This window comes from Populus alba, chromosome 4, assembly GCF_005239225.2.
Source record: "Populus alba chromosome 4, ASM523922v2, whole genome shotgun sequence".
Classification (NCBI taxonomy): domain Eukaryota; kingdom Viridiplantae; phylum Streptophyta; class Magnoliopsida; order Malpighiales; family Salicaceae; genus Populus; species Populus alba.
The window spans coordinates 15,655,759-15,720,171 of NC_133287.1; the positions used below are offsets into that span (position 1 = coordinate 15,655,759).

Genomic DNA, 64,413 nt, shown 5'->3' on the forward strand with positions numbered 1-64,413 from the left:
AAATTATTTTTATATCAATACATTAAAATAATTTAAAAACATTAAAAATATATTAATTTAAAATTAATAAAAAAATAAAAAAAATTGAAATTTTTTTAAAATATTTTTAAAAACATATAATGAAAGTGAATCCAAACTTAAACTTACGAGAGTGGGGACACGGCAGCGACCTCTGTTCTGTGTTTCCGAGCCAAAGCCACGACCAGTAGGCCGCGTGTATCTATCAACCATGACATAACCAACCACGTCACTTGAAATAAAGCCCCTTCTTTGTCACCAAAACAACCCTCCAAAATATCCCCAGGTGCCATAATTGCTTTCAAAGCCCGCGTGTAGTAAGTGTTCCAGCTGGTTTGCCATGTCACCACCCCCATCTTATATGTACTCCTCCGCTCTCTTTCTTTCTCCAAGAAAAAAAACACAAATTTGCAGCAGAGCAGAAGACGAAACCAGGAGAAAACATTTGACCCCGCGAACAGAAGTACGAAGCAATTTCAAGAATGCAAAGACCCTCGAAGATATCCAAGATAAGCGAAGCTCCGGCAGCGACCCTCTTTTCACCGCCGGAAATTTCACCGATGAGATTGACCCAAGATCAGGAGTCGGCTGTAATGGTTGCTGCTCTCAGGAACGTAGTTTCTGGCACCAGCTCTACTGATTTTTCAAGGGAGTTAAATAGTCTTAATGTGCCGATCACCACTTCATATTCACAATTTGGAAGTAGAAGCAGTAACGGGAATGGTTTTTGCATCTCAATATGGCCTCCATCGTCGGATCTTGACACGTGTGCTGTTTGCAAGATCAAAGGCTGTTTAGGATGCAACTTTTTCCCGCCAAATCAAGAAGATAAAAAAGACGACAAGAAAGGGAAAAGAAAGAGAGTAAAGAAAAATTACAGAGGTGTAAGGCAACGGCCATGGGGAAAATGGGCGGCAGAAATAAGAGATCCGCGGCGAGCTGTAAGGGTTTGGTTAGGGACGTTTAGCACAGCGGAGGAGGCGGCAAGGGCCTATGACAAGGCAGCCATTGATTTTAGAGGGCCAAGAGCAAAGCTCAATTTTCCATTCCCTGACAGTGGTATTTCCAGTTTCGAAGAGAGTAAAGAAAAGCAAGAAAAACAAGCAAAGCAGCAAGAAATAAGCGAGAAGAGAAGTGGATTTGAAGCGGAAACGGGGAAAGAGAGTGAGTTCTGGGATAAGATTGGGGATGATGAGATACATGAATGGATGATGATGATGCTGGATTTTAGCAATGGGGATTCTTCAGATTCTACCGGCACTGCAAGTGCTGCTACTATCGGGATTTGATTACTTCTTCCTAGTTTCTTGATTTTAATTTTAGTTTCCCAAGAATGGTAATTGTAAGAAAATTCTTTTTGTTCTTTTGTTTTTTCAAGAAAGAATCCTCCAGTAGTTGGTCAAAGAGCGTTAACTTGTACAACTCTTTCCATACAATTTATGAAGTTCTGTACTCATTTCTTGCTCTTAGCAGCACAGAGGATCGATGAGACAAGCAGTTCTTCTGGAGACACGAGTCTCTCTGTTCTTTTGTCCTGTTCTCCCTCTGCGAAAATCTAGAATGCAACAGGGACCCACGTCAGGTATAAATTAACCGTAAATCTCACACCCAGCTGAAGCGATAATATCATAGTACTGCTCGTACAAGCAGCAACTAAACTACAAATCATCACGTGGGTTTTCTCTGTGGACGAGAAATCAATTTTAAACCATGTTGAACATGCCCTTATATATCATCACGTGTGAATATGAAGTAAAAAATAAGAAATAAAAGATGAGCAAACTGAAAAGCAAAGAAGGTTAGTGGCGAGGATAAGAATATGCACAGCGTCAGGGGGGGGTTAAATTAAGTTTTAAAATGGTTGATATGGTGGGACTTACTCGGTTTACACTGAGACTTCGTCTGTTGACGCGCTAGGGTCCTGCCCATAAATAATTGAGTTCCCATATAAGCACGTGGTTAAAATGTTAAGTGAACAGCACTGTGGGTCCAGAGGCGTGATTGTGGCAAAAGAATTTAATCTTAGGTCCCGTCTCCTCTCGTCCATTGTGGGATAGTGGGTGTTTTTTTTTTTTTTTTTTTTTTTATTAAGTTGCGGTAAACAATCACTCTCTTGAGAAGATTAATTAAGAAATAATTAATTTTTTTATTTTAAATTAATTTTTTTATATTTTTAAATCATTTTAATGTATTAATATTAAAATAATTTTTTAAAAATGAAAAATATTATTTTAATATATTTTTAGATAACAAAGATATTTTAAAAAATAGCTAAACGAACCTTCTTTAAAAAAGCTGCTGGCCTTCCTTTACTGGTGAAACGAATAACTGTCAAAGCGTGCGGATTCTTTTATTAATCTACGATGAGTACACGTGCACGGAGAACCGGTCCATCTTCATCACCACGTGTTGCAAATGGCTTGGATGACCTGCCTGCCCGCACGTGCTGAAATCATGTGAATATTTTTCGCAACGGTGAATCACGGAGGAAGCGTTGGTTACTGTAATGAGATAAAAATAAGATACATAAACATTAATTTCGTCTAATATATTACTATTAAATTTAATTTTATCTTCATTTTTTATATCTTTATCTCTTCTAATATATATATATATATATATATATATATATATTGAATAATTAGAAATTAACAGATACATATATATATTTTTTTTATCAAATGGGATTAAGTATTAGAAATTAACAAACATAAAAGCAAAATCCTTGAGTGATTTTGCATAATTTCTATGTCATATCCTAATATAACTCAAGGGCAATTTTGAAATGAAAAATATAATTTTAATTATCAATTTAAATAGAAAAATCTTAAAAATATATTGAATAATTAGATACTACACAATGATATAATAAACACATTTAGAAATGTAGAAAGAGAAAAATTGTCCAATTATATAAAAATATATAAACCTACTTGTATTGAAGACAACAAACATATTTGATAATTATAGAAAAAAAATTATGAAAACACTTGATCGATCAAAAATTTACAAGTACAAGTATTCAAATAGAAAAAAAAATTATAAATATAATTATTCTTACAAAAAATAAAATATTATTAACCTGGACTCACTTAACAAAGAATTAAATGCTATATATATAAATATTCTAATAGTAAAATTATTTATTAAATTTTTATAAATAAAATAAATATGAATGAAGATACTCAAGTGAAAAAAATCATAAACTACACATTCACGTATTGATGATGTTTCAAAACAAAAAAAAAATCTAAGTAGCATAAAAGTAATGCTTATATATTAGATAATTTGTTAATCTCTTAACTCTAACAATATGATTCACTTTTCGCTTGATAAATTAAGATGGTTGCAAGTTGATACCTGAAAAAATGTCTCATTTAATAAATTTAAAGACTCTCAAATATTTAAGTGAATATTTTTTTTAGAGAGAGTGCAATTATATTTTAGAGAGAGATGTTCTGAAAATATATATGCAGTAGATAGTAAAGATTGTGAACATGAAACTTGAAGAATTTATGAGTATTTATAGCCTATGAGTCTAATTTTGCCTTAACAGTATTAATAAAAGATCAATATCTCTTACACAAGTATTAATGAGAGATAAATATTTTTTATAGATCATTAAGAGATTTTTTTATATTATCTCTTTTCAAAAAAATTAATATTGATGAAAATACAATAGGTTTTAGAGAATTTTTATACATTAGTCTTTACATAACATTAATACAAATAAAAATATAATATATCATTGTAAAATCTTTATACATCTAAAAATATAAGATGTAAGAAGAGTAGAACGTCAAATATAGTTGAACATGTATGAAAACTGAGATTTTCTTCCGGGCAAAGCCCTTGAGAACAGGTTATTCCCTAAAACTGAGTCCCATGGAAGCTCCTTGAGTTTTTGAACTTTCTTAGTCGCAGGTCACTTACAAGCGTGCATATTAAGAGTGGCTTTGTTCGTAAAACTCATGATTCGATAAAGAAAATAGATAAAAACCATGTAATATTATTACCCGTTTCCATGATAAAAAGGAATCGATATCAAATCGACGTTAAATCCATGCCACGTTTAGGAGACGAGACAGACACACAGGCTACCCAAGTGGGAGACAGCTAAAAACTTTACTGATCACTAAAACAACTTTCACGCTGTCACGCCTTTTAAATTCTCAGCCTAGAGTTTTTTTTTTTTTTTCCTCATCGTTAGATTCTTGTCTTTTTGGCATCCACTACTTTCTCTGTCATTTTATTACAATACAAAACTCCTTCAGGCCAACCATTTTATTCCACTATATTTGATGAACTCATGAAACTTCTTTAGAACAACCATTAAGACCAGACATATCTTTGTTGCTGGTACTCAATCATACAAGTTTATTTTTTTAATGACTCTAAGACGCTGTTTGGCGTTGTGGTTGCATATGAGGTTGAGGGGCAACCACAACGCCGTGTGTTTGGTAAATGTTAAATGTGGGTGTGTTTTGGTGGGACCCACCAGAAAAGTGTAAGTAAACTGTGGTTTATCGAAAGCACGATTATCATGCTTCTCATCAACCTCAGTTTCACTCCGACCGCAAGAAAAAAAACTGAAAAAACAGCCAATGGCTAAAAAATCAAACTTCTCCTCCCCGATTCAAAAAAAAAAAAATTCCAGAGAAAAAGTTAAGAACTTTCCAGCAATGGCAAAACACACTTGTTGCCGTTTGAGGAAAATATTAATCGGGGAAAAAATCCTTGAAAAAATTCTACCAGCCCATCGCCTATAAATAGCAGTTGGAGGAGAATCAAACTTCCCAGTTCCTCACCGAATCGTCAACAAAAGCAGAGCATCAACTAACCAACGGTGAAGCTTCATTGTTTTCGGTCAGATCTGGGTCATCCCTCTGAGAAGAAAATTACAGATCTGTCTCCGCCGACCATCTTCAACTACTGTGGAAACGAATTTCCCTTTCTTTTTTCTACCCGAGACGCGCTTCCATGTTGATCCTGTAGAGATCTGTTGATGTTGGTATGTTTCTCATTTTTTCTTTTTCTTTAACAGTTAGGAGTAATGTTGATGTTGTGCTGAACTTCTTCAACATTATTAGACGATCTAGGCTTCTCTGTGTTGTAGTTGCCGAAAGAATTTATTTGCATCTAGGTTGTCTGTTGTGTTCCCGTGATCTTGTGCTTGTGGTTATGCAGTGTACGCTTGCATTTGATTTCACAGTGAATTATTTTTGTCAAATCAACTGAACTTGTTCAATATTGGTTCTGGGCTTGTCTCTGTGTTGTATTATAGTCGAAATTAGAATACATTTGGTCACAATAAGTTGTTAATTTTGTTGGTTATCTGTTACGGTTCCCCTGATCTTGCGTCCAAAATATGCAGTTGCCGTTTGATGAATTTAAGTGCAGTTTTGTGTTGGTGCAGGAGGAACAATACCATTAATCCTGCAAAATCGTCAGGCAACAAAAAAGTGAAGCTGCTATAAAATCGAGTAATTTATTTCTGTTTTTTACGTTTACATTACTACTTGCCTATTTGTTTGTGCTGGAATGAAACTTTGGGTGTTGTTTGTTGTTCTTGATTGCAATACTATGACCATATATTGCTGTCATTTTTTTGTTATGTAACCACAACCATCTGGGTTTGCATGCTGAAATTCAAAGACAACTGTTAGATGTTGGATTTATAATTATCCATATGCTTTCCTCGGTCATGTGCATTTGTGGTTGTGCAAAACTTGTTGGAAATGGAAGTCTCAACCTTTTCATTTCATTTGTAATCCTCATTGTTTATTTTCTGAATGCTTGTACTGTGACCATATATTTGCATTCAATTATAAGTCAAATGTTTTGAATCTTATAACTATATATTTTTTGTTCCAAATGTAATTACCGAACTAGGAATGGATGCTCCTGAAAATATGGATAAAGCAGCATGGACGAAAGAAATGTTGCATGTTTTTTGTGACCTTAGCATCAAGGCTATCGACATGGGAATGCGACCAAATACTCATTTCGACAAAGCTGGTTGGAAATATTTATTGGGATCATTCAAAGAACAAACTGGTCATGCATTTACCAAGGCACAACTTAAGAACAAATGGGATGGCTGCAAAAAGGATTGGAGGATATGGAAGAAGCTCATTTCTGAAACTGGTGTGGGTTGGAGTACTGAATTAGGAACAATTTCTGCTAGTGATGAATGGTGGAAATCCAAGATTCAGGTTATTTGGCACGATCCTTAATAATTAATTTGTTAACATCTGATTTCAATTATTAATAAATTAGTCAAAGTTGCGAGAAATAATTTTCTTTCTTTTGTGTAGGAAATAAGGGGTGCAAAAAAGTTTAGGCACGCTGGTATCGAACCATCGTTGTGTATGAAGTTCGATAGAATGTTCGCAAACATTGTTGCTACCGGTGAGTATGCATGGGCACCATCATCTGGAGTCTTACCTGATCATAATGTTGGTGTTGATGGCAGTCAACATACACATGTTGAACAACCCGATTTGAAAGAAGGCAGCGGTGATTCTGAAGAGGACAGAATTCCAAATTTTGCTGATGATGTTTGCAACATGGTTCGAGGGGTTAATATGGATACCAGTAGCAACAACCGCAGTGGTGGGAAGAGGAAAGAAAGACAACGGGTTGAGGTTCAAGCTGGGAAAAAAAAAAAGGAATTCCGGAATTGGGTTTCAATTACTTTCACGATGGGATCACATGGTTGACAGCATGTCAAACACTAGTGATTCCGCGTCTATCAGTAAAGATCGGGAAGGGTGCAGTATTCGTGAGGTTATGACTGAGCTTCACTCGCATGAGGGAGTGCATATAGGTGATGATTTTCATGGGTTTGCTACTGAGATTTTAGGTCTGAGAAGGAATAGAGAAATGTGGCAAACCATGGGTAATATTGAAAACAAGATTAAATGGTTGCGGAGAATGTATACACGGCGTAAAGGATCTTAGTCTGAGAAGTGTATATTAATCCAAATTGCCTGCGTTCATATCTTTTTTGCTAATATTATTATTTTAATTGTTATTTAACATGTTTACATCTCATTTCTTGTCATTTATTTAAATTTGCAGGATATGGAAGTTGCAGATTTCTCAAGTTGCTATGAAGTTATAAATTAAGTTAACAATTGACTCTGTAATGCGATGACGTCTGCAATCAATTATGTTATGGACTGTAATAATTATTATGCATGCACCTGTTATGGACTATAATATTTATGATGCATGCACCATGGATTGTATTTTAATGTAGTTCGAACCTGTAATGTTATTTGAGAATTGTTGAGGCTTATTAGTTATGATATGCTATAGAACGATTTAATATTAATTATATAAATTTATGATTTGGACATTTCTTTTAGTTTTTAACTGTTAAATATGTTGGTTGATGATGCAAATTAAAGGTATTATTGCAATTGACAAAACAAATTTCGTTGATAAATTTAACTGCATTGGAGATGTACAACTGCAAAATTGATCACATTAATGATAGAAGGGGAGCAGGGGATAAGCAATTGATCAGCAACAACTGGAAACATCCATTGAACTAGCCTTGAGATGCACCAATTATTTTTCATGGGAAGATAGGCCACTAATGATAGAAGTAGCAAAAGAACTCCAGCGAATTTTAAATTATCCATCACTGTAGCTCCGTAGCTATGTACATCCTTATAGCCCACACCATATTTGAATTCCATTTTTAGCAAAGGAAAGGGATCTCTACTACACTGTAAAATCTTGAACTCCACATCTATACCTACATACATACCCTTTATATTTATCTGATAATTGAATATGTAAAATACTGTAATGACATTCAAAGTGTGTTGTAACACTATTTTTTTACACGATGAAAAAAACAAAAGTTATTAACACAGCAACCTGTTGTAAATGCCTGGTTACACTGGTGTAGTGCAGTGATAAGAAACTTGCAAACTGATAAAGCTGAATTACAACTTGCCAACTGATAAAAGTTGACTGCTGTATTGCAGTGACAAGAAACATTGTTTTACAGCTTGCAAATTAATGTTAAAGCCTGGTGTATACTGTAGTCACATGGAATGCAGTAATAGACAACATAGTTTTAACCAATGGGAGGAAAGCTTCACCAAAAGTTATACAAGTGAACCAGCCGAAACAGAGGAAAGAAACCGAAAAAAGAAGAAGAAGAGAAGGCAATACCAGGGGAACAACCCGAGAAAGAGGAAGAAGAGAGGGCAACGGAGATTGGAAAAAACAGAGGAAACAACCCGTAAAGTTGAAGAGTTGTAGATTGAACACAGGGGCACCAAACAGAGGAAGCAAAATAGGGGCACCATCAGACATAGCCGAACCAGACAAAGCAGCGACGGGGCAAGCCAAGGTTGAAACAGGGGCACCAGTTGACGGGGAAGAAGGACCGGTTTCCATCATCGAAGCAGCGCCCACGAATCACCATCAGACACAATCGTTGCGACTGTCAGCCATACAACACCGCCGCGCAGGTTAGCTTCAATATTGTTTTAGTTTCAAATTTGGAAGAAATCAAAACTGCTGCCTCAAGCATGAAAGATTATGGAGGTGGAGGAACATGTATCTTGGGTTCGGACACAAAACTCTTGGATATATCTTGAGCTCATAATCTTGCCCTGCGCCTTCTCCTTCGTTCTCTGTCGCCTGAAAACTTCCCACCCGGCAGCCGCTGTTAACATGATACGTGAACAGTGGAGAGTGAATTAATTCACTCTCCACTATTCACATAAACAGTGGATGCCGGGTGGGAAGCTTTTTAATTTAACAGAAAAGAAAAAGAAAAAGAAAAAATGTATCCTTAAAATTACAATACAAATAATAATTTTGAAAAGAAATGAACACAATAATATATAACATTGTTTTATTTGTTTATCTATTGTAGGAGAAGAAATATGGATGATGCTGGTTTTAATGCAATATTCAATGAGGATATGGATAATGATTATGAAAATATAATGGACCGTTTTGTTGATCATATTAACTCTCATGATGATTATAACAACGGCGCCTCATCCGGGGATGTTGATAATAGGGCAAATAATGACGACGACGACGACGATAGTGATGAGGATGGCGAATCATTTTGGAGGCGAGAATTTGATAGGAAAAAGTTAATTGTGTGCACAGCTGGGGCCATACACATGTATTATATTACTTATATATATAAGGAACCGTGTATGGTTTCATACAACACGGGCATGCGTTGGTTAACAGAAGTTTTACGAGGACATTGGAAACGATGTGTAAACATGTTTCGAATGGACACATCAACTTTGTTGAGCCTGTGCAATGATTTGGAAGCAAGTTATGGGTTAAAACCTTCGAGAAGGATGAGTGTGATTGAAAAAGTGGCTATATTTCTGTATACAATGGCACTCGGAGCATCGAATAGGGAGGTTCAAGAGCGATTTCAGCATTCAGGTGAAACTGTAAGTAGATGCATGAAAGAAGTTTTAGCGGCAGTATGTTTATTTGCAGTAGATGTCATAAAACCAGAGGACCCGAATTTTACAAGCACTCCAAGAGAAATCGCAATGAATCCAAGATATATGCCTCATTTCAAGGTCAGCTATTATGTTTGTTGATGTTGCTAATGTGAACAAATATGGATAAATTTTATGCATTGTAGTAATTAATGAGTTTATATTTGTCAATGGTTTTCATGTAGGATTGTGTTGGTGCAATTGATGGAACACATGTGCGAGCTTGCATATCAACTGAAAATCAAATTCCATTTATCGGAAGAAAAGGTGTACCAACACAAAACATAATGGCTGCATGTAGTTTTGACATGCAATTTACGTTTGTGTGGGCAGGATGGGAAGGCAGTGCCCATGATACACGTATTTTTCTTGAGGCTATTGACAATAGAAATATAAAGTTTCCTAAACCACCAGAAGGTAATTATACAATATAAATTGTTATGTAATTACAAGTTTAATAATTTGATCAATTCTTATTAATCATTTAACAAATGTCAATGTTGTTTGTAAATATAGGTAAGTATTATCTTGTTGATTCAGGATATCCCAATGAATATGGGTATTTAGGTCCATATAAAGGTCAGAGATATCACTTCCAAGAATTTTGGCGTCGTGGACAACCAAGAAATCGGCAAGAAGTTTTTAATCGTGCACACTCATCACTACGTAATGTGATTGAACGTTCCTTTGGAGTATGGAAACAGAGGTGGAGGATTCTACAAAACATGTCTGCTTATCCATACAAAACGCAAGTTGACATTGTAGTTGCATCAATGGCAATACATAATTACATTAGAAGAAGATCGCATGATGATATTGCATTTGCAGAATTTGACCGCAATCCTAATTTTGTTCCTGATGATATTTTACCCGATGTTGTTGCACGCCCAGGAAGTGAGGAAAACGGTGGTCAAGGCACTTGGAATTTGGTACGTGATGGAATTGCAGACAGTTTAATGGAACAGTAAAAAATACTTTATATAAAGTATTTTTATTTAATGATGATGTAATAGCAGTAGTTTAATCTAAAATATTTCAATAAGAAACCATCGATATTATGGATGTCTATTTTAGTGAATTTTTACACTTAATATTAAATGCTTCATTGTTTAGGATTATATGATAGCGATGGCGGATCAAAATGCATGTGGCATCAAAATATATCTTATGAGTTTTTTTTTAAAATTATTTTTAATATCAACATAAGAAAACAATCTAACAACATTTAAAGAAATTATTTTGAGTACCCAAAAAATAGATAAAATAAATTTCATAATTTTTTGAAACGCAGTTTGCAACACGCGTCAACAGTTACCAAACACACAAAACTGCTTTTTTCATCAACCTCAATTTCAACCACAGTTTTAACCAAACATCTATTTTTTCAAATTAACCTCAACTAAAAGTACTTTTTATAAAACAACTTTTTTCAAACCACAATTGCAACAGCTACCGCAATACCAAACACACCAAATCTAGCTCCTAACACCTCTATCTTATCTTGATCAATACTATCAAATGACTTGGACTTAGGGGTGAGCAAAACCGGTTCGGTTCGGTTTTTATCTAAAAAACTAACCAAAACTGAAATTTGAAAAACTTAAAAATTCAAACCGAAACCGAATCAAAACCGAACCGAAACCGGTTCAAACCGACCGGTTTCGGTTCGGTTCGGTTCGGTTTTTTTTTCATAAAAACCAGAAAACTTGTATTATTTTTTTGGGCTTTTTTGGCTTTATAATGGGTTTTCTGATGGGCTTTCTAATAGGCTTGTAATTAATGTAACTATTATCTAATTTTGTTTACAAAAATTCTATAATATATTTTAATATTTTTTGTCACTAATATTCATTTATATTAAATTATTAGTGCTAATATTGTGTTTAATATGTTGGCAAGTCTTTCTAATATTTGTGTTTTGGAGTTTGGACTCCTCATGCATCAAAGTTTAAATAACACACACCAAATTAAAATTTAAATTACAAAGCATTGCCTTCAAAAGGGTTTAAAAAATAACAAAAAATAACATTGCCATAAAAAATAAAAATACTTCATGTAAAAATTATAAATCTTTATTGTGCACATCATCCCAATCAAAAAGCACATCACGATCACAAGAACATTGCACTTTGATTCCGTAATACCATTGACATCAAAACCTGAAAATCAAGATCTAAAATTATAACATGATAAAATAAATTAGAATATGTAAAAATAGAAAGTAGTTTTTTACCATCAAAGTAACTTTTGAACTAATTATCATCCGTTACTAAATGTAACTTTCCACCAAATTCTACAAAATATAAAATTAGACATGTTAGATGATTGCAAACAATTTAATTAATAAATTACAAAATAAAAGGTGCAAGTTTATAAAAAAAAAAAATTACCTGACTCAAGGTTTTTATAGGTTTCAAGATCATTTATCAAGCTTCTATTTTGAGATGCAATAGGAACAGATTTACATCCTATATTATAAAAGCAACAGATTCTTAGTCATTTCAGGAAATAGCAACAGATTTTTATAATAATAAGTTCACTGCCAACTGCAAAGTTTAAGTCTGAAATTCACACCATCAAATTTTCCTTCATCAGATTTCAACAGATTTCTTTCTTTCTTTCTGTTTAATTACTAAATAGTCTAGAAAAAATAAACAACTAGTGACAGAATTTTAAATATCCATTATGTTAATCAGAATTATTCACGTAATTAGTGACAAAACTAATGAAATTAATGACTAAAAGTAGGACACAAAATCACATTACACAAAACACATTACAGTATTACACACTACACAGAAATACAGAATGAATATTGAATGGCAATGAGGGGCTTTACAGTTTACACATAATACACATTACACAGAAGACAGAACACACAAAAACAAAAGTTACAGAATCATACAGAATTGAGATTACACAGAATGCACAAAAACAAAATCATCCCCATGCTAAATCACAGAATAAACACACTACACAGAATAACAGATTTATTAATGCAGAAAAAAAAAATCAACCAAAATACACAGAATACCTAAAATCTGATTTTTTTGGTAAGGATATACCAACAAATACACAGAATCACAAAGCATATTTAAAAAAAAAAAATAGAGAATTACAGAAAAAAGAAATCATATCTGGTGTGAGTTGGGACACGATTCGAGTTCGGGTGTGAAAGAAGGAGGGGCTGGTTTGCTAGATTTGGACTCTAGAGACAAAATGCACAAAAAAAATAAATTATTCCTGCGCTAAATCACAGAATACACACTACACATAATAACATATTTATTAATGCAAAAAATAAATCAACCAAAATACACAAAATGCTCAAACTCTGATTTTTGTGTAAGGATATACTAGCAAATACACATAATCACAAAGCATAAGTTAAAAAAAAAAAAAAAAAACAGAGATTGACAGAGAAAAAAAAAAAATCATACCTGGTGTGAGTTCACTGAGTTGGGACACGATTTGAGTTCGGGTGTGGAAGAAGGAGGGACTGGTTTGTTAGATTTGAACTCTGGAGGTTCAGTGTGCCGATTTGGTGTGTATCAGGTGACTCGCACTCGTGTGGAAGAGGGTTGTGGCTTTTGAAGATGAAGATGGTGTGGGAGAGCCAGAGAGGGATATGGATGAAGAATCGAAGATGGATTAGCTCGATTTTGTTACAAAGTGAAAATTGTGTGAGGTGAGGCTGTGAGGAGATGGAGTCGCAGAGTGTTTAGGGTTAATTAGGTTTTAGAAATTAGAACATGATTTTTTTTTTCTATTTATAGTACCCCTTAAATCGAACCGGTTCGGTTCGGTTGGGGTTTTTCCAGTTTCCGGTTTTGGAAATCGAACCGAACCAAAAATTTTTGAAAAAAAATAATCGGTTTTTTTTTTCGATTCAGTTTTTTTTTCTCAGTTTACTCGGTTTCTCGATTTTTTTGCTCACCCCTACTTGGACTTGTTAGATTCATTAATAAATGCATCTATAATTGCCGGGGATGGTACACATATCGTTGACTACACAAATATTGGATTATACTAAAGTCCATGTTCGCTCATTTTTTTTTTTAAATAGCACTGAGAATAATAATAATAAAAAAAAAAAGAAGAACAAAAAAAACACTACTTCCATCAACACAACAACAAAAAACTTGATTTATTTTTTGAAAAATAACACTTTTGTTAGTTATATTAATCTAAATAGCTTAATCTATTAAACTGAAGAACACAAAAAAAGGGTTAAGAATTACGCTACTTCCATCAACATAATTCTTGAAAAAAAAATAAAGAAGTCGTAATTTATAAACAAGATTTAAAGGATTGTATTAATATCACAATTTGCAAGAAACCCTCTGCCATGCTTTCATTCACCTAAAGAAATAAACTATTCACAAAACTAACGGTGAGAAAAAGGTAAAGATTCACACTAGATACAAGCAGAAGCCACACTCAGATAGAAGATGGGGAAAATGAAACAAACTGAACTGAAAATAGCAGAAGTGAGCTGCACAAGAGGAAAAGAACAGACAAATGGACAAAGATGGTTTATTTTCAGCCGCGTGATCGTTTGCCAGAAAGGCTGATAGAGCTGACTTTCATTGGGGTTGCCACCACAAGTGGAGCTTCCGGAGAGTCACTAACAGCATACTTGTCATGCATGAAGCGGCTTTCTACAATAGACTCGTCCTTCAGCACAGTCTTGTAACAATAACAGCTCTTGAGACCTTGCTGATTCCGGTAGCAGTCATGAGCGCTGTTCTTCACACGCTGGAAGTCCCATATCACGCTGAACTTGCCCACTGTTGCGACGAGGTGACGCTCTTGTTTACCATTCTCAGTGACCTGAATGATAACATCAAACATGGGAAAAACACAGAAACCAATCGACTAAATTCATATCAGGCATAACAGAATTGCAAGAACCCAACTCAAGACTATCAATGGTTAACACTTAAGATTCATGTTAGGATGTAGACGCATTTCTCCACTTGAGTACACAGAAAACATTAAGATAATCACATTCATATGAATGTACAACGAGCTCACATGCTAAACAAGTTTAACATTTCATGAATTAATTATGCAATCAACCTCATCTTGATCCAATTACTTCAAGAAAACACGTTTACAAGAAAGAAGAGCACTTTAACCTAATCACTGCATCATGGATATCGTGGTTTCCTGCATGATAATTAACATGGCCACTTATGAAACTCTTGTCAATAATATTGCTAAGACATGAAACTGCCTAGGACACTTGATTGCATAAGCAAGTTTGTGTGGATCTATTCTCAGAAAGAAATTGATAATATTCCCATAGAGGTTGAAGTGTTAACTCTACCGGGAGTGTTGACAATACCAAAGTGACTTTAACCTATGCATCACAATGGGTGACTGCATAGCCACCAAGATGACTAAAAGGGTGTTTTGAGTCGAGTTTTAATCTATTTTTTATTAAAATTTGAATTTTTTTTTTTTGCTTTAAATTAATTTTTTTTAGTGTTTTTTAGATCGTTTTTGATGTGCTGATGTTAAAAAAAAATTTAAATAACTTTAACCTAGAAGAGCACATAAATTTAAGATGGTCTTATGGGTGGTTCTTGCTGTTTTAGAGATTTCAGCTAGAAAACAGAGTGCATGAAGCATAACTTTGGTGAGGGTCTTATTTACGGCGCAATAAATGCATTCCAAAGGAATTTAAATAATGATCAGAGAGTTATCAAACCGAACACGATTGCTGCATATTAATTAACAGCAGTGAACATGTGTAAATTAACAGCAACTAGAGCATAGCAATCAACAAAAAAGGCTTACACACGCAATAACTAAAACATACAGCAAAAGCATGTGCAATTATGTGTTCTTACCCATGAGAAATGGCCACCATGAAATTTATTACTCGCACCAGCCATGTGAGAATCCAAAGGAGTCAGCTTCAACAATCTTGGAGCTGGTATCTTATTTCCCATTCGACCACTAAAACCAGTCTTAGTCTTTCCATCCTTATCTGTAAACAGAGTGCAAATGAGGATTAAATATGTGTCAGTTGTCCCCAACACCCATTTCCCATCATATGTAACATCCACATGAGTGATTGGCGAACCAAGCCCTGGAAAAGCTGTCTTAGCCTGCCTCATTGATGTCCTGGAATACAACCTAATCTTCCCATCACGCGATCCGACAACTATCGACCCATCACCCGCACTAGCAAAGCACTGAAAATTAGTCCCTCTAGAAAACTGGTGCCCCTGAGTCCAATTCAAAACAGGTGAGTCGCCACCCTTAACAATATCCTGCACTATCCCTCTCTTATCCCTCATGTCCCATTGACACAACCTATTATCATCCAACCCCAAAAAGGTACTCTCAGATGGATCCAATTGCGACCCTTTAGTATCATTTGTTATATCTCTCATGGTTATATCGGTCCCATCTTTCTCAAACTTCCACTCAGTCACGATCTTCCCCGTGTCAATATCAAGCTGTTTAATCCCAGTAGAATGTGGCTTCCCTTCCTTGAATGGACTTGTTAACATCATATTTGTCTCCGCCTTCATCAACATTGCCTTCTTTGGCGTAGACCGCTCCAAACTAGACCCTCCACTCCTATTACTATCAAACTTCACACAAATACCCTTCCCATGAATCCCTTTACTATAATTCCTGAAAACTTGAACCCCCAAATCATTAACCAAGAAACTATTATCTAAAGCACCTAAACTCAAACTTTGCACATCCCCATTCGCCGCTTCCTCGAACTCCTCCAATAAATCCTGATCAACACGCACTGGCTGCTCACCACTCTTACTATCCTCCTCCTCCACCGCGTCTTCCCACATCGAATCGTCAGCTATTTCAGGCTTAAACCACCCGATAAAGTCCTTAGAATAAATTTTCAACTTATTTTCTTCAGTGGCACTAAGCCCATGAACATTTTCAAACAAACAATCTTGAAATAAACTAACAAACTTTCTATACTCGTCATCACTAAAAAACTTCAAAGCCCACACACCATTATTGACAAAATCGACTCTCCTTTGGTCACCAAACATTTTCAATTGCATTTCCGTAGAAACCCTAGCTTTCACTCTAGACCCCACTTTCAGAACCCAAGAAGAATCTCCATCTCCTCGACTTTCTTCATGATCAGAATCGGAATCATCAGGGCCGTTGTTTTTTATGAATTTATAAGAAGTGAGTTTGTCAGAGAGGACCCATTTAGCATTTGGCGTGTTGCCACCGATATGAAGGTAGAGCTTGACGGGGTTGATGGTAGTTTGGGAATTTGGAGGGTATTTGAGTTTGAGGGATTTGAGCTTTGAATCGATTTCATCCATGGTTTTCTTTGACGAGGAAGTGGCTTGTGGGGTTTCCTGGCGTTCTACGTAGTCGTAAATGGGTTCTTCTTCTTCAGATTGGTATTCTGAATCTGTGTCTGATGATAAGTCTTGGCCCTCACGGCTGCGATAGGTACCCATTTTTTGCGGTTCTTAAATTCTTGGGATCTGTGAATATGGAAAAAGAGATTGGATTTGGAATAGTTGGGAGGAGAAAATGGATATGGAATTTTCAGTGTTGCGCTGATCTGCTGGAGCAGTTGTGGGCATTTTATAGAAGATCTTTATTGATCTCCCGCATCAAAATTTCATGATCTTTTCCATGTTTTGGCTTCTACCTAAGACCAAGGCATCGAATCAGTGGAACAAAATTCAAGACATCAAAATTTCAATACTAGATAAATTCCATGTGTTATAACTTCATTAATAGAAAGATCTAAAATTGTTTTTTAATTAAAAATAAAAGGATTGATTCGGTGTATAGAACTGTCCAACGGAATATACAAATTTTAAAATAACGCTGAAGTAGAAATGTTTTGGGTTTTTTTTTTAAAAAAAAAAAGTTATTAGTTTAAGTATTATAAATTTTAGGGTTATTAAAATTTATTTAATATTAATTTTAAAAATTTTATAAAATTAATTGAAGTATGCATTTGAAAAATCACGGTTATAAAATATATTTTAGGACACCATAGCAAAAATATAATTTTTTGTAAGGGATAAAATTGGATAATTAGTATCCAAAAAATTAAAAAATAATAATGAATTAACACATTAGCAAATTTTATTTTGATAAAATGGCATCGTATTGAATATCACGATTCCCAACTATGATATTTTATTGTTGTTGTGGTTCAATACAAAATACAATTATGCTCCAATGTAATTTATGTTATAGTTGAGAAAACCGGAACATCAATTAAACTGTGAACTTGCTTTAGGTTAGTTATTATATAAAATGACGGAAAACGCCATGCCTTTTCTTTTATCAAAGTTACGGTAAGTTCTGAACGCCAACTTTGCCTTTGAAATCGTTTGGAAACACGTTGAAACTGTATTACTATAAAATTTAATTTTTTTTATTTAAAATTTAATACAATTTATATATTTTTAAATTGTTTTGATATGTAAATATAAAAAATAATTTTTACCATGGAACCAAACATTCATAAAAATAATATTATGGGAGATAGTGTATCATTTGTTTCAAGCTCAGATGCCAGAGAAGTCACAAGGCAAGGCTACGAGGAGGCTAGGAAAAGTGGGTCCGACGAGGGAAGGCACAAGGGCCGGTGGTGAAGTCCCATGAGGCTAGGCAAGACCATGGTTTGAGGGGCTAAGAGAGGCTAGAGGTTTTGATAACACCATGGGTTTTTTTTTTTTTTTTTTATGTTTATCTTCTTCTTTGATAAAGTTTGATGGGTCTTTAGGAAAGAAATTAAGGTGAAGAACCACGCTAAGAAAATACCAGAGCAAAGAAAGGAGAAGACAAGGCAAATAAAGACGGCTATTGCTTATTATTTATTTACTGATTCATATTACATGTTTAATTATTATTTATTCTAAACACCACAACTATTTTATTATGTTTTTTTGTATTTAAAAATAATACTATTTAATAAATACCACACTTTTAAAGTGTAATCAGATAAAAATATACTATTTTACTAAAAAAATTTCAAATAATATTATTCTGCTAAAATTTTTAAATTAATAAACTGATTTAAACAAATATTCCATGCGTAAGACCACCGGCTATCGCCAGTTACACTTAGCGTCGAACTAACGTCCACGGTTTACTTCGTATGGAGCGAGTATCTTATAAAGGCTGCCACGTGTTGTCCCCGTGTTTGGATTGTGTTATAAGAGAAACTTAAAATGCGGTTAAAGAAATATTCTCTCAGTCATTGATATTTTCATCGATAGCACTCGTCTTCCTACTTACTTCTTGAGATGAGAAAATAAACCAAAAACAAAATTCTAATTCAATAGTTAAAAAAAGCCACCTTACTGCTGGATGATTTTTCTATATTCTTTCTATTTTCGAGAAATATATATCTTTTAAATTCAAGATAGGCCGATCTTTGATCCTTAGACCTCTATTAATTTGAACCGAAGTCTTATGCAAGATTGGATCTTTTATGCTTATAAAAAGAGTTCATGACTGAGAAGCCTACGTGAATGTTTGTTTTTATTATTTTGAAGCAAATCACGGGAAACTATGGTTTGGTAACACTTAAAATGCCATTTGTTGTTCATGGATCCCACAGTAACCTGTGTTTGAAACGCAAGGGAAAGGAAAACAACTCTTTGCTACTTCTTATGCGGAGGAATTACACGAACAATGTAGCTATAATTACATAGTTCATAAAAACATTAAACTTCTGACCAATAAAATTATATATTTTTAATTGTGTTTTATTTTCATCACTTGATGACAAAATCTCAATTTTGTTCCTGATTATATTTTACCTGAGCATACGTGATAATTCATGGACAATAATTTACAATTTCAAAAGCATTCTTACCAAACACATTAAACTTTTTTATTCCACCTCAATTTTAAACAAACATATATAAATACCAAATCAACCTCAACCAAAATATATTTTATAAAATAACTTTTTTCAAATAAAAAAAAAATAATATAATACTAACAGTAGCAACTATGGCAACTAGTGTACATGTCCCAAATCAGGAACTTAAAGATGCTGCTGCTCACCAGCACCAATTCCCACAAAAATTCCAACTATAAATTCAAGACAGCCACATAGCTAAAAAGTTTACGGTAAATCTACAACTACATATGAATACATGGTAGCCTGTCTTTCTTACAAGGCATCGCGTGCAGCTATCCGGCAGGTAATAGCATCTGCAAGAGAGGATAGCCCTGCTTCCAGGCCCGAAATTTTGTAGTGCTGACGAACATATCAAACAAAGTTAGAAGAAGTATCAAGACAAAGCTAACCACATAACTAGTGTTATATTGCTAAATATGATCACTCCCAACTAACCTTCTGTATTTGCGCTTGGTTTGCTCTCCCTTCCAGCTCCTCTAATTCGATTTCTTTTCCATTGACAAGTTTCTCAACAGCTTTCATCTATAATAGAGTTCGAGCACAACATAACGGTTGATGTCCTTAGAGTTATCAATGAAATATATAGGCTGAGACCGCAACATTTATATGAAATCCTCACCTCGTCTGGAGAAGCATTGAAACGAGCTGCCAGGATGTATGTGGTGCTATCAGAGATTCCACATCTTTTCAAGGATTCAGTAATCTAGGGATAAAAAAGAATAAAGGCTAAAGTTTAGACAAAAGAAACTTGAGCAGTCAACAAGCAGTGAAAGGGGTTCATTACATGCTTAGATCCTGAGTAATTATAAACTAGCTCAGAATGAAGAGTACGCGTGGTCAATGAATCCCGGGACTTGGCTATAAGAGTCTTATGTGCTGCTGCCAGAAGAGGGAAAACATCTGGTATCTGTCACAGAAATTAATGGAGGCAACATTAAAATAAACCAGATCAAAGTGCACCTGGAAGGCTGAACTACAAAAAAAGAGATACAGAAAGGGAACAAGAGACTCAAATGGTTTTGGTTTTTCTGTAAGGAAACATACAAGTGATGCATTGAGAAATGCAACTTCTGGTTCTAGCTTTCCAGCTTGCATAGAATCTAGAAGTTCCCTGCAAGATAACAATTATTAGGAGCCTAACGGCACATAAAAGCTTGAAATTTCTCAGAAGCAAGTAGATCACAGCTGATTCAATAAAATACTCCAAATTTAAAATTAAGAATTTTCTATTATGAAGCCTGATACTCTGACAGGATGGCCATTTCTTTAATTTAGTGCAGAAAATTTATCCTTATTATTATGGTAATCTCAGTTCTCTTTCGTGCATTCGCTCAAAGTAATGCTTTTGAGCAATCCACTGAAACATTTTTTTCCACAGAACAAACAAGGTCAAAGAGCTGCTTTGGCAGTTCATCTCAAAGCATAACCAATGATTGGCAATATCAAAGAGGACTTCATGAAACTTCTGTTGCAAGTTGCTGTAAAATGATTGTGATGCAAATATCTAATCACAAGAAAGAAGTCGAATACAAGGCTTATAAAGTCTTGTTCATTGCCATTATAAAAGGTATTGGATGGTAATCACTGATAGGCATTTTGAAAACACATCTGATGGGAAAATTAGATTAGATACATCTGACAAGACAGTGGTATTTATATTAATTGGTGAAAGTCACTAAAGAAGAGAAATCTTGTGAAAGAACACTACATCGCACACTCAAAGTTGCAGTGTTCGGTTCTCATGAGTCAAGACCCAATAAAGGATTCAAATTTGGCATCCAGGTCTCAGCTAATGAGCTGTGATTTATATGTAATAACTGGTCCAGCTTAATACTTACCAAATTTCACTGATAGTCCACTTTAAAGAATCAGATTCAGTTAGCTTCTAGCTAAGCAATTATCAACATTCCCGCATCTCCCATCGTTTAGCATGTTAAGCTAGCACTTAAACTAAACTAATATCAATCTGTAATATCTGAATAGCACTAGACGGGAAATTTCATTGCCTAGAGACCCTAACCAACAAAATGAAATGACCCAAAGAAATACCAGCTTTTACATAAAACACCTATATCTGTCTAAATATAAAGCCTGCTATAAAAATTAATAAGCGACAAGAACCAAGAATTGATGCTTCACAAGATCCCATTTTTCCAATATTTCCTCTGCTAATACCAAAAAAAAAAGAAACCAACCAAACATAAGCTCATTTTTCTCTATATTTTTTGGAACCATATGCCTTAATTGGCATAAAAACTGAGTCTTTACTCCATGTTTCTACCAGAGAAATGACTTCCTTAACATCCCAAGAGAACAAACTTTCAAACACCAAATCCTAATTCCCACCAAACCCAACAACTTCCCAAATTCCATCCCCCATCACTATTTGCAAGTTCACCAACTAAAGCAAAGTGTAAAAAAATAACAAGTGAAAAGAACAATGCATTTTATTTTTGGAAAACAAGTGAAAACAAGAAATAATAATAAAAAAAAAAACAAATAAGAAGAAATTACTTGGAGTTGGTGACATCAATGAAAAGAGAGAGAGAAAGGGTGTTGCTGCCATTGATGTCAACAGCCTTCATTGTTGTTTGCTACACGAGAGAGCTAGGCGCAGATGGCGGCTGTATCAGAAAGAAAAGAAATTTGTGGTCGCGGATTTTCTGGGGGTATAAATAGAACTGGGCCGATTCGGAGCTGGCCCAAGCACTTGTTGGGGGGCAAAAAAAGAGAACCGCGCCAGGTAGGGGTCGAACCTACGACTTTCTGCTTAGGAAACAGACGCTCTATCCACTGAGCTACAGGCGCTTGGCCGATAACCTTGTGCCATATATTAATAAAAAACAAATCTAAGTTGATTGCGCCGGCGAACTGCAAACTAGAAACAAAAAAAGCCACATCGAGGAGCTGAGTTACCTGGTCAAGCACGTCCATTCAATCTCATTTTTCCATTTTATCTTCAAGCACAGCCTTGGACGTGTTTCATTTGGCATTAAATTAAAGTTGTTAATTCCGTTTCGTTTTATTTGAAATAATTAAAATATTTTATATTAATTTAAAAAACAGAACAAAACGAAACCAATTTTATTTTATTTTAAATCTTGATATGTTCTGGATTTTTCGGTTAAATTCCGTCCAAAATGTTCCGGTTTCATTCCACATGTTTCGTTTCACTTTTGAAAAGCCATTGAATGAAATTGAACTTTGTTCAATTTCATTAATTAAACCATCTAATTATAAAAAGCTTTTTCATTACTATTTTTTAATAGCAATGATATTAATAATAATATTGAAAATTATTATTACTATTTTCATTAACAATGATATTAATTTTTTAAAATTAAATTTATCAATAATATATATGGTTTATACTCATGTTGGTTTTTTTTCATATTTATACTTTGTAAGGAATTTGAGCAAAACAAAGGATACTTTAGATTTCATTAGCCACTTGATAACATTGACCTAACTTTATATTTAAAATATTTTTGTTAAAACATTTTACTTTCATAATATTTTGATATTTTGTTTAAGTTGAATTACTTTAAGTTAAAGATCTATTTAATCTTGACTATTTAGAAATATTTTAAATTTTGAAATTATATTTGTTTGGCATTGTGTTTGTATTGCATAATTTATAATTAATTTATCTTGAATTTAAATTATGTTTGTTAAATTTATATATATATGTGAATAGTACAGCACTGAAACAGCACGTCGAAACACTCCGAAACTAAAACATTCCATTCCAATTGAAAAAATGAAACACCTACCAAAACAGAATTGACAACCTTGTTGGAAACACACCATGCCCTGGGGAAAATTAAGCGAAACCTCCCAATTTTCCTTTCTTTCTTGTTCTCTTTCCCTTATGGGTAAGGATTTTTAGTTCGGTTCAGTTTTTTTAAAAAAACTAACCAAAATCAAAATTTGAAAAACTTAAAAATTCAAACCGGAACTGGTTCAAACCGACGATTTTGGTTCGGTTCGGTTCGGTTTTTTAAAATATATTATTGTTTTTTGGGGCTTTTTTAGGCTTTTTTGAGCTTTCTAATGGGCTTTCTAATAGACTTATAATTAATGTAAATATTTTCTAATTTTGTTACAAAATTCTATAATATATTTAATATTTTTTGTCACTAAATATTCATTTATATTAAATTATTAGTGCTAATATTGTGTTTAATATGTAAGTCTTTCTAATATTTATGTTTGGAGTTTGGACTCCTCATACATCATCAAAGTTTAAATAACACACACACCAAATTAAAATTAAAATTACAAAGCATTGCCTTCAAAAGGGCTTAAAAAAAACAAATAACATTTCCATACAAAATAAAATACTTCATGCAAAAAATATAAATCTTCATTGTGCACATCATCTCAATCAAAAAGCACATTAAGATGATAAGAACATTGCACTTTGATTCCGTAATACCATTGACATCAAAACCTGAAAATCAAGATTTAAAATTATAACATGATAAAATAAATTAGAATATGTAAAAATAAAAAGTAGTATTTTACCATCATCCGTTATGGGCAAAAAATAAAAAGTAGCATTGCCTTCAAACTTTTGAACTAATTATCATTTGTTACTAAAATGTAACTTCCCACCAAATTCTACAAAATAAAAAAAAATTAGACATGTTAGATGATTGCAAACAATTTAATTAATAAATAACAAAATAAAAGGTGCAAGTTTCTAAAAAAAATTACCCGACTCAAGGTTTTCGTAGGTTTCAAGATCATTTATCAAGCTTCTCATATCAGTTGAAATTGATCCATGATGCAACCAATTTTGACAACAAATGAGTACTTGAACAGTTGTTGGAGATAGGAAACTTCGAAAGTGATTAAGTACACGACCACCTATGCTAAATGCTGATTCAGAAGCCACTGTGGATGTAGAAATAGCCAGAACATGTTGTGCAACATTTGAAAGTGTCTTATATTTCAAAGCATTACTTTTCCACCAACCTAAAATATCTAACTTATCATCATTAGGATCCTCACAACCTTCAATCAAATACCTCTCAACCTCATTTTTATTTTCCACACTATCCACCTCTAGCAAATGTCTTTTGAATTGAGTCAAAGTGTTAACATTTACCTCCACATCATCAATAGCATTAACATCTTGTTTTTGCCTATTATTATCCACCACTTCATTAATTTTCAAATAAAACTCATACAAGCTCACTAAAGTATCTTTTACCTTATTTGTTAGCAATTGTGCTTTGTCATAATAATACAAATCACCAAAACAAAATTTCACATATTTCAACTTCAAACGTGGATCTAAGACATTAGCCACATATAACAAAAAATTCAGATTTACTTCACAACCTTAATACTTCTCAGACTTTAACATCATATTCATTGTCATTCCACTTAAAATACTATCTTTACTTTTACACAACTGCAACAAGTTTGTATGCATGTAAATCAATTCATTGAAGAAAGAATTTGATGTGACATGTAATGAGCCAGAAAATCTCAATGTAACCATATAAAAGATATTTAATAACTTAATCAAAATTCTTGCATTTTCCAATCCTCTAAACCAGGTGGCCCTATGTTTTTTTATTCCCCTTTGAATCAACCTCCAAAAAGTAACTCATATACCTAGGTTCTTTTTCACCTAACCTCACAAACACCTTTTCAAACTTTTCAGCAGCTTCTAGCATAAGATAAGTTGAATTCCATCGAGTTGCAACATCTAAACACAATGATTTTTTACACTCTATATGCAACTTTTTAGCTCACTTCTTAAATACAAGATGCCTTGACGGTGAAGATCTCACAAACCTAATGGGATTTTGAATTTTAACAACTGAAACATTAATCTCTTTCAAGCCATCACACACAATGAGGTTTACAATGTGTGCACAACATCTAACATGCAAGTGCTCATTTGACAATATATTAGTTGGCCAATCTTTCATCACATTCTTTAAATATGAAATGGTCACATTATTAAAGCTTGCATTGTCTAATGTAATAGTTAACAGTTTATCAATCCCCCACTCCAACAAACCATTCTCAATAACTTGGCTAATTATCTCACCCATATGATTGGAAACTTGACAAAAATTAAGAATTCTTTTATGCAAATTCCATTTATTATCAATTCAATGAGCTGTTAAACACATATAGTTAATGTTTTGGATTGATGTCCATGTATCTGTTGTCAAGCACAATTGTTGACCCCTAAGAGATGTTCTCAATCTATCCTTCTCTTTAACATAAAGTTTCAAAAATCTCTCATAATTGTAAAATGAGAAGGAATGTCAAATCTAGGTTGCATAGTCCTAGCAAACAATTTAAATCCCCGACCCTCCACAAAATTAAAAGGCAACTCATCAATTATAACCATCTTTGCTAGTGCTTGTCTACATTCATCATAATTATAACCTATTGCCTTAAGACTTCCCACATTTTGTTCTCCCAATTCACCCTTCTCTATTTTAGGTTCTAATACCAAAACTTTTTGTTTCTTATCAACCATAAAAGGGAACTTCTTGCACACTTTTAAATGACTCTACATATTACTTGTGCCATTAACAATAGTATGACATGCATAATGTTTTCCATAATAATTACATTAAGCTCTAGGGGCTCTAGGATCAACATCAAGTTTTGTAAAGTGATCCTAAATTTGTGACTTTTTTCTTTCATCAACATTTCTTTTCCTAGATGTAAGAACTTGGGGTTGTTTACCTTTTGTATCTGTAGTGGATCCTGCATTAGGTTTTGAAGTTGGAGAAGTGGTTGATGTTGGTGTAGTGCCCGTGGATGAAGCATTTTGAATTTGAGTAGTTTCCATCTGTTATTACATAATGAAAACATGTTAAAAACCAATAATTTATAATAGATTAACAATAGTATGACATGTATAAGTTCAGCTATACTTTTAAAGATTATTTTCACAAGTTAAGTTCTTTTATTTTGGTTGATATGTTGTAAAAAAAATTATGCTACTGAGTGCTGAGATTATATTTTGTAATTTCAATAGACAATAATACAATTTTTATATATATATAAACATTATTCTCTTTTCATAAAATAAAAAAAAATTCAATTTTTAGAATTGATAAATTAAAATCAATCGACCCCCCCTCTTCTTTTTTTAACACAGATAATAAACATTATTCTATGTTGTTTTAGCACATAACACACCATAATAATGGATTAGCAATGATATTAAAACAAAATGCCTCTCGGGGAAACTGTATTTTCCCAATTTTCTCCCTGATGTAATAACATCAGGCTCATAATATTAATTCAAAGCACAAAGAGGTTTCTTTAGTAATGATCAAGTTTTACCACTACCAGTGCTAATTATTCCCATTTTTTCCAGTGATGTGTTGTTAGCTTTAGCATTTGAAACAATCAATTTGCGTTTTGTATATTAAATTAACATGCAAGAGTTTGTATATTAAATTAACCCTCATTCCGATATTAATCTAGATTTCATTATTTTTTCATTGCTACTCATGACCTTAATAAATAATAAAACACGAATTCATTAACATATTATCTTTCTCAACAAAGAAAAACAATAAAACACATTGTCTCTATCATAAATTTCATCTTAAGAAGTTTATTAAAAAATAAACAGAATCACAGAGCATATGCTCAAAAAAGAGAGAGAGAGAGAGATTGACAGAAAAAAAAGAAATCATACCTGGTGTGACGATTTAAGGTCGGGTGTGAGAGAGGGAGGTGACTGCCTGATTGGTTCGCTAAATCTGGGGTTGGATTCTGGAGGTTCGGTGTGCCTGTGTGGTGTGTGTCCTATGATTCAAGATCGGGTGTGATCGTGTAAGAGAGGGATGTGGCTAATTCGCGTTTAAAGATGAAGATAATGGTCAGTGGGAGAGGGATGTGGCTGAGTCGCTGACTAGCGTTTGAAGATGAAGATGGTGGGAGAGGGATGTGGTTGGTTGTGATCTAGTAGATGAAGATGGATTGATTTCGTTACAGATGTGAAATTGTGAATTGTGATTTGTGAGTTAAGGGAGCGGCTCATGAGTAAGGAGAAGGACGGCTGGAGTATGGATGCTAGGGTTAAGAAAAATAACGCGATTTTTTGTTTTTGTATTTATAGTACCCCTTAAACCGTGGGGTTTTTTTTTCTGGTTTTAGGTTTCTGAAACCGAAACCGAACCGAACCGATTTTTTTTGCAAAAAATTTAATCCGTTTAATTGGTTTTTTTTTCGATTCGGTTTTTTCAAATTTTTTTTTCTCGGTTTATTCGGCTTCTCGATTTTTTTGCTCACCCTTACTTTCCCTAACCCCTCAATATCCCTCTCCATCTTCCTCCCATGCCTTGTTAGCATCCCTCTTTCCTTGTATTCACTTCCGCCCCTAGAGGTAACAACTAACAACATTATGTACAACTTTTTTATGTCTTTTTATTCTGTCTTCAATTTGTTTTTTCTTTGCTATATATACATGATATAGTTGATCATGTTATGCATGATCATTGCTTTGGTTCATGACAACCTTATAACGCAGTATTTCTTTTAAGTTTTGGTGCTTCTGAGGACATGACTCAAGGCAATCTCAAATACATTCCGGACAAAGCTTTTATATCTGTTAGAAACACATCAGCCATCACAACTCTAAATTTATTTATTGCCTGTATTGTCCACTTGTGATACTTCCCTTATACCTTAGCAAAAAAATATTGCGATTTACTAAGTGTGATTAAAGGAGGGAAATGTTTAGTGTAGAGTGTTGATGATGTTTCAAAATCTAATATACTTAAGAATGAGATTTTTTAGTGTTTCTTTTCTTTAGAGCTCACGAAGTTGATGATTTGTGATAAAAGATCTAACACCTGCAAAACAATTATTTTTGTGGGGTTTAAGGATCCTTCAGTAATAAAATCAGTGACTTTTAAGAAGGATTTGTAATAAATTAAAAAAATGAGTTTCAAATTCTAAAAACAAGAGTGTTTGTTATTATTTTGTATGATAAATATTTTGAGAATTAAAGTATGAAAGCTTAGATAATAGAAATTATGAACCATTTACTTAAGTGGCTCAAAAGGTATATATAGACTCTATACTTTATCATATTGCTTGAATTGAGGGGTTGGAGTGTCATATTCTCTTGATAGTATTAATGATGGATAAATATTGCTTATACAACATTAATTAGGGGTGAGCAAAAAAACCGATAAATCGATTAAACTGAGAAAATTGAAAAAAAAATTAACCAAAAAAAAAACCGAGAAAAAAACAGATTAGAATATTCAAAAAAAAAATTTAGTTCGGTTTGGTTTTGTAATGTAGAAATCAGTTAACCCAAACCAAACCGAACCAGTTCAACCAACATTTAAACCCACTATAAAAGGAAAGTAGGAAACCCTAAAACTAAACTTCACAATTCATAATCCTTCAGCTCTCAGCCGCCCCCCTCTCCCAAATGTCTTTCAAGGTGTCTCTCTCCCATATGTCTTTCAAATCCTTCACAGTTCACAATTCTTCTATAATTCTCTCATTATTCTTTTATTCTTTGGTATATGTTACGCTCCTTGGCAGTCAGTCTCCACCCTTGACCCCATTCCTTCTAACTCAAGAACTTATATTTTGAATTTGAGTTTATACCTTTCCCTGTTCCCGTGAAAGCTATTCCATACAATGTTTTGTGATTCACAAAGGTAAAGGGAATTGAGCTGGTGAATCTTTTCTTCCTTTGCAGGAACTTGGTCCCTCTAATACTTTCACTCTCTTCAATCGGCTTCAAAGCTTCTTTACTTTTTGCGCTTAGCACTTCCACAGTGGATAGTATCGGTTTTTCCAATTTTTTCCCTCAATTAACCTAACCAAACCAAATAGAAAATGGTCGGTTTGAACCCGTTTCAGTTTTGAATTAAAAAAAAAAAAACATAAAAACTGAACCAAACCGAAAATGCTCACCCCTAACATTAATGTTGATGCAAATATGGTAGGCCCTTATGAGACTCTTATACACTCAAGGGTTTAGGGAGATGATTATTCTTGACTTTTAACATTTCATGTTAAAAGTTATAAGAATAAACAAATAAGGCATTGTAACCCAATATAAGGCCTATAACGATTGTCAATTTAATAACCACTTAGACTTGGAATGATGCCAACCCTAATAATGAAGGGTATGCCAGTTTGTCAGATCTATATGTACTTAGCCACAACACGTAGCTTATCAGATCCATATGTATCTAGGCTCAACACGTCATTAAACCTAAAGATGTTAAGTCTAACAACTCACCAGATTCATATATACTTGGGCTCAGCACATGGCTGAATCTAAGGATGTTGGGTCTGACAACTTGCCGGACCTATATATATTTGGGTTTGGCACGTGGCTAACCCTAAGAAGGTTGGGTTTAATACCTTATCAAACCCACATGTACTTGAGCTCAACATAAAACTAAACCCAATGATATTGGATCTACTAACTTCTCAAACTCATATTGATTAGTACTTAAAAGTGCATGTTTATCAAGGTTTTATATCATCATTTTGCACTTGAAGTATCAATAACTCCTTAACTAAAGCATGTTTTATAATAACAAGTTTGATACTATAAGATACCTTAATTTATGGTAAATGCTCATCTTAAATGCATGCCTATCACATAAATAAAAGGATTGATTGATGAGTTTAAGTATTGAAAGTGAAAGGACAAAGAGATGGCCAAACTTAGAAAAGAGATGCCGGTGCAGTCCAAACCGGAACATTGCTCTGTAATTGGATCATATCCGGAGCTCTAGATCTCGGATTTAGGTCCATTTTATATGGATGGAAAGGTAAGACAAAGGCCTACAACTTTCATGGGAGCCCAAGATTTAAAAAGGCCATTTTGAAGTCCAAACTGAAGGAACAACGAAGAAGTCCGAAGCTGTCCTGCAGCCCAGACACTATTTAGTGTTCAGCCCATATCTTGAGTTCTAGAAGTCCAAATGACCTCATCTTTTTTTTGTTGGAAAGCTGAGACAATTTCCTAGAACATTCCTGAGGATTCTGGGCAAATTATAATGTTAGCAATGACATCTTGTTCAGACAAGAAGATAAGGATTGTCACCAAGTCAAGATGTGGCCACCCACTCATCAATTAATTAACAAATCAATATTTCCAAATTTTGGCCTATAAAAGGAGGCACTTACCATGTATTGAGGCATCTTGGTTTCCAGATCAAGATCATGCTCTTGCTTTCTCTCTTTGTATTGCTTATGTTTTGCTTTCATTAATATCAAGTTTATGGACTTAATTTTCTTTCCTTTACTTAGTTAACTTCTTTCTCATTTATGTTCTTATCTTGTTCATTTATGTTTCTTTCTTTCATTATGTTTAGCTAAGTTAATTATGTCAAGGTGAAAAGGGTACACTAATGGTGTAAGAATAAGTATAATATAAACTTAACATGGACCTTAATGTTGGATACTAACATGTTTTATATTTGTTATCTTGTTCACTTTTAATACTTTGCTTGTTAAATGGTTAATCTAGATTTATGTTGTATAACACCTGGTACAACAAATACTTGGTACTTTCATAGCCCATACTGTATGGTATAACCGACACATGAGCTATGAAAGGAACTTGATTTATTGTTAACATAAGTTATAATCATGAATGCCTGCTAACATTTACAAGTATTAGCTTTATTCAAATAAGATAACTAATGTAATCATGTTAACAATTTATAATCTGATTGGAACCTCCTTTATGTGTGGTTTCCAATTGAGTAATAAGAGTTTATACTATACTTGTTTGAAGTACCATTAGTGGATCCTCTAACCTTGACATTTATTTTTATCGTTGTTTAATCCTTACATTAATCTTTCAACTCATAGTTCTCATTAATTTCTTCCTTCTCTTCTTTATTATTGTCATTATTATTATTATTATTATTTGTTCATAAACTCAGTATATAGGCTGGAAACCTGTGACCCGATCTTTTAGATCATTCTCAGGTATAACAACGTCACGTACTGAGTATTATTATTATTATTACTATTACTAGTAGTACTATTGCTATTATTATCATTATTATTGTTATTGTTGCGTTGTTATTTATAATTTATACAATTAACCTCTTTGTGGTTCGACCCCGGTCTTGCCGGGTTATTTATTACTTCGACACTCCTGCACTTGGGAGAAGACATCAAGCTTTTGGTCGTGTCACATATGTACTTGGACTCAGTATGTAATTGAACCCAATAATATTAGGAATGACAACTTACTAAACCTATATGTACTTGGGCTCATCTCGTGGTTGAACCTAATGATGTTGGGTACATAGCTCGTTGAACCCACATATATTTAGGCTCAGCATGTAGTTGAACTTAATGGCAAATCATCATATGCATATGTGCATAGGCTTAACACAGAGCTGAACCCAAGGATGTTGAGCTTGGAAGAAAGGCAAAACCATGTCATCATATGGATTTAGCATTCTACCTAGCCTAGGTATGTTGGGTTATTACCCTACCTTTGGCCCTTTTAAAAATGGACTTATGCAAAAATAAAATATATAAAATACATTGTTCCATTAATATCCTCCCTAAGTCTTTATGTATTAAATACATAAATATTTGAAAGGTCATCAACTTTAAATCATATTGATATAAGGTAAGGCTTGAGTAGGTTGGATGGGATCTTCTCTATCTCATTTCAAATGGGCATGCCCTTCGACAAATTGCTTTCGATAACCTTTGACTAACAATCTTTCAATCTATTTATTCAATGTGAAGTAATCTTTCATATTATATCCTTAATCCTTATGGAATAAACAAAATTTCTTGGAGATGTGTGTGTATGTGTGAAGGCAACACCATAGAAGGTGGATATTGAACAAAGTCTTTCCTCTTAATAGATGTAAATACTTTTGTAAGGGTGACATTTAGGGGAGTTGTATATCTCCTCTTGGGGTATTGCATGCGCTTCTCTTTCGGCATTTTCTAATCTTTCTTGAAAGTATTGTCTCAGCTAAAAGAACAATTCTGTTTGAAAAGTTTCTCATCCTTAACATTTTGGTAGAAATAAGGAGGTCCATGCCTCAACATACTAGCTTCTTCTACCCGTATGTGATTCTTAATGACTTGTTTTACCTTCAACATGCTTCTATAGGGTATAACATACAAGTTCTTCTATAGAGAACATTTCCTCACTCCACTTATCAAAGCCTTTAAGGTTATGGATCAATTAATTTCTCCATCTTGAGCAGTTCTTTAGTGAGTCTCTTCAAATAAACCATGATGGATTCTTTTTCTAATTGAGTAACACCAAAGAGTTTTGTGGAGCTCTTCTTAACGAGTATACTGGTGTTAAACTGTAACACAATTTCAGCATAAAGGTTATTAAAATTCATGATAAAGCATGAATCCAAATTATTATACTAGGTTTTTGCTGACCTCTAAAAGTTATTGAGAGGATCTTTCACATAGCATGTCTATTTATTAATACGATCAATGAATAAATGTCTGTTAATCGTGTGAAAGATCATGTATGCTTTAGTAATGAGAGAAATATTGATTTTTGCAGGCATGGATGACAACAATTCTGTAATGGCTGTTTAGATAGACCTGCTCGTATAACACGATGTGCAATCAAGATAAGGCATGCTTACACCTATGATTTTAATGTAACTGGTCAGAAAGGAACTCTATGGCGGCAAGTATGTATCTTATGGCTAAGGGCCATAGTCTATGGAGCTATTGTTATCATGCCTGAACCAGGAACCCCGTTTCCTTTCACTCTCCCTTGGGGAAGAAGACATAATCTTAATGGGAAAGAGAAATCAACAACCTGACGGTTGTTAATTGACTCAAAGCAAACCAACATTTGAGTGCTACACGCCTAACATGAATTGTTTTTTTATTATTATTATTTAGAGAATGAAAAGGTTCAAAAACAAGAAAAACAAATTGACGACCAAAAATTACAATTGATATTATCGTTACAAGGCCATGTAATTGATATTATCACTATAAGATTAAAACCCAAATAAGTTGTGGAAGTGTAGAAGTCATCTTCGAATAGAATTTAGAAAATGCAAAATTAAAGTCGAAATCCACACATATGATATAAAAAAACCAACTAAAACATAATGAAGTTTCACTTTACATTAATACACAAATCACTATTCATTACAATATAATGGTTATGTTTATACCCTTCAAAAAAGAAAAAAAAACCATATGCTTTGATATTTATGGTATTTTTATCTTTTTGTACGATCCGGTTGTCATTTAAAATTTGTTTAAGGGTATATTTATTTATTTTTTGAATTTTTTAACACAATAAAATGACATCGTTACCATCCAAGATAATTTTTTCTAGATTTGCTTGGGGGTGTTTTTATCTTTTCAATTATTGAAAAATTGTTAAAAAATAAATTTGCCTTTAGCTTTCAAAAAATTAAAACATGTTTGCAGGGTTATTTCCATCTTTTCATGCTAGTTTTTATGTTAATTTCATGAAAACCAAGTGCAATTTGATTTTTTTTAATGTTGATTAATGAATTAAAAATGTAAAAGTTGTTGGTAAATGCTTAGCATGCACTAAAGCGTGAGGGGTGCTCTTTTTTGATGGTGCGTCTACCACCTCCCAGTAGCTGAAATAGGACTTCTTCCATGTCCTTAAATGTGCTAGCATGTCATTTTCCTCTTGATACAATGTGTGTAGACGACAATGAGGTAGTTTATAACTGATGAACATTTTTTTTTCTTTCCTCCCCCTAAAAATGTAAGTTGTTCTTTTTATTATTGATATTTCAATTATGGTCTTTATTCCTTTCATTTCTATTTTTTCCCTTTTTGTTGAAGTTTTGTTTTTCTTTAATTTAGTCCACTAATTTGAATTTCTCTTATTTTATTTTTTCTAATTTAATTCTTGTTGTTTTGATTTTTGATTTTTTTTTCCTAGATCTTTTGTGAAAAAAGTTTATTTATTTTCAATTTAATCCTTAATTCTAATTTTTCATAAATAATATTTTTTAGTTTGGTCCTTCTTTTAATTTATAATTTTTTCACTGGCTCTTTTTATCAAGGTTGTGGTTGTTTTCAATTTCACCATTCAATTCAAGTTTTTTGTTTTTTCTAATTTAGCTCTTATACTTTTGATTTTTTTTTGTCCTTTTTTTTTTCAATACCCTCCAATCAAATTGTTGTTCTTTCCCTTTAATTTATTTTTATTGTGATTTTCACCCTTATTCTTTTGATTGCTATTTTTTTAGATTTTTTTGTATAATTGATTTTATTTTCAATTTTATCTTTCAATATTTGATTTATTAAGGATTGAGCTTTTCAATTTTTTTCCATAGATAATACTTTCGGTCTAATCACCAATGTCACGTGTTTTAAAAGTTATTTATCGTATAATTTTCAAACCTGACCTAGGACAAGTCATGGATTAGGTGAGTTGACCTAAGTAATTTAGGTCAGGTGAATTGACAATCTAGTCCTGATTCTTTAGATATTTTTTTGTATTCTTTTGTTAAGGTTATTATTATATTTTCAATTTAACCCTCAAATTAAAAATTTAATAACTAATAAACCCTTATGTTAAATATTACAAAATTACCTTTTAATTAAAACAATCTTAGCCATTCCATCACCTTCTTCCCCTTATACACCAAACTTGACCCTACTATTTCCAACCATAAATTCATAATCTCACCAAACCAACAACTATTAATTGACTCAAAGCAAACCAATATTTAAGTGTCGCATACCTAACATGAATTGTTTATTATTATTATTATTATTATTATTATTTAGAGAATGAAAAAGTTCAAAAACAAGAAAAACAAATTGAGGATAAAAAATTAAAACTAATATTATAACTATAAGGCCATGTAACTGATATTATCACCATAAGGTTAAAACTCAAACAAGTTGTGGAAGTGTAGAAGTCATCTTCAAATTGAATTTATAAAATACAAGAATAAAGTTCCTTTTTCCTATAGCAAAATCCACACATATGATATAAAAAAACCCATCTAAAACGTAAGGAAGTTTCACTATACATTCATACACAAATCACTATTCATTTATGTCATGCCTTTCCAAAAAGAAAAAACCATGTGCCTTGGTATTTTGGGTATTTTTGCCTTTTTATATAGCCTAATAGTCATTTAACATTTGTTTAATGGTATATTTATTCTTCTTTTTTTTTTTCTGAATTTTTTAACATAATAAAATGACCTCATTACCATTCAAGACATATTTTTCTGAATTGTTTGGGGTGGGGGGTGTTTTTGTCTTTTCAATTATTAAAAATTAACGAAGACAACTTTTCTCTTAGCTTCAAAATTAAAACATGTGTGCAGAGTCATTTCCATCTTTTCATTCTAGTTTTTGTGTTAATTTCATGACAATCAATGGCAATTTGATTTTTTAATTTGGCTCTAATACTTTTGATTTCTCCTTTTGTTATTTGTTTTTGTTTTTAATTTAACCCTCCAATCAAATAATTGTTATTGCCCTTTAATTTATTTTTAATTATGATTCTCATCTTTATTCTTTTAAATGCTATTTTTTTTAGAACTTTTTTTTATAAATAATTTTTTTTTCAATTTTATCTAAGAGCAACTTTTAGTGTATAAAAACACTCTATTAATTGTAAACCTAGATTAAAAAAATAATAGTAAGAGCTCATCTTTAAAAAAATTATCAAAACATTAACATATTGCAGGAACCTAGTTTACTTGAATTATTAGAAATCTATCTATATATAAAAAATTCTAAAATAATTTTTGTGATGCACGGTTTCTTTGTTGATTACTATAATAATTTTTGGCACAAAATTTTGTTGAACAACTTTGAAAAAACTCATAATTATAATTTATAAGATGGCTCATTATATAAAGGTATGCCCTATTATTAAGATACTTTTTTATTATTATTAATGTTGGTGTCTGAGTCGGCTTACGTGCATCTCATAAGGTAGATAGTTATTATTAGGAGACTTTGATTAAGGTAGTGTTTGTTATAATTATTTTTTTTCATATTTTTAAAATCTAAAGATGTAAACTTCGTAATCATGTGGTCACGCAATCTATACACAAAGACACTAATTCTCAGAAAGCCAAATAAATCAGGTTTGATAGTAGTATGACACAAATATAACTTGTACTTAGGCATCGGCACTATTGACCCCTACCCAACAAATATTGATTCGCGAATGAGAAGTATAAGGATGACGTCACGAAACCAGTTGTTCTTAGATAAGTTATTTTTAATTCTTTAGAGAACCATGAAAGGGAGATTACCTTATCAACACACATAACAAAGTGCGACAAACAAGAAGTTCTATTAATCTGAATTGCGTAGCTTACGTGTTTGGTTATGTCTTTATTTATACTAACTCTAGATTTAAATAAACTCCAATGGACCCCCCCTTTAGGTGGACTTATATGAGGCTCACTTACAATTGACCCAAATAAGTAATAATAACTTAAAGACTAAGAAGAAAATAATAAAAATTCAAAAATTACTATCCTAAATATGTTACAATCAAATTTGTCACCATTAAGAACTCTCAAATAAAATAAAAAATTTGATCCGAAGATAGAATTAATTTTGAAGTCTTTTTTCCTTGTTGTAGTTAGGATGAATAAGGAATTTTTGTAAGAAAAAGATTATGAAATATTTATGAATCTTTATCACACTTAGAAACTATGTTACAACTCATTAAAGATCTTTGTAGAGTTAGGAGATTTTCAAAACAAGCTGCCACATCTTTTTAGTAAAAAAATCCTAGTGAAATAGGAAGTCCACAAGTTAAAAGAAAATAAATAACAAAATTTATATAGCCTCTATGTTGACCTATATTGTGATGCCTTCTCGAACTTCGATTGATCTGAAAGTTTAACCCAGGGTAGAACAATATATTAAGAGACTCCATGTAAAATTTTAGCCTGATCAATGATCAGATTGAGAATTATAATTGTTGTTGTAAAACTAGATAGTTGCATATTTTAAATCAAAATTCGAAATTTCATCTTGCCTGAATCATATCATCTAATATCAAAAATAATTTTTTTATAAAATATTATTTTAATATATTTTTAAAAAAACATTTTAAAACCAAATAACCTCTCATCAACTAAGACATTCATTTTCACAACTAAGACAATATTAACATTTTAATATTGCCTTAAAAAAAAAAAACACCTCCTTAAGGTTCCCGCCAAACCCCCCCACTTTAAAAGAGAAGAAAGAAATAAATGCAAAGCTTTCTTTAAAAATCACAGAGAAAACGATCTCTGAAAAAAAAAACAAGCTCCTTCAATGGAAGACGATCAAGTAGAAGAAGAAGAAGAAGAAGAAGAAGAGAGTCTCTCACCCTCCGATTCAAGCGACGAGTACACTGTCGATCGCGAAGAAGAAGACGACGACGGCGAGGAGGGAGAGCGACGAGTGGCACAATATCCACAGTTTGATGAAGATCGCAAGTCGAAGAATGTAGACGATCTCTTGAGGTATCTAAATACCACAACAACATTATCTTAGTATGCAGCGATTTCTGGATTTTGTTTCGAATTTGGTAAAAGCTGGTTGTTCAGAAACCTAGGGTTTTTTTTTTTTTTTGTTGTTGCTGGTGAAAATTGATAAAATTAGGGTTTCTATTTTGCTTTTTATAGCTTAATAGTCTTGAAATAGAATGTCCTGTTTGGTTTCTGAGAAAGTGCACGAAATGAGAAAAAGTTTGGAGACCTTTTCGTTTTGGTTCAATAGCTAATGTTGTGCCTTTTAACCTAGTTTTTTGTTACTTCTGGCGCTGAATCGATAACACAGGGTTCCGATTTTTCTTTTATCGCTCAATGGGTCTGAAATTGTACAGTTTGGATTTTAAATCGAATTTTCTGTTTGGTCACTGATAAAAAGTGCAGGAAATTAGAAAGATTTTGGTGTTCTTGAATTGTGGGTTTTGGTTCAATAGCTATTGTTATAAGAATGTGGAACTTCTTTCATTTGCATCGAGCTATTTGTTTATTTTATTGAATTTGAATAAATCAAAGTGAGATTTTCCGTTTGTTTGCTGAGACAATGGTAGGAAACGAGAAATAAGTTTTTTGCAGGATTCTGTTGTTTTTGCTCAAAAGCTCATTTTTCTCAAAATTTAGCTCTTTAATTTCAACAATGGAACTGTTTATTTGAATTGATTCTGCATAAATTAAGGTGAAATTTTGGTGATTGTGGTTTACCAGAGGCAACCTTGTAGTAAGGAGACAGCCACTGCTTCCTCGAGTTCTTTCAGTGACAGAAGGGGCAGCTATTTGTCGGAAACCCTTTAAACCCCCATGTTCCAATGGTTATAATGATGGAAATGAACATCTTGCTCGTCGACTTTGGGCCCGGAAACGGTTCGTTCCATGGGGTTCTTCAAAACCAGTGTTGGTTGCAGTAGCAAATATATTTAATGTACCAAGTGTGGTGGAGAACGAAGTAGTGGAGGAAAGTGTGACTTTGCCACCCGGTATTGATCCTTTGGTGTTGTGGCAACCTGAAGAGTCTGAGGATGGAGTTGGTAATTTGATGCCGATAGTGGTGGATCCTTTGCTTGTTCGGTTCCTTCGACCTCATCAAAGGTATTGGTTACAATGTAAAAGTCTAATATTTGCTTCTGATATCTACACAACAATTTGTGCATAAGGACTGCTCATAAATGAAATTTGCCATATCCTGATGTTGTTGGCCATGTTTGCAGAGAAGGGGTTCAGTTCATGTTTGAATGTGTTTCGGGATTTTATAGCACTGCAAATATTAATGGATGCATTCTGGCTGATGATATGGGGTAAATTCCTCATTTATTTTGACTTAATCCATGAATTGTTTTGCACAGTTTTCCTCAAGGGTGTTAATTTTTTCCTTGTACTCAAGGTTAGTGTTTTTTTGTCTTACTTTGGCAGTCTGGGGAAGACACTGCAGTCAATCACATTGCTGTACACTCTTCTTGGTCAAGGGTTTGATGGAAAACCTATGGTTAAAAAAATCATTATTGCCACCCCAACCAGCCTTGTCAGTAATTGGGAGGCTGAAATAAAAAAGTGGGTTGGGGAAAGAGTTAAGCTTATAGCTCTCTGTGAAAGCACCAGAGAAGATGTTGTCTCTGGGATTGACAGTTTCACAAATCCTAGCAGCCCTTTCCAGGTAAAATTTGCATTAAATGTCCAGAATATTGTGGTAACGTTTGCTGAATTCAAATTATATCCCACAGGTTCTGATTGTTTCATATGAGACGTTCCGGATGCATTCTTCAAAATTTAGCAATAGTGAATCTTGTGACCTTCTCATATGTGATGAGGCCCACAGACTTAAAAATGATCAGACAATAACAAATCGGGTATGGCATGTAGATGCTTTTGTTTTTCCTTGAGTATTCACATCTGATGCATGCCAACTTCTTGTTCTTCATCTGTGTTTATTTGTGAACATTCTCATAGGCACTAGCTTCCCTGTCATGCAAACGCCGCATCTTGTTGTCAGGAACTCCAATGCAAGTGAGAAATATCTTCCGCACACTATTTATCTTAATAGTTATCACTTTTTCTAATATTTCATGATTCATATCCTCTTGCAACTCTGCAGAATGACCTAGAAGAGTTTTTTGCAATGGTTAACTTCACCAATCCAGGAGTTTTGGGTGATGCTGCATATTTTCGCCGTTACTATGAGGTGAGCTATGTTTTACCTTCAAATCACATTTTGATCTGTCAATTTGAATTAAATCTAAGATGGTTGAACTCAATATTTATTCTGTTTGTAAACTTGCTTCATATTCATCTCTCTTTTTTTCATGCGTGTTGGAGAGGGGTGTGTGTGTGTGTGTGTGTGTTCATGAGATCTATGTACAATTGTATTATCAATGGCATGGCCATTTGTACATTGATATGTCTTTTGTCTTTCAAAAGTCATTGCTGTGCTGTTGGCTAATATTTGGGATAACTACAACCATTTGGCAGTTCATTTGTTCTGTGGTATAGATGATATATTCTGTTATTAAGTTGTGAAATTCGTTTGCATAATTTATTGCCCCATTTTGTTAAGTCGTGAGGCATCATCGGCAGAACAGTGGTTTGTATTTAATAAGGGGGCATACATGAACTGTTTATCCTTACTATAGAACATAACAATCCAGGAATAAGGGGCTTCAATTTTATTTGAAGTATGTGATGGTGGAATTTGTCTGTCTTAGAATGATTTCCATCAGAAATTATGATACTAGTAACATGCTGTTATTTTTCCTCTACCCTAATGGCATACATGCTTGTCATATTTTTAACTTCTCATGTATAAATTATGAAGACACCAATCATTTGTGGAAGGGAACCAACTGCCACTGAAGAAGAGAAGAAGCTAGGTGCTGAACGCTCAGGAGAACTGAGTGCGAAAGTAAATCAGGTCAATTTCGTACTACTGTGGGTGCCACTGTAGAATCTAGCTTTCTTGAGAATCAGATCACTGTTTTCTGCTATTATAACTCCTGATTATGTAATGGTAAATAGCTGCTACATGCTAAATATGAAAGGTAATCTTTTGTTTACTGTAAGGAGGAATCCTTTTACATTTTCCCATATTTAATTTGAAAGCGTGCATTGCAGTTTATACTGAGAAGGACAAATGCATTGTTATCAAATCACCTGCCACCAAAGGTATGGCCTTATCACAATTTCTGTGTGCCATTAGCACTTGTGAAAGTTGCTTAACATGTTGAGCAATATTTCAGCTTCCTTCCCATGTTTTTCTAACATATGGAAAACTCAATAATTTAGCAGTCTGTAAATAGTTTATTTAAATAAACCTTCTAGATTAGATTAGATATCATCACTAGATGATGAGAAGCTAGAAGTTAGGGTTTCTCTGTGAGCTGTAAATGTATTTTTCTCGACCAATTACATTATTCTTGCATTACGAAGTTTGTGCTCCTAAATGTTTCTAAATCTAATTGCTCTATGCAATAGAGTTTTTGATTTATATGTTGATTAAAGTAAATTTCTTACCCTTACTTCACCTTTTGGTTGTCTTTTTGTGCAGATAAATCCGAGTAAAATTTTGATATTTTTGTCATTCTAAATGTTCTTCCATGCAGATTGTAGAAGTTGTTTGCTGCAAGTTGACTCCTCTCCAGGCAGAGTTATATAACCATTTTATACATTCAAAAAATGTGGGTTTTATTGACACTCAGTGGTCGCTAGCTTAACATGGTTCTTAGAAACTGACTTGGATTATTCTGCTACTCCTTTAACAACAGGTTAAACGGGCAATCACTGAAGAGGCAAAGAAATCAAAGATATTGGCCTACATCACAGCTCTTAAGAAGCTGTGCAATCATCCAAAGGTATAAAAAGTGTTGGAGTAGTAGTTATCCGAGGATTTTTGTTTGTGTACTTGCAATCATGCACTAGAGTGTGAAACTAGGCTGGAATCACCCGATTCTAGAAAAGAATGGCTGGGATAAGACACTATTTCATATTATTATGTTTGAGAGAACAAATCGTTTTTTTCCCTTCTAATTTTAGGTGCTATATCATTTGTGTAAGACTCTTTTACTCCTTTCAAAACTTTTACTGTCATATTCAAATAAAGAAGTTAGTGGGTTGGTTTTATTTATTTGCAATCTGTGGTGTTCTCTAACATTCTCATTTGATGTCTGCTCTGTGTTTAATTTAGAAAATATTCAGAATTAATGGTAATTGCCATTTATCCATGCAGCTTATCTTTGACACCATAAAAAACGGAAGTCCAGGAATTTCAGGGTTTGAGGACTGCATGCGCTTTTTCCCTCCTGGGATGTTCTCTGGAAGGTAAGCATTTATTGAGTGTTGTTTTTGTATGTATTCCACGTTCTACACTTGTGTCCTGACAGCAGTTTTTCTCTTCCAAATATTGCTAGATCTGGTTCATGGACTGGTGGTGATGGGGCTTGGGTTGAATTGTCTGGTAAAATGCATGTCTTGGCCCGATTACTTGCCCATCTACATCTGAGAACAGATGATCGCATTGTACTTGTCTCAAACTATACTCAGGTACGCTTGTTTTAGTTGATGATTCACGCTATTGTGGTATAGAAATTACTTTATTGATAGCAGTTTATATATGTACCATAGCCTCCAGTTTTCCAATTTGTTAGTTGATTCTGAATATTGTAGCTGATAATGCTTTAATCTTTCCTTCCCATGTCATTGCATTAATCCAATGTGAAAGCAAGAACAGACTATAGGAGTCTAAATATTGGTAGCTTAACTTTTTATTTCTGCACATGTATCTTATGGTGATTTTCTTTTAAAAAATAACTACCAGTGTAAGGGTGCTTGCTGCACACTTACATTTCTATTTTCTGGATGAAATAGATTTGGTTGCACTGTCAAACTCACTTACAGTGATGTAAGAAGTATATTTATCATTGATAACTTATTTCAACTGATGCCATTCACTGAGCATTTATTGACCACTTTTTTCATGAAGCTGCAATTGATATTGTTTCCTCATGGTATAAAATTACTTTGATGCATCAGACACTTGACCTTTTTTCTCAATTGTGCCGTGAAAGAAGATATCCCCATATAAGGCTTGATGGAACCACATCAATCAGTAAAAGACAGAAGTTAGTTAATCGCTTTAATGATCCATCAAAGGTATCTTCTCTTTTCCTTCTAGTTGATATGTCTGTAATTTAGGCTGTGTTTTCTGCTTGGGAAAAAGGGCAATCATCAGGCTTGATCACTGATCAATTTGTTTTAACTCAATATGCTGCAGGATGAGTTTGTATTTCTCTTAAGCAGTAAGGCTGGTGGCTGTGGCCTCAATCTAATCGGTGGTAACCGACTTGTCTTGTTTGATCCTGACTGGAATCCTGCCAATGACAAGCAAGTAATGTTCTTTGGTTAAACACCCCCACCACAATTCACATAAGTTAGAAAGTAGCATGCTGATCTCACATTTGATTGTTTTCATGATTCTGTCCATACATAATTAGGCAGCTGCGAGAGTATGGCGGGATGGACAAAAGAAGAGGGTATATATCTACAGGTTCCTGAGCACCGGAACCATTGAAGAAAAGGTTTTGATGAGCTGCAACTGAATTTATATTAAGAATATAGTCACTAAACATTTTCCTTTCATCATTTCTAAGATAGTTCTGTCAATAAGCAACGCATGTCATTCTGTTTGCTGACTTCTGTAGGTTTATCAGCGTCAAATGTCAAAAGAGGGGCTTCAAAAAGTTATTCAGCATGAGCAAAATGATAGCCTTGCGGCACAGGTTTTTTTTCTGCCACTTCTTTATGCTATTCAACTGAAGTTGCCTTTGAATAAAATGGTATTTAAAGTACATGCATTTGCAGGAAAATTGTCTTTCAACTGAAGATTTACGTGATTTGTTCACATTTCAGGAGAATGTCAGGTAATTCATGTTACATATGTTGAAATATTTTGTCATGATTGCTTACATGTCATTTATGTATTTGGCAGTTTTATGGTAAAGTTATTTGGGGTGTTTGGCCTTTGAAATTGTGCCTGCAATATTTGCAAAATAATCAAAGGATGTAGGGTTTTGGGTCGTTGTAGGCAAGGACTTAATGGACTTACGAAATGGTTTTGAAAAAATGTCACATCATTTTTAGCAATGAATCAAGCACTGGTTGAGAAGCGAAAGTGTGCAAAAAATTTCCTTCTCGTGTTTGTATTGCAGTATGCAAGTTTATGCCAATGGCCAATTCAAGCTAATTGAAAGATTCGATTCTGAGATTTTTTGTATGTTCTAATGAAGCATCATCTTTTGTGCTTACTTTTATTGTTGACTTGTTATGTACCATGTAAAGCATAGCTAGTTCAGCATAACATAGTTCAGTTATATTATTTTCGTGTTGCTGAATTGCAGGTTTAAATGTTCATTGATATCACACTTCATTTTGCTCCACTTATTCTCATGTTCCATCAACCTTTTAACATCTTTATTTGTCCATGTAGGTCTGAAATACATGAAAAGATGAACTGTGCCCGCTGTCTATCTTCTGATGGGGAACTTGAGGGCATAGGAGATGTAGATGAATCTACATATGAGAATTGTATGCCCAATCAAGAGGTGTTCGATATAGGTGGCTTTGCCGCAATTGCTGGATGCCTGGACAAGTTGAAGAGCTCAGAGAAGCAAGTCAGTCACCTACCAATCACTGCAATACTATTGGCTCATAACTTTCAGATGTCCCACTTGATTTTGTTTTTTCTTTTTTTCCCCTCAATTTTCAGGTAGGGACTCCTTTGGAAGAGGATTTGGGCAGCTGGGGGCATCACTTTCACTCGACATCAGTGCCTGATACTATACTTCAAGCTTCAGCTGGTGATGAGGTGTTCCAACATTTCCCCATATTTAATGTGATTCCTTTCCAAAAAAGAAGAAGAAACCTTCCTATAGGAATCTATTTGTTTTGGTCAATAAATTTCTGAAATATTTAAACCCCTGATTATACTAGAAAGTATTTACCAGCTGCCAAAAATCAGAACTAGGCAAGCATCTATTCAGAATTGATGGTAGAAAAGTTGCGGTCAAAGAATGCATGTGCTCTACCATGTTTCACAACAAAGGAACTCGTTAAATATGATTCAGTTTTCTCATCCTGCATTTTGTGCGTTGTGAATCCATCCTAGATTTGTTTTTAGAGTTCATCAATGTTTTTCCCTTGATTTCTGCTCCCTTGCATGCTTAGTAGAACAAAATGCTGGTGGAATAAATTAATATATTGCATAAGTTTGGAGTGCAGAATCGAGCTTTTGTTTTCACAAAAAGTCTGATATACCACCATCACCTGTGACTGATCCTTCACATGCAATCTGCTATATATTTTTGGCTTTCCACTTGAAGGACTTATTATCATGTTCTTGCAGGTTTCTTTTGTCTTCACGAACCAAGTAGATGGGAAGCTTGTACCAATTGAATCAAAGCCAAGTCCAAGGGTGCTGGGGATAAAAGGGAACGAGAGCCGGTTCAATGATAAAGAAAATCTGGACCGAAATCCGAGGTTATCTCGTTATCAGAAGCCACAACAATCTCTATCTTCCAACATAGATGCTAAAAAGGTCACACCATCTGCCTCTCTCATACCTTTGCAAAGACCAGGTGTGAAACGGACGAGAACTCCTTTAAAAGGAATTGCTAATGCAGAATTAAAATCTAAACTCTCATTTGGAAGTCAACTGCCATTGAAAAGACCATCATCTCCTTCCGATTTAGAACATGATGATAATTTTCGGTAGAATTTTTGCACCACAGTTATTTTTATTTCTTTCCAGCATTTCATTCTCAATTGCTCATCAAGATAAACAGTGCTTCATTCTGCAAGTAAGCTTTCATCACATGCATGGATAAAACAATCAGGAGAACATACACTTCACTTCAGAGGCAGCCTTTGACTTTGGTTATGGGCTCGTATGCTGAAGGTTTCAAATTTCATGCAGCTGAGAAATTAAAGAATTGAGCAACAAATAATGCTTTCGTCACTTTTCAAGGTATTGAATAATTGCTGGTACCATTCGTAGTGCTAAATCTAACGCAATGTTAACTCTCAAGGCTTTGGTGCTGGTTCAACTGAAACTTGTTCCGCCCGATAATTATTAATCATTGTTATGCTAAGTTTTTCCCCAGTATTCCTCGATTTCAGCAGCATACAGCTAAGGGCCATCAAAATATTGTCTAGTCAACGATAATTTCATCCAAGGACAGCTGTTTTTTCTACTGTCATTGCTTTATTACAGCACACTAGGAGAGTTCATTAAAACGAATATCGGGCACCCAATTAAGTTTAGAGCTTTTTTCTTGTTAGATTAAGAGAAATATTAAAGACAAACTTTGTCAACAAGATGGGAGACCAGTTAGGAGACAGGTTCCGCTATGCCCATGAAGTAAGTCCAACTTCTTTTGGCATTTTCAAAGCTTCTTACAGTTGTAGTAGTGGGGGACAAATTCCATTTAGATGAAGATTAACCATGTGGATGTCAACAGGCTCATGCAAGAGGATGTAACCGAAAATTCTTTATGGATAGTCAAAGAGTAAGGCATAAAGAGGGCTTGCTTTCTATAGTTTTTGGATTTACAATCAGATTACAGCTCAAACCCACATGGGCCTTCGAAAAGCGTAGTTGGTAGCTGAATGCAAGTGGAGATCTAACCTTAAAAATATAGGGGAGGGATGCAATGTGAGAAACCCACACGTGTTCTAAGGGATGGCAGGTGGGGCAAGTGTGCGTGTCAAGGTGCTACCGCTCTCAATATTTTTGCTGGAAATATGTATTTAGCACCATGGCAACATCAATCATTTGGGCTCATCAAGCCCGATTAATGGTCTTAATTGCAAGTCATGGAATGGCTAAATGGGACTGATTAAATGTGAAAAATAAAAAATCTAAGATGCCTACCTTTCCTTGACATTTGTTTTGGCTCCCCCCCCCCTCTCTTCAAATCATGGTATGAAATGGGTCCACTTTCTTCATGAAAACAAAAGGTATTTCGATCCTTGAAAAGAAAAACTAAAATCCTTCCTTTTTGGCTCTGAAAAAAATGTATTTTTGAGCATATTTAACTAGTATTCCCTGTTTTCTTGAGGAGAGAAAGTCTTGGCTCCCCGCGTCTCTCATTCTGGATTCGTCCCTTAGGAAAGGGCCTTGTGCCATTGGTGTCTGCAAAAAGCTCTTTGTAGTTATTAGTCAAATGATTACGAGTCCTTATAAAACGGATATTGGCTTTATCAGGCCACATCAGGCAGAATATTAGGGTCATAATGGCTTTATCTGTTCGTCAAGCATCACTTGAACAGTTGCATGAAACCTAATGAACACACATTAGAGTAAATAATGTTAACTTTAAACAGTTGATCACTGATACAGTAATAAAATATTTGGAATACAAATTGTTTTATCCTCGTCTTAATCACACACTGACAAATCTAAGTAACATGAGATGTCTGCTGAGCACACGCATAAAACAAGCTCACCTCTATATAAATGCAAGCATCTACATGTGGATTTTAAAAGTGAAAGAGAAGTAACGACTTAAAAAGACTCGGGGTGTTGGTTTGAAAGTTCTTGGCAAGCTTAAACATGTTCAACAGTGAGCAACAAAGCTTTTACACTTCCTCTATTGACCCAAGAATCTCCTTCTCCAATGATTTTGTGGATGCACAACAAGCCATAAAGTACGAAAGCAGCTATAGAGAAGCACCGGTTTCCACAGATTTCGAGTTCTCGGTGAAAAACTACTCCATGATTCCTGCAGATGAAATCTTCTTCAAGGGCACGATGTTGCCTTTGAAGGATAACTGCACCAACAGCCAACTGCGAAAAGTGACCTTACGAGATGAATTACTTGTCGATGATGAGTATAATGATGCCTTCCCAACACCAAAGAGTTCAGGCTGGTGGAAGGAGAAGCTGAGGTTAAAGAGGGGTCACTTTACACCTAAGAAAAGTGATAGGAACCGTGGGGTTTTGGATAGAGTTGTTGAAAAGAGGCCTGTTTTGGTTCATGAAGGAGGACTAACTAACAAGAGAACACAGGTGTGACAGAATTCTGTTCTTCTTTCTTTCTTTCTTGTATTTTTTTCCTTTCCATTTTGATTTTTTGGTCATGTGAAGTTCGAGTTTGCCAATTTAAACTGAAAAATGGTATCTGAAGTTAGGATTTGCAAAAAGAACCAATTTGGCTTCTTTACATGTTGCAGGAAGAGTTGATTGAAGGAGGGATAAGTTGTGAAGACAGTGAAATATAATGCTTATCCACGGCAAAAGAGGTAATTTTTTTCAAGGGAGGGAATCGTTGCTGTGATACTGCAACAGAGCTGGGATTTCGTTGACTTGCAATCTTTTGTTTTAGTTATTTTTTGTAGCTTTACTTTTTTATTCGACTCAAAAACAGCAACACGTCTCCCTTGTTACCCCCGTGGAAACAGTGGTTTATGCTGTTCTGCTATGTACAAATGTTTGCTGTTGAAGAACTTCCACAAAAACAAGTAGTACTTATAGATGTAACCATGGGATTGTGATTTTCATTTACTAACATGAGCTGCGCTATTCATGTCTTATTCGTCAACTGGGTGTTAATGGAAGACACTTCTCCTCGATTTATTTACTGCGGGGTTATAAATTTGATTAAATCACACTTTTCCTTGATTTATTTACTGGGCGGTTATAAATCTGATTTAGTAATTTACACAACGATAATTTTACACGAATACATCACCGAAAAAAGATATAGCAAAGGGCTTTTCGGACAACACACATTCATGGCGCTTTTCAGGCATTTGATGGCAAGTGTTGAAGAGTCTTCTTCGCGAGAGCTGTCTTCATGATTGAGATTACATGAACGTTTGTCAATACACAGAGGAGGACTCGATGTGTTTTGCTCAACTCGCTACTTCAACGATGAGGCAACGGAGAAAACAGGGTCATCACACATTAAAATAATATTTTTTTATTTTTTAAATATTATTTTAGATATTACTATCTAAAAACATTAAAAAAAATTAAAAAAAATATTAACTTGATAGAGCCTTAACCATAGCTTGAGTAGTACTCCGCTTTAACCATAGCTTCTACACTGTGCTCCCTCCTCGCATTCAATCTAAATTTAAGTCACATTTTGATGGTAATATTCTCGTGGTTACCCCCGTGCATGATTCTTGAATATCTCCTTTAAAATGAAGCTTTCCAAAAATAAAAATAAAAATAAAAATAAAAATAAAAATAAAATATTTCACTTCCAACAATTACATGAAATGATCAAACCTTTTAATTCTTGTAAGCATTGAATGAATTATGTACAGCAAATAGAAACAACATACCTTCTCTATCACCAGCTAACTAATTCAGATAAATTACAATTCTCAATCTGTATGGCTAAAATCTTAAAAGCATCAATGGCTATTTACAAAATATACAAAGTTAATAATTCATCCAGATGGAAAAGAATCTGTTTGATGGTTTTGTTAAACTGCACACCTGCAACCAAAAAAAGAAGATAAAGAGTAAATGACTCTAATAGCGAGGACAAGAGGGAGCTTGGGGAATAAACAAGTTACAACAGCATACAAGATGGCTGCTTTCTTTTTTAATTGGAACAAGGAGAACGTTTAGAAACCTAAACACTTGTCGTTTGGTTTTATATACTACTATAGAGCATAAAAAATTGATACTGAAAGTAATAAATTATAAGCCTTGATACTTCAGCAATGAAAAATAGATGAAGTTAATCAACAGCATTCACGGACATCAACACCTTCACAACTGAATAATCATCAGCAGGGCTTGGCTAATGCCAAAACCAGAGCTTCTAAAGTCATTTTTACCTGGACCGATGACATTGAGTTCTCATTCCACTAACGCAAGATCCATTTATTTAGTGTGTTATATAAAGTATTCAAAAGGAGCGGGTTGTAGAGTTCAAACTCACTTTGTACATGTCGGCTATGATTTAACAGAGGTCTCCTGTGATCTTCTCTTAGAAAGAGAGCAGCAAGAATCCCTTCTCTATCCATTTGTCATGCAATGGTCTCATCATGCATTTCAATCAATCTCAATCATCTGGCTTTGTGGAACCCAGATATTTCTCCATGGACTCTTTTTTGTGTTCAGGGTCAAGACTGCAAAAGCATCCTCACCAGAGTAAATATATGATTGAAAAGATTGCATCTTAATAAACTGGAAAATGACTTAGATCTAATCAGAATCAGAACCAAAAAGTAAAAGGAAGAGGAACTGACCTATTTCTAAGGCCACGAAGAGCATAATGGGCTGCACCTGCACAAGCAGAAACAGGAGCTATGGCAGCAGCAGGAACAGCCTGTACGGCAGTTGCCAGGGCAGACCCTGCACTGGCTCCAAGCTGGTATTTTTTAAATGGAGTTCGCACTAAAGCAGAAGCAGATTTTCCCAGTCCATCACTGAGACTTTCACACGCCTGTGAATTTGAGAGAACAAAAGCTTTATTTGAGAGCAACTACACGGAACAAATATATTGTTTTATTTCCTAAATCGCATGGATGTAAAATGGCCTTCACAATAAAAAAGCCATGATCTCAAACTAGTTGGGTTGGCTATATGGATCCTCTTGCACCGTTCCATCATGATCATAAACCAAACCCAATGTATGATGGTCATTACAGCCACAAATTCCAAATCTTTTATTTCTACAGTGTCTAGTCCCTAACAAAAAAAAAACAAGCACCCAAAACCACGTGACACCTAACAAAAAGCACAAGGAGCAACCATGCGAAAAGCAAGGCAAGTTGAGGAATTTACATGCTGAATTCCTTGCTGGGCATCTTTTGGTTGATTGCACCTTACATTTGCTTTAGTTTTGCCTGGTAAAGACGATGATACAGGAGCAGAAGGAACACCTGTAAGAATACATTCTGCTTGGAGCAAAATATCATGAGCCCCAGCTGCCAAATGTACCCCAAGTCCAACAGCTTCAAGTGATATACGTTTTAGAAATGCAAATGTACCTGAATGGAGAATTACCAAGAATGATTACTTCCATGTATTAAACTTGGAAGTGGAGACAATACATTCTAACCAAAATGTATGCAAAAACACGAATTAATTAGTCAAGGAGGTAAACAGTTTCATAGAATAATTGAAATATAGAGAATTCAGTATAGGGCCAAAATAATTGTTGAGATGCTGGTCAGCTAGAGCATGTTATTATTATTGAGCAACCTGCCAAAAATTTCACAATCAAAATTTATCTTGCAACTAAACACCAAACCGATTTAGCCATGATATATAGACATGACAAATAGAGACATTCACCACAAACATGCAATTTAAGCACCTCAAATAATCATGTGACACAAACAATGATCTGGTAACATTTACACCATAATGCAACACAACCCAGATTTTACAGCTAGAGACCAAACAAATGTTTAACTCAACATGACCTGCCTCTTTGCATTCCCATGATTATTTTATGATCCTTCCTGTAGCTCTCAACAGGCAAGGAAACAAGCTTTGCAGCACTAGAACCCACAGCAACGAAGGACCGGATGGTAGGAAGACCTTGCAAAATTTTATGTATCTACATAGACAGGAGAGATAAACAGATATCATAAAACATGTCAATACGAAGAATAAAACCATAAAGTTCTCAATACACATGGAGAATGTTACTAAAACCTGATTTTGAGAAATCTCCACCAACCACTCCCCTATAATTGTTTCACATACACTGCCCCAGCCATAGACACCAACAGCATGAACGTGTTTTAGCTGTAGTTCAACCCCCTGCATCCAAAAATTTACTAATGGTGATTAGAACATCCAACTGGAAACTCCCAAAACTTATATTTTGTTCAGTATTTTTTGTCTAGTGAATTGGCTTATAATAGTTTTGCTAATAATAGAAAATTAATGTTTAAAAATTAATGATTTTAGAAGCAACAATATTTAAGACGTGAGAATTATTGGTCTGGGGTCATCTTTGCAAAAGGAAAAAAATCCCTGCCATATTTATGTTTACGTGCAAGAGACCTTTATCTATTACTGGATAACCATTAAATGGAGTACAAAAGGCCAGGGATTTTAGATCAATAGCAAGATACACACAATGTAACAATTAGTTTGGGCCCTACCCAATCCCCCACCTGAATGCTATATGACCCACAGCATAGACAATTACTGAAAATTTTAGTACAAACACGAAGTTTGGAACCATCAGGTTGCATTTTCTAAAGTTTAATTCAGAATGGCAGACTTCTTAAATGATGTCCTAGTCATTTTATCAAGAATCAGTCACAAAACCTAGTATCAAATGTACAAAAGTGGACTGCAAAACACCTAAATAGTTGGAGCCAGTAAGCAGGAACTGTCCACAAAACTGATTTCTTCCATCACCATATATTTACACTATTAATTACCAAACAAAATTTAATTTAATTCAAAAAACAAAATTTTCACCTTCCAGGGGACAAGGTTCACAAGTTCCACGTACTTCCCACTACTCAATGCTGCCAGATCAACATGATGGGGACTGTAATCAATTCGAAGAATAATAGGCCATATGTCGAACTTCTGAAATAAGTTTATGTGATCAGGGCATAACAACTTCAGAAAATCAAATTCGGAAAATAATAAAGGACTCAAAACAGATAAAATAAAGAAAATCATGGCCTAGTTCAATTATTCAAAGTCAATTCCATCCTTTTCCATTCCATCTTTTTTCATGCAATTATTCACTGAAAACACAGGCCATCAGAGTTAAAAACAATCTGTTGAGTACTGGCTAGCCATTTCCCTTACCTTTTCACATGATCGCACTCAAAACAGTAGTTTAACAAAAAGGAAATGGAATGCAATGATATCATGTCACTTGATAAATGGCATGCATGGCCCCTATCCTACTTGCCTGAAAAAAGGGAAGCAATGCTTCATTTGCAATTGTATGTCCTGCAAGATTACTGCTATTTGTTGCAGAAGTCTTCGCACCGTCTGAGTTTTGATCTTGATCTGAAGACTGGCTTGCTGACAAGCTTTTGGGCCCAAAAAAGCTAAAGAGAAAATCAAGCTGGCTTTGATGAAGATGCAATAGCACAGGAAGGAAAGCTATGCGTAACCTGGAAGGAATAAATATGACGATTAACAATGAGGGAGCACTTCTATAAACAGTGTGTTTCACTATAACAAATTATATAAAATAAAAACCAGGGTTATAAGGTTGACTGTAGTTCATGAAGTGTGATTGTGAAATTGTGATGCGGGGGACCAACATGTACAACATTTGTTATTTTGAGCATATCATAAGAGATAACAAGAGAATTTAAAGGCTAGGGTAGATTGCCAACCCTATGAAACAAAAGAATTACACAAAACATCTACATTTCCATTCCTGGCCCGTCATGAACACTATCAGCCAAAATTCTTTGTAGCCTTGAAAAAAAAACCTCACATCAATCCTTGCATAGTGAAGAATTTTTAAGATAATAGTATGACAGTGCTTTCCAAAACAGAGATGTTACACCAGGCTTCTACTAAATCCATACTCAATAACCATGACAGCTTGCAAAACACATACCGGTATTCCTCAAGAGGAATTAGAGGATCTGGTCTGACAGCTTCCAAGTCCAGCTTGAATGCTTTCGATGTGGATTCCCTAGGATGATCTTTTGAATTATAATATCCTAGTATCTTTCATTTCAAAAGGAAAAAAACTATTCAAACACCATTTATGAAAAAAAAAATAAGAAAAAAAAAAGATTGACAAAATAATTAAATAAAATGGATTTGGGTTTTTTTATAGTACCCGTTTCCAAGGTGCAGTTTTACTCCCATCATAAAGATGAAAATCCTGAACTGAAAGACAAAGCTTAGATGCATATATCCCACCAATTGGGAAGACATCGTATTGAAATTGCATTCCAGATAATGCAAGCTCCAGATAAACAGTTGTCTCCCGTCCACAAGTATGACTAGAAGGATCACCATTCCTTTTATGTACCTGCCAATCAGAACCAGCATACATTCTCCAGCTCACATTAATGTTCTTAAAAAGCACTCTTCCAGTGGCCTTCCCAAAATCATCAGAATACATTGTTGGAAGATGGTCTTCTAAAACCTGATTCACATTAGCTTCACCACTTGCTCCAGAAATGTGATTTTCAAAAATGCTTAAAGGGGTATCCCCGTACCATCCACCATTTCCTCTTCCATGATCTGCATTGTCAAAATTCTTGGATTTGCATTTAAGTTTCTCAGATGGTGTTTGCCTGCCTATTGACAATTCTGGCAAAGGGCATAAATCAGGCAGGTAATAACCTTCTATAACTTCTGGGAAAGAACCACTCTGTAGAAATGTGGTTTGACTACTTTCCAGGCCTGCCAAAGGCACTGACCCATCATAAGAGAGATCATCTGAGAAAAAGTCTGGAGTTTCAACACTGAGGCTGCAAGCCTCTCCAAGGAGACTATCATCAAGTGAAACATGAATTTCTGATCCATTAGAATCAAGCTGGCATGCCTGAGTCCCATGCAAGTGAAATGCATCTTCACATATCTCATCCATTAAACCAGCCACCCCAAGTTTACTCTTCGTATCTGCAGTAGGGGCATGCACTTGAGAAGTTGATGGGACACAATCATGATTGGAAATCCCGCCTTCATCATTTAACTTGTTTCTCTCTTGGGCCTGACGAACACTATTCCACCTATTCTGCAAGTGCACAACTGATTCCTCCAAGTCAGGGGCAAAAAGCTGTTGGAATTGAGCAGCCAAGTGAATCAAACCATAAGTTGTGTCATGGCAAGTTTCCAAATAAATGTGGGATTTTGAGCATTCTAGCTCCCAGAGAAGGCCATTCTTACAGTCAGTTCTCAAAATTGCTTCAAACAGGGCCTCATGAGCAACTTTCGCATAACCCATCTTATGAAGATATTCCACACTATAAGTCCCACCATGATCATGTGCTGCACCAAGAAGCAGCCCCACATCTTGCACTCTAATTTTGTAATCACTATCAATAGAATCTTCCATTGTTGTGTTGGAAAGTGAAAACAAAGATGCAGCTAATAGACAGGCAACATGTGGCTCACCTGTTTCTTCTTTGGAATACAAGGAACCAGTCTCGGAATGAAGAGCCCCAACTACTGAATTCTTCAAGTGGGGCTCATAACTTATACCGATATCAACCAACTTTAGAATGAAAGAAGTTTCAGAAGGGGCATTCAAATCCCCCTTTGCCAAACTTCCATCACTTGCCTTCTCAACTTCAGGAGATGGCAAAGTGAAGAAGGAGGATATTGCATCCAGCCAATCCAAGCGACCACCAACAGCAATAATTGTGGCACATCTGACAGTAACAGATGTGAAATCATGTGAACTCTTTGGATCCCATATGTGTATAATTTCAGAACCAGCCAACCTAGAAGACAATGCATTGGAACCTCCTCCATCTCCACGTTTCCTAGTGGAGTTGCTACAAGAAATCAGAAGAAACTCTTGATCTGGAACTCCAGTGATGGAACCCCACAATTTACCTTCTCCATGGGCTAGCCAAAAGAAATTGGCACCCCTGATACCTCCAATATTTGGGACAGACAACATCTCAAATTTTCCGATTTTCAATTTTAAACAATGCCATGATCCAGGAAGTTCACTCTGTAATGAACTTTTTATATCATCCTTTGTATCTGGTCTAATTGAAAAATCTACTGATTCGCACTCCACAAGAATTGAAGTTTGACTGACTGATGGCAATTCCCCAACACTGACTGCATCGCAGGCCATGCCCGGTAATCCAGTAATCATCTGATCTAGAAGGCAATGCAGATTACTGTACTGAGAAGTGCTAACATCAACTGTAACAGAAAAGAGATGAACGTGCAAGAAGAATGCAGAGCTCAAAATTATCTCCTCTCTGGTTCGCGAATTTAAATCTCCTAAATCTTTGACAGCAGTTGCACTAGCAAACTCATAGCCTTTCACCATGAATTTTCTTCTGCTCTCTGGAGCCGCCAAAGACTTGGCTATCTCAGCAATAGAAGGACCAGTCACAGGGTCTTCCTGCCAAAGCATCTTAATTGCACATAGAGAACCAGCTCTATTACTGACAGACACAATCTTCTGCGCACAAAATTTACGCCTTGGTGTTACAGTAGACGAGCTAATTCCATCATTCTTACATGCTGGATTGACCAAATAAACCTCGAGATTACCAACATTCAAATGCAAAGAATCAGTGGCCCTTGGAGCTTGCCTTTTCCATGAACAGGAATTCGATGTTAGACTATTTTCTAGAACTTTTCCCTCTTCCAAAGTCAATGGTGAAGAAATATCAAAAGCAATAAATTGATTCCAGGAAGAGTGGCCTCCAACATCTCCACCACTTGCAAATGGGAAACATAGTATTACTCTTGCACAAGGGATTGATATACTACCTTGCAAATTTTCTGTACAAGTTAACGTTGAAACCTCAGAACTTGAACCTTTTTTCATATTTCCATGAGAAAATTCACGCTTCTTATTGACAGATGGAAATTCACTCCTCTGGGCACTCATTTCAACAGATTTTTCAGCATCCTTCAGGAGACTCAGTATCATGTTTACCGAACCATAGTTCACCCAGAATATTAACAGCGGCAGTTGCACTGAAAGTGACTTTGTCCCTGTACAACTTTTATTTGACGAGTTAGATCTTACAGTAAATTGGCACCGAGTGACACCTGAGGTACCGAGCAATTTCACTTTGGTTGCATTTCCAGATGGAACTCCTGGTACAACTAATGTACTTGATTCATCCAAATAAGGAAATGGAGGGAGAGCACCTTGAACTTCAGCTTGCAGATTTTGAATCAAAACAGTTCCACTGTTGCTATCACTACTATAATCCCGCAAGTGAAGATTCATGGCATCATTTTTATTGTACAAGTAATCGGCAACCTCAATGCACTTCACTGTTCCTTCAAACCTCTTTTCTTGAGGACATACCTGTCGACCTTGTCGAATTTTCAAGTTAGATAGAGGAATACCATAAAAAGCCAATAAGGAACAAACAGCGAAGCAGATTGTAAAACAATTCTAATTCTTCAAGGAAAATTTTACCTGCAAAACAACAAAAATATCTTTGCACTCTGCACCCAGACAATGAACCTCCAAATCAACAGTATTCTGGTCACTCTTTTGACCATACAAGTCTTCCTGATCATCATCCTGAAAGGATAACAAGATAGAAATTCCAGCCAAAGTCGCTTTAAGGTTTGTTTGAACATGTTGATCTTCTGTACGTGGTCAAGAAGGAAAATCGAATTATAATACAAATCACATATCAGAAAAAGATCACAGTTAAAGTCTGAAAACCTTATCACAACAAAACAAGCATCATCGAATATAATGTTACACTAGAAATGTAGCAATGAATATTTCATGTGCCTATAGTAAGTGCATTAACTACACAACATCGCTTGTAAGAAAAGACATAAACACAACAAAATCCTCAGTCCACCAATCAAAAGAACTGAATGGATGCACTTTATAGTATTAAGAAAGCATGTGTTAGCTAGATGTACTCCATGAAAACATATGATGCCTAATGGAAAAATAAAATAGATCCTAAAAGAGAATGCAAGTTATATCTTAATATGAAAATGCAGGAAAAATGTTATATCCATGATATTACAGGAGGACAGCATCTTTGATGAGATTGTGCATAAGCAGCTCTCAAATTTGGGCAACAATGAATGCACAAAATGGCACACTTATGGAAGCAAGTGCACATACCAGAAGGAATATGAAAAGATCCAGAAGCAAGGCTGGATGCTGCAGTTAATGCACTGAAAACAGAACATGTCCAGTTCCACATCCCACTGCTTCCCAAAGCTGATTGTGAGCTCCTCATTCCATCTAAACATTCAAAAAACTGGTCCACACTGAAAATTGGCCAAGAAATGTCAGCATTACCAAAACAGCAAAAAAAAAAAAAAAAAAAATACAAAGTTAAAGATGAAAAAGATTTTATGGACATGTAGATTAATATTTATTTGCAGGATTACAATCCTTTTTCACCAAACATTACATCTCAAAATGAATTTTTTAAATCTCAAACTACTAAGGGAAGGGTGCAGATTTCATAAGCACTTCATAGTATTTATAAGATCAGATGCTTGTGTATGATAATTCCATATGTTAGAGTAATAAAAAAGTGTGGAACCCAAAAGCAAGAAAGATGCACTAACCTTGCTCCAAGGTCTAATTCTTCTTGGATACCATCTTTCTTGTTTTCAATAGAATTTGGCACCCAGTCAGATATAAGATGTGATCCAGATACCATTGCTTCACTGATTGATTCTTTCCCGGTAAAAGATGAGAAGGCAGATGTAAAACTACCATGAACAGGGATTGACTTATCAATAGCAAACACAGTAGGACTGGATAATGATGAATGGAAATGAGAGGAGGAATTGAAGCAGACAGATTCGGTTGATCTATAATGTGCATCCCCCCCACCATCTTTATCGATACGCTTACAAGTTTCCCATGAAAGTAGGAACCACTTGATTGTGCTTGGTTGAAGTCTTAATTCTATAGGATCAAGACATACCTCAGCATCCAATTTGCGAATGTCTAATGAGCCATTCTTCCAAGGAATACTTAACTTAAAATTCCCTGAAAATCCACCTTTTTTCCCTGTCAAAATAGGAGTTGTAGGATTTGATCGGCAACACCCAAAAAACTGCTCACTAAAACTTGAATCTGACACACATGGACTGCAACTTTGATTGTCAACACCATCCGTCTGGAGAAGTTCAAGTACTGCTCCTTGAAACTCCACAAAATTCGTTAAATGACTTATCCCAAAAAAGTTCTCAACTCCATGATCAGAACTCAAGTTAGGGTCTTCAGAAACACAGGTTCCACACTCTATTTCAGGTACTCTGAGGACCAAAGTTTCTTGACACCCAACCTTCTTTTCGTCCTTCTCGAAATGTGGCTCAAATGCAACTATCAACTTCTTAACCTTTACATGGAAACTCGTCAAAAACCACTTCACCATCTTTGCAATTGTCTTTACACCTTCATGAACATCAACATGACTAGATTTTGCAGCGTTTTCCATCAAATCATTCCCAAACTTTCCCACATCCTTCTGCCTATGTCTACTATCTTGACTACAACTACCAGTCTCGTCTCCAGCTGGTGTATTACTTTTCTTCAAACAGGGTGCAAGAACAAGTTCAAGCTCATCCAACTCAACCTGAAAACCTTTACCCTTCCATGGCATTTTAACCGACAATGAACCAATTGACCCTTCTTTTATCATCACTGATGCCGCTACCCCAAACTAGAAAACTCAATTCAAACAAATAAAATTACCTCAATTAGAAAACAGCCTCCAAACCTCAATTAACAATTCGAAAACCAAAATTGAAAAAAAAAAGGTCGGAAACAAATATAACAAATTATTAAACAATGGACCCTAAAAATTATCTAATTTCAAGCAACTAACTAAAATAACCAACTGTTAATTCCGCTAAATTAATAAAAAAGCATAATAACAAAAATGTCATTAAAGATTTCAGCCAAATAAACTTTAACGAGCAAAAGTTGCAGCTTGACGAGACTTAAATTAACCGCTTTACCTTTTCATTAAGACAATCAACATTAAGAGCAAGATCACTGAGTTGGATAGTGCCTTCACTGATTTGAACATCGAGCTGATCAAGATCAATATCTCCTAATATAAACTGCCCCAATTTCTTCTTCAATACAAACTTGCACAGCCTCTTCACCGCCAACCGCGACAGTACAGCCTCCGCCGATTTTGCAAAATTCCACGAAAACATCGTGAAATTTGGATTTGGAAGGTTAATTAGGGTTTATTTGGAGATAGGGTTAGGGTTTGGCTCGTGATGGGAGACGAATTATAATTATCTCCCATCAAGAGACAGAGAGAGAAAAGGATTGGACTTTGTTACGGATAGAGACGGGTAAGATTGGACTTAGGAGAGAGATGATTGATTGGTGACTTGTTTGTGTTATGGTCGTTTTTTGGATTTGTATTGGATTTTAAGGTTTCGTGTGGTGTTTTGTTAATTGTTTTGTCTGTAGGGTTTTTTTTTTTTTTTTTTTAATAGTGCACGTTTTAAATTCCCACGCCTTCCGGTACTAACGGTAAAAAACAGCTCTGTCAAAAGAATCTTCTAATTTCTGATTTTTTTTTTTTTTTTGGGACGAGGAGCATATGACTTGTTTGGTGATACAGTTCCTTCGTTTTTTTAAATTGATTTTCAAAGTGTATTTAATTATTTATCCTTTATTATGATTATCTTAGATGATTTTGGATGAAAATATAAAAATAAAATAAAATTTTAATGGCTGCATTACAAGTTTAACAAAGAGTGTACTTATATATTTTTTTAAATTATATCTTTAAAATTAGACAAGAATCATTTTATTTCTTTCAAATATTAAAATAGAAAAAAAGTTATTTTTTTTTATTCGTATTAGGTCTTTTTAGAAGTGTGGTTTCAGTTGTTTTGCAAAGTGTTTTTTACTCAGAAAAATATTAAAATAATATATTTTTTATTTTAAAAAAATTATTTTTAATATCAACGCATCAAAATGATTTAAAAACATAAAAAAAAATATTAATTTGAAATAAATATAAAAATAATTTTTTTTTAATTTTTTCAAAAAATCTTTTAAAATGCAAAAACAAACAAAACCTAACTTGTGAATTAATAAAGATTAAATTTCTCTTTTAAAACACACCCTCCATATTGCACTATATATTCAGAGTAAGTTAATAAATTATCATAGATACTTTAACTTAAAAAAATAAAGAATAGAAAATATCTCTTTTTAACCATTAAATCAACTTTTTTAAGTTTTTATCAAACAACTTTGAACTTTGAACTTTGAAGTGCTATTATACGAGTAGGATGACGACTTTATAATAAAAGCATGGTGTTCATAAGTATTATATTTTTGATTTATTACATTATCTTAAAATTGATCTATTATTTAAATATCTTGTTGAATGCTTTTTATAATACAATATTATGATCTAGCTGCCATCACTATATTCGTGTATATTAACAATCGAATCTTAATTTACACATGAAAAGCATTTCAAGCCAATGGTCTAGCGAATGCAGTGGGACTTTTTTTCATTTTTAACCGTTAAGCAATGAAGAGCTTAACATAACAATTAAAAGATGTATTTCAAAAAAACAATTCGAGAGTTATATACATGTTTAATTTGAGTTAATCCAAACCTTCATTCTATCTTCATGCCTTTACCTTATAAAATTTGTACATTTATTCTTTGCAGTTAATTTTTGATTAAGATTTTTATAAAGAAAAACCTTTTTAAATAAAAAGAGCCTGACATGTTTTACTTGAACTTATTAGTCAACTAAACTCAAGGTAATATTGGTCTGATGAATATGCCAAATCTAAAGAATTTGGACTTGATAGTCAGTCAAGCTCAAGATAATGTTGGTTTGGCAAACATGTCAGATCAAAAAAACTTGGACTTGGAAGTCCACCAAGCTTAAGGAAACGTGGGTCTCACGAACATGCCACACCCAATGAACTTGGACTTGACGGTCAGCCAAGTCCAAGATAACACGGGTCTGGTGAAAATGTCAAGCCCAAAGTACTTGGGCTTAGCATTCACCTAAGCCCTAGATAACACGAGTCTGACGAGCATGCCAGGCCCAAAGAACTTGGACTTGGTTGTTAGCCAAATCTAGGTAACATGGGTTCGACAAACATGTCAGACCTACGAAACTTCAACTTGACAACCAACCAAGTCCAAGGTAGTGTGGGTTTGACGAACATGCCAGACTCATGTTTCCTTGAACTTGGTTGGCTGACCCAAAGAACTTGGACTTGACAATCAACCAAGTTCAAGGAAACGTGAGTTTGACAAACATGCCAGACCTAAAGAGCTTGAACTTGACAGTAAGTCAAGTCCAAGAAAATATGACTTTGATAATATGTAAGACTTAAAAAACTTAGAGTTAGTAGTTGACACGACCAAAAGATTGATGTCTGCTCCCAAGTGCAGGAGTGTCAAAGTAATAAATAACTCGGCAAGACCGGGGTCGAACCACAGAGAGGTTAATTGTATAAATTATAAATAACAAGACAACAACAACAATAATAACAACAATAATAACAATAATAGTAATAGTAATAGTAATAGTAATAGTAATAGTAATACTCAGTACGTGACGTTGTTATACCTGAGAATGATTTAAAAGATCGGGTCATAGGTTTCCAGCCTATATACTGAGTTTATGAAAAGATCAAAGAGATATATTATATAATATAAACAGAATAATAATAATAATAATAATAGTAATAGTGGTACTACTACTACTACTAATAGTAATAATAATAATAATAATAATAGTGGTACTAATAATAATAATAATAATAATAATAATAATAATAATAATAAAAGAAGAAGATGAAGAAATTAATGAGAACTTTGAGATGAAAGATTAATGTAAGGATTAAACAATGATAAAAACAAATTTCAAGGTTAGAGGATCCACTACTGGTATTTCAAACAAGTATATTATAAACTCTTATTATTCAATTGGAAACCACACACAAAGTATGTTCCAATCGGATGATTTCTCATTAATAGCTCATTATAAATTATTAACATGATCATATTAATTATCTTATTTACATAACACCAAACTTTTAAATATTGTTAGGAATTCATGATGTTAACTGATGTTAACAATAAATCAAGTTCCTTTCATAACCCAGGTGTAGGTAATACTATACGGTTGGGCTATGAGAGTGCCAAGCATTTGTTGTACCAAGTATTATACAACATAAATCTAGATTAACCATTTAACAAGCAAGGTATTAAGAATTAGTAAGATAAAAAGATAAGACATGTTAATATTAAACATTAAGGTCCATGTTGAGTTTACACCATACTTTTTCTTACACCATTGGTGTAACCTTTTCACCTTGACATAATAAACTTAGCTAAACATAATGAAGAAGAGAAACATAAATAAACAAAACAAGAACATAAAGAAAATACAAGTTAACTAAGTAAAGGAAAGGAAATGAAAATCATAAACAAGATATTAATGAAAGCAAAACTTAAAAATTACAAAAAAAAATATAAAGAGAGAAATAAAGAGCATGAATTTGATCTAAACAACCAAGCTGCCAAATACATGGCAAATGCCTCCTTTTATAGGCCAAAATTCAGAATTATTGATTTGATGACTAATTGTTGAGTGGTTGGCCAACTTTTGACTTTGTGAAAATCCTTATCTTTTTGTCTGAATAAAACGAAAATGCTAGCATCAGAACTGGGTCCACTTGAAAACATGAAAGTTGTAGGCTTATGTCTTACTGAATTTGTGTAAAAATTTGAGATCATTTTGACATCTAGAACTCGAGATATGACCCAATTACCGAACAATGTTCCAGTTTGGATTGCACCAATATCTCTTTTCTAAGTTTCCCCCTCTCTTTATCTTCACAAATTTCAGTAGTTGAATTCATCAATCAATCATTTGATTTATATGATAGGTCTGCATTTAAGATGAACATTTACCATATATTAAGGTATTTTATAGTATTAGACTTGTTATTATAAAACATGCTTTAGTTAAGGAGTTATTGATACTTTAAGTGCAAAATGATGATATAAAACCTTGATAAATATACACTTTCAAGTACTAATCAGCAGTCAACCAATTCCAAAGAAACGTGGGTCTGATTAACATGTCAAACTTAAAGAACTTGGATTTGGTAGTAAGTCAAGTCCAAGGAAACGTGAGTCTAGCGAACATGACAGACCCAAGGAACTAAATCTAAGGAAACGTGAGTCTAGCGAACATGTGAGGCCCAAAGAACTTGGACATTACCAAACTCTAAAACTATATGTCTGATTTTGAATGATCCTCTACAATATAAGTATTAAAGATATGGTAAACCACCATGCCTCTCTATATAGAATAATCATTCATATTAAGGTAATGATTTTCCTATATTTATAGGTATGTTCAAGGTCTCTTAACGGACCTACCATACCTATCATCTTATTAATGATATGTAAGAGATATTTGTCTTCTATTAATATCACCAAAAGTAAAGGACTTTCTAGTCTTTCCCTTATCTAACAATGACAAGGTTCATGGGGTATAAATACGCCCTGAACTATTTAGGTTAAGGGTTTATAACTTTTATTCTCTTAAGATAAAGATAAGATTTCAGAGCATTAACCAACTTAAAACTCAAGAACAAACATCTTTGTTATTTAAATTTAAGGCTCTTTTAAATCATTTATTGTCTTAAGTCATTTAATATATTTTTCATAAGTATATTGACTTTATCATTGGATTAAGTCCCCTGATTGAGACTATTTTTGTAGGTATTCAAGCTTCTATTATAAGCATAGAGTTCCTTAGATTAAGAAGAAGAAATCCAAGCACTTGAATATATTAATTAAC

General features: G+C 34.2%; 7 protein-coding genes, 1 long non-coding RNA gene and 1 other non-coding gene across 10 annotated transcripts; 4 read left to right on the top strand and 5 right to left on the bottom strand.

The window, feature by feature from the left end:
• The first annotated feature begins 392 nt into the window (after positions 1-392).
• On the top strand, positions 393-1,422 carry LOC118050808 (ethylene-responsive transcription factor ERF109). Its single transcript, XM_035061283.2, has one exon. It carries the CDS (start codon positions 501-503, stop codon positions 1,305-1,307), a length of 807 nt encoding a protein of 268 aa, XP_034917174.1. The 5' UTR covers positions 393-500; the 3' UTR covers positions 1,308-1,422.
• A 2,996-nt stretch (positions 1,423-4,418) lies between these two features.
• On the top strand, positions 4,419-7,381 carry LOC118050809 (uncharacterized). The gene is made up of 5 exons (XM_035061284.2): positions 4,419-5,029; positions 5,435-5,501; positions 5,911-6,233; positions 6,336-6,989; positions 7,102-7,381. Exons 3-4 carry the CDS (start codon positions 5,913-5,915, stop codon positions 6,738-6,740), a joined length of 726 nt encoding a protein of 241 aa, XP_034917175.1. The 5' UTR covers positions 4,419-5,029; positions 5,435-5,501; positions 5,911-5,912; the 3' UTR covers positions 6,741-6,989; positions 7,102-7,381.
• A 4,100-nt stretch (positions 7,382-11,481) lies between these two features.
• LOC118050810 (uncharacterized) lies at positions 11,482-12,219 on the bottom strand. The gene is made up of 3 exons (XR_012169523.1): positions 11,915-12,219; positions 11,758-11,817; positions 11,482-11,683 (listed from the first exon to the last, which is right to left on the bottom strand). It is a non-coding gene; the product is annotated as an uncharacterized lncRNA (long non-coding RNA).
• Positions 12,220-13,813: 1,594 nt separating this feature from the next.
• On the bottom strand, positions 13,814-17,225 carry LOC118050811 (protein CYPRO4). The gene is made up of 2 exons (XM_035061285.2): positions 15,383-17,225; positions 13,814-14,357 (listed from the first exon to the last, which is right to left on the bottom strand). The coding sequence occupies exons 1-2, from the start codon at positions 16,991-16,993 to the stop codon at positions 14,067-14,069; spliced, it is 1,902 nt and encodes a 633-aa protein (XP_034917176.1). The 5' UTR covers positions 16,994-17,225; the 3' UTR covers positions 13,814-14,066.
• Positions 17,226-19,433: 2,208 nt separating this feature from the next.
• Positions 19,434-22,098, bottom strand: LOC118050812 (uncharacterized). Its single transcript, XM_035061286.2, has 6 exons — positions 21,946-22,098; positions 20,476-20,542; positions 20,216-20,338; positions 20,051-20,134; positions 19,867-19,953; positions 19,434-19,770 (listed from the first exon to the last, which is right to left on the bottom strand). Exons 1-6 carry the CDS (start codon positions 22,014-22,016, stop codon positions 19,684-19,686), a joined length of 519 nt encoding a protein of 172 aa, XP_034917177.1. The 5' UTR covers positions 22,017-22,098; the 3' UTR covers positions 19,434-19,683.
• A 68-nt stretch (positions 22,099-22,166) lies between these two features.
• On the bottom strand, positions 22,167-22,239 carry TRNAR-CCU (transfer RNA arginine (anticodon CCU)). The gene has a single exon. It is a non-coding gene; the product is annotated as a tRNA-Arg (tRNA).
• A 15,397-nt stretch (positions 22,240-37,636) lies between these two features.
• Positions 37,637-45,922, top strand: LOC118050813 (protein CHROMATIN REMODELING 25). Its single transcript, XM_035061288.2, has 21 exons — positions 37,637-37,916; positions 38,646-39,026; positions 39,146-39,232; positions 39,348-39,588; positions 39,656-39,781; positions 39,882-39,938; positions 40,027-40,113; positions 40,744-40,839; positions 41,040-41,090; positions 41,528-41,602; positions 41,690-41,776; positions 42,151-42,242; positions 42,332-42,464; positions 42,954-43,073; positions 43,195-43,308; positions 43,415-43,498; positions 43,622-43,699; positions 43,782-43,840; positions 44,407-44,590; positions 44,686-44,784; positions 45,322-45,922. The coding sequence occupies exons 1-21, from the start codon at positions 37,726-37,728 to the stop codon at positions 45,688-45,690; spliced, it is 2,811 nt and encodes a 936-aa protein (XP_034917179.1). The 5' UTR covers positions 37,637-37,725; the 3' UTR covers positions 45,691-45,922.
• Positions 45,923-47,092: 1,170 nt separating this feature from the next.
• Positions 47,093-48,509, top strand: LOC118050815 (uncharacterized). The gene is made up of 2 exons (XM_035061291.2): positions 47,093-47,985; positions 48,150-48,509. Exons 1-2 carry the CDS (start codon positions 47,530-47,532, stop codon positions 48,195-48,197), a joined length of 504 nt encoding a protein of 167 aa, XP_034917182.1. The 5' UTR covers positions 47,093-47,529; the 3' UTR covers positions 48,198-48,509.
• A 650-nt stretch (positions 48,510-49,159) lies between these two features.
• On the bottom strand, positions 49,160-59,965 carry LOC118050814 (autophagy-related protein 2). 2 transcript variants are annotated; one of them, XR_012169711.1, is made up of 14 exons: positions 59,554-59,965; positions 58,150-59,255; positions 57,695-57,843; positions 57,020-57,195; positions 53,726-56,905; positions 53,498-53,610; positions 52,832-53,039; positions 52,384-52,497; positions 51,604-51,711; positions 51,373-51,505; positions 50,725-50,930; positions 50,187-50,383; positions 49,877-50,066; positions 49,160-49,425 (listed from the first exon to the last, which is right to left on the bottom strand). XR_012169711.1 is itself a non-coding variant. In XM_073408726.1 (13 exons), exons 1-13 carry the CDS (start codon positions 59,755-59,757, stop codon positions 50,000-50,002), a joined length of 5,961 nt encoding a protein of 1,986 aa, XP_073264827.1. In that variant the 5' UTR covers positions 59,758-59,965; the 3' UTR covers positions 49,875-49,999. The 2 variants fall into 2 exon arrangements, 1 of the variants encoding a protein (XP_073264827.1); XM_073408726.1 differs by lacking the exon at positions 49,160-49,425 and having other exon boundaries at positions 49,875-50,066.
• Positions 59,966-64,413: the final 4,448 nt, after the last annotated feature.

Bases quoted from the DNA above. Each gene is read 5' to 3' on its own strand.
- LOC118050808 (XM_035061283.2), top strand. From the start codon at position 501: ATGCAAAGACCCTCGAAGATATCCAAGATAAGCGAAGCTCCGGCAGCG.
- LOC118050809 (XM_035061284.2), top strand. From the start codon at position 5,913: ATGGATGCTCCTGAAAATATGGATAAAGCAGCATGGACGAAAGAAATG. The intron at 6,234-6,335 runs GTTATTTGGCAC...TCTTTTGTGTAG, and splicing joins GGTGGAAATCCAAGATTCAG to GAAATAAGGGGTGCAAAAAA.
- LOC118050811 (XM_035061285.2), bottom strand. From the start codon at position 16,993: ATGGGTACCTATCGCAGCCGTGAGGGCCAAGACTTATCATCAGACACA. The intron at 14,358-15,382 runs GTAAGAACACAT...GTTATCATTCAG, and splicing joins ATGGTGGCCATTTCTCATGG to GTCACTGAGAATGGTAAACA.
- LOC118050812 (XM_035061286.2), bottom strand. From the start codon at position 22,016: ATGAAGGCTGTTGACATCAATGGCAGCAACACCCTTTCTCTCTCTCTT. The intron at 20,339-20,475 runs GTATGTTTCCTT...TTTCTGTGACAG, and splicing joins CATTTCTCAATGCATCACTT to ATACCAGATGTTTTCCCTCT. The intron at 20,135-20,215 runs GTAATGAACCCC...TTTTATCCCTAG, and splicing joins ATTACTCAGGATCTAAGCAT to ATTACTGAATCCTTGAAAAG.
- LOC118050813 (XM_035061288.2), top strand. From the start codon at position 37,726: ATGGAAGACGATCAAGTAGAAGAAGAAGAAGAAGAAGAAGAAGAGAGT. The intron at 42,465-42,953 runs GTACGCTTGTTT...TTGATGCATCAG, and splicing joins TTGTCTCAAACTATACTCAG to ACACTTGACCTTTTTTCTCA. The intron at 43,841-44,406 runs GTAATTCATGTT...TTGTCCATGTAG, and splicing joins ACATTTCAGGAGAATGTCAG to GTCTGAAATACATGAAAAGA.
- LOC118050815 (XM_035061291.2), top strand. From the start codon at position 47,530: ATGTTCAACAGTGAGCAACAAAGCTTTTACACTTCCTCTATTGACCCA. The intron at 47,986-48,149 runs GTGTGACAGAAT...TACATGTTGCAG, and splicing joins TAACTAACAAGAGAACACAG to GAAGAGTTGATTGAAGGAGG.
- LOC118050814 (XM_073408726.1), bottom strand. From the start codon at position 59,757: ATGTTTTCGTGGAATTTTGCAAAATCGGCGGAGGCTGTACTGTCGCGG. The intron at 53,611-53,725 runs GTACTATAAAAA...TTGAAATGAAAG, and splicing joins AAACTGCACCTTGGAAACGG to ATACTAGGATATTATAATTC. The intron at 50,931-51,372 runs GCAGGTCATGTT...TTCTCCATTCAG, and splicing joins AATCATGGGAATGCAAAGAG to GTACATTTGCATTTCTAAAA.